The 72,089-nt window shown below is 39.5% G+C and overlaps 1 protein-coding gene, 1 long non-coding RNA gene and 1 pseudogene across 2 annotated transcripts; all 3 read left to right on the top strand.

Moving 5' to 3' along the window:
* Positions 1-17,249: 17,249 nt before the first annotated feature.
* On the top strand, positions 17,250-40,471 carry LOC115195903 (zinc finger CCCH domain-containing protein 15-like). The gene is made up of 10 exons (XM_029756246.1): positions 17,250-17,454; positions 18,100-18,195; positions 20,685-20,790; positions 26,976-27,128; positions 27,227-27,327; positions 28,919-29,101; positions 29,420-29,566; positions 29,686-29,790; positions 29,960-30,092; positions 40,209-40,471. Exons 1-10 carry the CDS (start codon positions 17,377-17,379, stop codon positions 40,379-40,381), a joined length of 1,275 nt encoding a protein of 424 aa, XP_029612106.1. The 5' UTR covers positions 17,250-17,376; the 3' UTR covers positions 40,382-40,471.
* A 16,727-nt stretch (positions 40,472-57,198) lies between these two features.
* Positions 57,199-59,084, top strand: LOC115195901 (homeobox even-skipped homolog protein 2-like; annotated as a pseudogene).
* A 6,021-nt stretch (positions 59,085-65,105) lies between these two features.
* On the top strand, positions 65,106-66,593 carry LOC115195900 (uncharacterized). Its single transcript, XR_003878773.1, has 2 exons — positions 65,106-66,069; positions 66,394-66,593. It is a non-coding gene; the product is annotated as an uncharacterized LOC115195900 (long non-coding RNA).
* The last annotated feature ends 5,496 nt before the right edge of the window (positions 66,594-72,089 follow it).

Raw genomic sequence — 72,089 nt, 5'->3', positions numbered from 1 at the left:
TGCTCTACTGCTGAATCAGGATGATAGGAACACTGTTGACACTTTTCAGCAAGTTGCAATCATGTAATACAGAAATAAACAGCTTTTCAAAAACATAGTCTGTCATGTTTGAGTCACTCTGTAAGTACCATTTTGCTGTACTGTTTAGACTCGATGAAAGAAACATTGACACATTTCAGCAACTTGCAATCATGAAATACAGAAATAAACCGTTTTTCACAAACAAGGTCTAAGTCATGTTTGATGCACTCTGTAAGTACCATTTTTGCTCTACTGCTGAATCAGGATGATAGGAACACTGTTGACACTTTTCAGCAAGTTGCAATCATGTAATACAGAAATAAACAGCTTTTCAAAAACATAGTCTGTCATGTTTGAGTCACTGTAAGTTCCATTTTGCTGTACTGTTTAGAATCGATGAAAGAAACATTGACACATTTCAGCAACTTTGCAATCATGAAATAAAGAAATAAACAGTTTTTCACAAACAAGGTCTAAGTCATGTTTGATGCACTCTGTAAGTATCATTTTTGCTGTACTGCTGAATCAGGATAATAGGAACACTGTTGACACTTTTCAGCAAGTTGCAATCATGTAATACAGAAATAAACAGCTTTTCAAAAACATAGTCTGTCAAGTTTGAGTCACTCTGTAAGTACCATTTTGCTGTACTGTTTAGACTCGATGAAAGAAACATTGTTGACACTTTTCTGCAACTTGCAATTATGAAATACAGAAATAAACCGTTTTTCACAAACAAGGTCTAAGTCATGTTTGATGCACTCTGTAAGTACCATTTTTGCTGTACTGCTGAATCAGGATGATAGGAACACTGTTGACACTTTTCAGCAAGTTGCAATCATGTAATACAGAAATAAACAGCTTTTCAAAAACATAGACTGTCATGTTTAATTCACTCTGTAAGTACCATTTTGCTGTACTGTTTAGACCCGATGAAAGAAACATTGACACATTTCAGCAACTTGCAATCATGAAATACAGAAATAAACCGTTTTTCACAAACAAGGTCTAAGTCATGTTTGACGCACTCTGTAAGTACTATTTTTGCTCTACTGCTGAATCAGGATGATAGGAACACTGTTGACACTTTTCAGCAAGTTGCAATCATGTAATACAGAAATAAACAGCTTTTCAAAAACATAGTCTGTCATGTTTGAGTCACTGTAAGTACCATTTTGCTGTACTGTTTAGACTCGATGAAAGAAACATTGTTGACACTTTTCTGCAACTTGCAATCATGAAATACAGAAATAAACAGTTTTTCACAAACAAGGTCTAAGTCATGTTTGATGCACTCTGTAAGTACCATTTTTGCTGTACTGCTGAATCAGGATGATAGGAACACTGTTGACACTTTTCAGCAAGTTGCAATCATGTAATACAGAAATAAACAGCTTTTCAAAAACATAGACTGTCATGTTTGAGTCACTCTGTAAGTACCATTTTGCTGTACTGTTTAGACCCGATGAAAGAAACATTGACACATTTCAGCAACTTTGCAATCATGAAATACAGAAATAAACAGTTTTTCACAAACAAGGTCTAAGTCATGTTTGATGCACTCTGTAAGTATCATTTTTGCTGTACTGCTGAATCAGGATGATAGGAACACTGTTGACACTTTTCAGCAAGTTGCAATCATGTAATACAGAAATAAACAGCTTTTCAAAAACATAGTCTGTCAAGTTTGAGTCACTCTGTAAGTACCATTTTGCTGTACTGTTTAGAACCGATGAAAGAAACATTGACACATTTCAGCAACTTGCAATCATGAAATACAGAAATAAACCGTTTTTCACAAACAAGGTCTAAATCATGTTTGAGCCACGTTGTTAGTACCATTTTGCTGTACTGCTGAATCAGGATGATAGGAACACTGTTGACACTTTTCAGCAAGTTGCAATCATGTAATACAGAAATAAACAGCTTTTCAAAAACAAAGTATGTCATGTTTGAGTCACTCTGTAAGTACCATTTTGCTGTACTGTTTAAACTCGATGAAAGAAACATTGTTGACACATTTCAGCAAATTGCAATCATGTAATACAGAAATAAACAGTTTTTCAAAAACAAGGTCTAAATCATGTTTGAGTCACTCTGTAAGTACCATTTTGCTGTACTGTTTAAACTCGATGAAAGAACCATTGTTGACACATTTCAGCAAATTGCAATCATGTAATACAGAAATAAACAGTTTTTCAAAACAAGGTCTAAATCATGTTTGAGTCACTCTGTTAGTACCATTTTGCTGTACTGCTGAATCAGGATGATAGGAACACTGTTGACACTTTTCAGCAAGTTGCAATCATGAAATACAGAAATAAACAGTTTTTCAAAACAAGGTCTAAATCATGTTTTGAGTCACTCTGTTAGTACCATTTGACTGTACTGCTTAATCAGGATGATAGGAACACTGTTGACACTTTTCAGCAAGTTGCAATAATGAAATACAGAAATAAACAGTTTTTCAAAAAACAAGGTCTAAATCATGTTTGATGCACTCTGTAAGTACCATTTTTGCTGTACTGCTTAATCAGGATGATAGGAACACTGTTGACACTTTTCAGCTAGTTGCAATCATGTGAATACAGAAATAAACAGTTTTTCACAAACAAGGTCTAAGTCATGTTTGAGTCACTATGTAAGTACCATTTTCCTGTAATGTTTAAACTCGATGAAAGAAACATTGTTGACACTTTTCAGCAAGTTGCAATCACGAAATACAGAAATAAACAGTATTTCACAAACAAGGTCTAAGTAATGTTTGATGCACTCTGTAAGTACCATTTTTGCTGTACTGCTGAATCAGGATGATAGGAACATTGTTGACACTTTTCAGCAAGTTGCAATCATGAAATACAGAAATAAACAGTATTTCACAAACAAGGTCTAAATCTTGTTTGATGCACTCTGTAAGTACCATTTTTGCTGTACTGCTTAATCAGGATGATAGGAACACTGTTGAAACTTTTCAGCAAGTTGCAATCATGTAATACAGAAATAAACAGTTTTTCAAAAACAAGGTCTAAGTCATGTTTGAGTCACTATGTAAGTACCATTTTCCTGTACTGTTTAAACTCGATGAAAGAAACATTGTTGACACTTTTCAGCAAGTTGCAATCACGAAATACAGAAATAAACAGTTTTTCACAAAAAAGGTCTAAGTCATGTTTGAGTCACTATGTAAGTACCATTTTCCTGTACTGTTTAAACTCGATGAAAGAAACATTGTTGACACTTTTCAGCAAGTTGCAATCACGAAATACAGAAATAAACAGTTTTTCACAAACAAGGTCTAAGTCATGTTTGATGCACTCTGTAAGTACCATTTTTGCTGAACTGCTGAATCAGGATGATAGGAACACTGTTGAAACTTTTCAGCAAGTTGCAATCATGTTATACAGAAATAAACAGTTTTTCAAAAACAAGGTCTAAATCATGTTTGAGTCTCTCTGTAAGTACCATTTTGCTGTACTGTTTAAACTCGATGAAAGAAACATTGTTGACACATTTCAGCAAGTTGCAATCATGAAATACAGAAATAAACAGTATTTCACAAACAAGGTCTAAGTCATGTTTGATGCACTCTGTAAGTACCATTTTTGCTGTACTGCTGAATCAGGATGATAGGAACATTGTTGACACTTTTCAGCAAGTTGCAATCATGAAATACAGAAATAAACAGTTTTTCAAAACAAGGTCTAAATCATGTTTGATGCACTCTTTAAGTACCATTTTGCTCTACTGCTTAACCTGTTTGGCCTAGGGGGTAGTATTGAGAATTTTGGAAAAAATATGTGCCCATTTTTAACTGCCTCCTACACCAACTCAGAAGCTAGAATATGCATATTATTGTTCAGGTTTGGATAGAAAACACTCTGAATTTTCTAAAACTGTTTGAATGGTGTATGTGAGTATAACAGAACTCCAATGGCAGGCAAAAACCTGACAAGGTTTCAAGCAGGAAGTACCCTGTCTGACAAGGAGTCGTGCGTCTTGCATCTGTTTATTGAAAAGTAAGGATCTTAGCTGTAACGTGACAATTCCCAGGGCTCCGATAGGCTCTCAGAACCCGGGAAATACCTGAAGGTTGACGAGGCAGCCTCAGGCTGAAACACATTATCGCCTTTGGTAAGTGGCGGCTCAGAGGACCTTTGAATGAGGCGCGTGCACGATTCGCTCCTGAGGAGAAATTTTTTTCGGCTGTTTAGGCTCAATGCATATTCCCGGTCGGAATATTATCACTTTTCTACGAGATAAATGGCATAAAAATTGGTTTTAAACAGCGGTTGACATGCTTCGAAGTACGGTAATGGAATATTTAGACATTTTTGTCACGCCAATGCGCCATGCTCGAGACCGTGATGTAGCATTCTGATAGTGTCTAGAACTCACGAACAAAACGTCGCTGTTTGGATATAACGATGGATTATTTGGGACCAAACCAACATTTGTTATTGAAGTAGAAGTCCTGGCAGTGTATTCTGACGAAGAACAAGCAAGGTAAGAACATTTTTCTTATAGGAAATGTGATTTTGGTGGAGGCTGACCTGGGTGGGTGTCTAAATAGCTAGCCCTGTGATGCCGGGCTATGTACTTAGATTATTGCAAAATGTGCTTCATCCGAAAAGCTATTTTAAAATCGGACATATCGAGTGCATAGAGGAGTAATGTATCTATAATTCTTAAAATAATTGTTATGCTTTTTGTGAACGCTTATCGTGAGTAATTTAGCAAACTGTTAGTAAATTCCCCGGAAGTTTGCGGGGGTTATGCTTTTTCTGAACGTCACATGCTAATGTAAAAAGCTGTTTTTTGATATAAATATGAACTTGATTGAACAGACATGCATGTATTGTATAACACAATGTCCTAGGTGTGTCATCTGATGAAGATCATAAAAGGTGAGTGCTGCATTTAGCTGTGGTTTGGGTTTATGTGACATGATATGCTAGCTTGAAAAATGGGTGTCTGATTATTTCTGGCTGGGCACTCTGCTGACATAATCTAATGTTTTGCTTTCGTTGTAAAGCCTTTTTGAAATCGGACAGTGTGGTTAGATTAACGAGATTCTTGTCTTTAAATAGCTGTAAAATAGTCATATGTTTGAGAAATTGAAGTAATAGTATTTCTAACGATTCAAAAATCGCGCCACTGGATATCCAGTGGCTGTTACGTAGGTGGGACGAGTTTGTCCCACATGCGCCAGAGAGGTTAATCAGGATGATAGGAACAGTGTTGACACTTTTCAGCAAGTTGCAATCATGTAATACAGAAATAAACAGTTTTTCAAAACAAGGTCTAAATCATGTTTTGAGTCACTCTGTAAGTACCATTTTGCTGTACTGTTTAAACTCGATGAAAGAAACATTGTTGACACATTTCAGCAAATTGCAATCATGTAATACAGAAATAAACAGTTTTTCAAAACAAGGTCTAAATCATGTTTGAGCCACTTTGTTAGTACCATTTTGCTGTACTGCTGAATCAGGATGATAGGCAACACTGTTGACACTTTTCAGCAAGTTGCAATCATGTAATACAGAAATAAACAGCTTTTCAAAAACAAAGTCTGTCATGTTTGAGTCACTCTGTAAGTACCATTTTGCTGTACTGTTTAAACTCGATGAAAGAAACATTGTTGACACATTTCAGCAAATTGCAATCATGTAATACAGAAATAAACAGTTTTTCAAAAACAAGGTCTAAATCATGTTTGAGTCACTCTGTAAGTACCATTTTGCTGTGCTGTTTAAACTCGATGAAAGAACCATTGTTGACACATTTCAGCAAATTGCAATCATGTAATACAGAAATAAACAGTTTTTCAAAACAAGGTCTAAATCATGTTTGAGTCACTCTGTAAGTACCATTTTGCTGTACTGCTGAATCAGGATGATAGGAACACTGTTGACACTTTTCAGCAAGTTGCAATCATGAAATACAGAAATAAACAGTTTTTCAAAACAAGGTCTAAATCATGTTTGAGTCACTCTGTTAGTACCATTTGACTGTACTGCTTAATCAGGATGATAGGAACACTGTTGACACTTTTCAGCAAGTTGCAATAATGAAATACAGAAATAAACAGTTTTTCAAAACAAGGTCTAAATCATGTTTGATGCACTCTGTAAGTACCATTTTTGCTGTACTGCTTAATCAGGATGATAGGAACACTGTTGACACTTTTCAGCTAGTTGCAATCATGTGAATACAGAAATAAACAGTTTTTCACAAACAAGGTCTAAGTCATGTTTGAGTCACTATGTAAGTACCATTTTCCTGTACTGTTTAAACTCGATGAAAGAAACATTGTTGACACTTTTCAGCAAGTTGCAATCATGAAATACAGAAATAAACAGTATTTCACAAACAAGGTCTAAGTCATGTTTGATGCACTCTGTGAGTACCATTTTTGCTGTACTGCTGAATCAGGATGATAGGAACATTGTTGACACTTTTCAGCAAGTTGCAATCATGAAATACAGAAATAAACAGTATTTCACAAACAAGGTCTAAATCTTGTTTGATGCACTCTGTAAGTACCATTTTTGCTGTACTGCTTAATCAGGATGATAGGAACACTGTTGAAACTTTTCAGCAAGTTGCAATCATGTAATACAGAAATAAACAGTTTTTCAAAAACAACGTCTAAGTCATGTTTGAGTCACTATGTAAGTACCATTTTCCTGTACTGTTTAAACTCGATGAAAGAAACATTGTTGACACTTTTCAGCAAGTTGCAATCACGAAATACAGAAATAAACAGTTTTTCACAAACAAGGTCTAAATCATGTTTGAGTCACTCTGTAAGTACCATTTTGCTGTCCTGTTTAAACTCGATGAAAGAAACATTGTTGACACATTTCAGCAAATTGCAATCATGTAATACAGAAATAAACAGTTTTTCAAAACAAGGTCTAAATCATGTTTGATGCACCCTGTAAGTACCATTTTTGCTGTACTGCTTAATCAGGATGATAGGAACACTGTTGACACTTTTCAGCAAGTTGCAATCATGAAATACAGAAATAAACAGCTTTTCACAAACAAGGTCTAAGTCATGTTTGATGCACTCTGTAAGTACCATTTTTGCTGTACTGCTGAATCAGGATGATAGGAACACTGTTGAAACTTTTCAGCAAGTTGCAATCATGTTATACAGAAATAAACAGTTTTTCAAAAACAAGGTCTAAATCATGTTTGAGTCTCTCTGTAAGTACCATTTTGCTGTACTGTTTAATCAGGATGAATGGAACACTGTTGACACTTTTCAGCACGTTGCAATCATGAAATACAGAAATAAACAGTTTTTCAAAACAAGGACTAAATAATGTTTGATGCACTCTGTAAGTACCATTTTTGCTGTACTGCTTAATCAGGATGATAGGAACACTGTTGACACTTTTCAGCAAGTTGCAATCATGAAATACAGAAATAAACCGTTTTTCAAAACAAGGTCTAAATCATGTTTTGAGTCACTCTGTAAGTACCATTTTGCTGTACTGTTTAGACTCGATGAAAGAAACATTGTTGACACTTTTCAGCAACTTGCAATCATGAAATACAGAAATTAAACAGTTTTTCAAAACAAGGTCTAAATCATGTTTGAGTACTCTGTTAGTACCATTTTGCTGTACTGCTGAATCAGGATGATAGGAACACTGTTGACACTTTTCAGCAAGTTGCAATCATGTAATACAGAAATAAACAGCTTTTCAAAAACAAAGTCTGTCATGTTTGAGTCACTCTGTAAGTACCATTTTGCTGTACTGTTTAAACTCGATGAAAGAAACATTGTTGACACATTTCAGCAAATTGCAATCATGTAATACAGAAATAAACAGTTTTTCAAAAACAAGGTCTAAATCATGTTTGAGTCACTCTGTAAGTAACCTTTTTGCTGTACTGTTTAAACTCGATGAAAGAAACATTGTTGACACATTTCAGCAAATTGCAATCATGTAATACAGAAATAAACAGTTTTTCAAAACAAGGTCTAAATCATGTTTGAGTCACTCTGTTAGTACCATTTTGCTGTACTGCTGAATCAGGATGATAGGAACACTGTTGACACTTTTCAGCAAGTTGCAATCATGTAATACAGAAATAAACAGATTTCAAAAACAAAGTCTGTCATGTTTGAGTCACTCTAAGTACCATTTTGCTGTACTGTTTAAACTCGATGAAAGAAACATTGTTGACACATTTCAGAAAATTGCAATCATGTAATACAGAAATAAACAGTTTTTCAAAAACAATGTCAAAATCATGTTTGAGTCACTCTGTAAGTACGATTTTGCTGTGCTGTTTAAACTCGATGAAAGAAACATTGTTGACACATTTCAGCAAATTGCAATCATGTAATACAGAAATAAACAGTTTTTCAAAACAAGGTCTAAATCATGTTTGAGTCACTCTGTTAGTACCATTTTGCTGTACTGCTGAATCAGGATGATAGGAACACTGTTGACACTTTTCAGCAAGTTGCAATCATGTAATACAGAAATAAACAGCTTTCAAAAACAAAGTCTGTCATGTTTGAGTCACTCTAAGTACCATTTTGCTGTACTGTTTAAACTCGATGAAAGAAACATTGTTGACACATTTCAGAAAATTGCAATCATGTAATACAGAAATAAACAGTTTTTCAAAAACAAGGTCAAAATCATGTTTGAGTCACTCTGTAAGTACCATTTTGCTGTGCTGTTTAAACTCGATGAAAGAAACATTGTTGACACATTTCAGCAAATTGCAATCATGTAATACAGAAATAAACAGTTTTTCAAAACAAGGTCTAAATCATGTTTGAGTCACTCTGTTAGTACCATTTTGCTGTACTGCTGAATCAGGATGATAGGAACAATGTTGACACTTTTCAGCAAGTTGCAATCATGAAATACAGAAATAAACAGTTTTTCAAAACAAGGTCTAAATCATGTTTGAGTCTCTCTGTAAGTACCATTTTTGCTGTACTGCTGAATCAGGATGATAGGAACATTGTTGACACTTTTCATCAAGTTGCAATCATGAAATACAGAAATAAACAGTATTTCACAAACAAGGTCTAAGTCATGTTTGATGCACTCTGTGAGTACCATTTTTGCTGTACTGCTGAATCAGGATGATAGGAACATTGTTGACACTTTTCAGCAAGTTGCAATCATGAAATACAGAAATAAACAGTATTTCACAAACAAGGTCTAAATCTTGTTTGATGCACTCTGTAAGTACCATTTTTGCTGTACTGCTTAATCAGGATGATAGGAACACTGTTGAAACTTTTCAGCAAGTTGCAATCATGTAATACAGAAATAAACAGTTTTTCAAAAACAACGTCTAAGTCATGTTTGAGTCACTATGTAAGTACCATTTTCCTGTACTGTTTAAACTCGATGAAAGAAACATTGTTGACACTTTTCAGCAAGTTGCAATCATGAAATACAGAAATAAACAGTTTTTCACAAACAAGGTCTAAATCATGTTTGAGTCACTCTGTAAGTACCATTTTGCTGTACTGTTTAAACTCGATGAAAGAAACATTGTTGACACTTTTCAGCAAGTTGCAATCATGAAATACAGAAATAAACAGTTTTTCAAAACAAGGTCTAAATCATGTTTGAGTCACTCTGTTAGTACCATTTTGCTGTACTGCTGAATCAGGATGATAGGAACACTGTTGACACTTTTCAGCAAGTTGCAATCATGTAATACAGAAATAAACAGCTTTCAAAAACAGTCTGTCATGTTTGAGTCACTCTAAGTACCATTTTGCTGTACTGTTTAAACTCGATGAAAGAAACATTGTTGACACATTTCAGAAAATTGCAATCATGTAATACAGAAATAAAGAGTTTTTCAAAACAAGGTCTAAATCATGTTTGAGTCACTCTGTTAGTACCATTTTGCTGTACTGCTGAATCAGGATGATAGGAACACTGTTGACACTTTTCAGCAAGTTGCAATCATGAAATACAGGAATAAACAGTTTTTCAAAACAAGGTCTAAATCATGTTTGAGTCTCTCTGTAAGTACCATTTTTGCTGTACTGCTGAATCAGGATGATAGGAACATTGTTGACACTTTTCAGCAAGTTGCAATCATGAAATACAGAAATAAACAGTATTTCACAAACAAGGTCTAAATCTTGTTTGATGCACTCTGTAAGTACCATTTTTGCTGTACTGCTTAATCAGGATGATAGGACCACTGTTGAAACTTTTCAGCAAGTTGCAATCATGTAATACAGAAAAAACAGTTTTTCAAAAACAAGGTCTAAGACATGTTTGAGTCACTATGTAAGTACCATTTTGCTGTACTGTTTAATCAGGATGAATGGTACACTGTTGACACTTCAGCACGTTGCAATCATGAAATACAGAAATAAAAAGTTTTTCAAAACAAGGTCTAAATCATGTTTGATGCACTCTGTAAGTACCATTTTTGCTGTACTGCTTAATCAGGATGATAGGAACACTGTTGAAACTTTTCAGCAAGTTGCAATTATGTAATACAGAAATAAACAGTTTTTCAAAACAAGGTCTAAATCATGTTTGAGTCACTCTGTAAAACCATTTTGCTGTACTGTTTAAACTCGATGAAAGAAACATTGTTGACACATTTCAGCAAATTGCAATCATGTAATACAGAAATAAACAGTTTTTCAAAACAAGGTCTAAATCATGTTTGAGTCACTCTGTTAGTACCATTTTTGCTGTACTGCTGAATCAGGATGATAGGAACACTGTTGACACTTTTCAGCAAGTTGCAATCATGTAATACAGAAATAAAGAGCTTTTCAAAAACAAAGTATGTCATGTTTGAGTCACTCTGTAAGTACCATTTTGCTGTACTGTTTAGACTCGATGAAAGAAAAATTGTTGACACATTTCAGCAAATTGCAATCATGTAATACAGAAATAAACAGTTTTTCAAAAACAAGGTTTAAATCATGTTTGAGTCACTCTGTAAGTACCATTTTGCTGTACTGTTTAAACTCGATGAAAGAAACATTGTTGACACATTTCAGCAAATTGCAATCATGTAATACAGAAATAAACAGCTTTTCAAAACAAGGTCTAAATCATGTTTGAGTCACTCTGTTAGTACCATTTTGCTGTACTGCTGAATCAGGATGATAGGAACACTGTTGACACTTTTCAGCAAGTTGCAATCATGTAATAAAGAAATAAACAGTTTTTCAAAAACAAGGTCTAAATCATGTTTGAGTCACTCTGTAAGTACCATTTTTGCTGTACTGTTTAGACTCGATGAAAGAAACATTGTTGACACATTTCAGCAAATTGCAATCATGTAATACAGAAATAAACAGTTTTTCAAAACAAGGTCTAAATCATGTTTGAGTCACTCTGTTAGTACCATTTTGCTGTACTGCTGAATCAGGATGATAGGAACACTGTTGACACTTTTCAGCAAGTTGCAATCATGTAATACAGAAATAAACAGTTTTTCAAAAACAAGGTCGAAATCATGTTTGAGTCACTCTGTAAGTACCATTTTGCTGTACTGTTTAAACTCGATGAAAGAAACATTGTTGACACATTTCAGCAAATTGCAATCATGTAATACAGAAATAAAGTTTTTCAAAACAAGGTCTAAATCATGTTTGAGTCACTCTGTTAGTACCATTTTGCTGTACTGCTGAATCAGGATGATAGGAACACTGTTGACACTTTTCAGCAAGTTGCAATCATGAAATACAGAAATAAACAGTTTTTCAAAACAAGTTCTAAATCATGCTTGAGTCACTCTGTTAGTACCATTTGACTGTACTGCTTAATCAGGATGATAGGAACACTGTTGACACTTTTCAGCAAGTTGCAATCATGTGAATACAGAAATAAACAGTTTTTCAAAAACAAGGACTAAGTCATGTTTGAGTCACTCTGTAAGTACCATTTTGCTGTACTGTTTAAACTCGATGAAAGAAACATTGTTGACACATTTCAGCAAATTGCAATCATGTAATACAGAAATAAACAGTTTTTCAAAACAAGGTCTAAATCATGTTTGATGCTCTCTGTAAGTACCATTTTGCTGTACTGCTGAATCAGGATGATAGGAACACTGTTGACACTTTTCAGCACGTTGCAATCATGAAATACAGAAATAAACAGTTTTTCAAAACAAGGTCTAAATCATGTTTGATGCTCTCTGTAAGTACCATTTTTGCTGTACTGCTGAATCAGGATGATAGGAACACTGTTGACACATTTCAGCAATTTGCAATCATGAAATAAAGAAATAAACAGTTTTTCAAAACAAGGTCTAAATCATGTTTGAGTCACTCTGTAAGTACCATTTTGCTGTACTGTTTAAACTCAATGAAAGAAACATTGTTGACACATTTCAGCAAGTTGCAATCATGGAATACAGAAATAAACCGTTTTTGAAAACAAGGTCTAAATCATGTTTGAGTCACTCTGTTAGTACCATTTTGCTGTACTGCTGAATCAGGATGATAGGAACACTGTTGACACTTTTCAGCAAGTTGCAATCATGAAATACAGAAATAAACCGTTTTTCAAAACAAGGTCTAAATCATGTTTGATGCACTCTGTAAGTACCATTTTTGCTGTACTGCTTAATCAGGATGATAGGAACACTGTTGACACTTTTCAGCAAGTTGCAATCATGTAATACAGAAATAAACAGTTTTTCAAAAACAAGGTCTAAGTCATGTTTGAGTCACTATGTAAGGATTTTACTCTACAGCAGTTTTTCTAACTGCATTACCACGTGTTTTTCAAACTTTCCCAAACTACTGCCGTTTTCACCACTTTCGCAACATATATTGTCTCTAGAGACGTTTAAACCAGGTTATGTCATCACATATGTGGGAGGTGGAGCAACATGGTTGGTTAAGGCATATTGAGCAGTGCTATAGGCTCTACAGTGAAATAAGTCATCAGTAACCAGGACAGTAATGGACAAGGCATATTGATATTAGGGAGAGGCATGCGTAGCCAAGTGATCGTATGGGACCAGTGAGTGGTTGGGCTGGCTGGGGACACGTTGATTCAGACAGTTAGCAGGCCGGGGATAGCAAGCTAGCAGTTAGCAGGCCGGGGCTAGCAAGCTAGCATAAGGGCTTTAGAGGGACGTCGCGATGGGGGAAAAGTCTGTTTTTGCCTCCTCGTGCGGTGACGTCGATAGACCAGTCGTGGAATTAGTAGGGTTCCAAGTGGCATAGGGGTCCAAGTCCAATTGGCAAAATGGGTATAGTGATCCAAGAAACTGGCCGGTGTATAAGCTAACAGTCCAATATGCTATAGATTGCTTGCAGGCCGCGGTTAGCAGAATGGGCCTTCAGGGGACGTCGTGTTGTACTAGTTGCATTGTGGAAACTGCCTTGAATACATGATTTTACGCCGTGTTCATTGAAAACTGTTTAAAAAGCCACATAGTGTCTCCTATTATCGATCATTTCTGTGTTCTACTAGTTGCATTGTGGAAACTGTCTGAAAACATGATTTTAGTCCGTGCTGAAATACAACTAAATTGTGTCAAGTTTCTCTTATCATCTCTCTCAAACATGATTTTAGTCTATGTTTATGGAAAACTGTATAAAAAGCCACAGTGTCTCCTATTACCCATCATTTCTTTGTTGTACTAGTTGCATTGTGGAAACTGCCAGAAAACATGATTTTAGTCCATGTTCATAGAAACCTGTTAAACTGTGTGTCCTGTGACTCCCATCATCACTCAGCGTGATGCACTGCCCTCGGAGTGGAGGAAAAATATAAAATTTCAGGTCTTGGCTTTCCCAGTGGCCTATGCAATTTAGCTATTTGAATACCCAGCACAGCGACTTACTCTCTGCTCCCTCCGTGAGCAGTTAATTGTCGCACTGAAAGTCAGGGCATGCTACTCCATCCCGGAACAGTGCAAAGTATATACATCTCCTGCAGCGTTGATAGTGCAACAAGTCCTCCATTTGCACTAAACCTATGTTAGCTTTTTTGCTTTTGCAAACACAAGAAAAACTTTACAAAGATCCAAAAACTCACTACATCTAGGGGTCCTTTGCTGTTGTTCTGGGATTGATTTGCACTTTTCGCACGAAAGTACATTCATCTCTTGGAGACAGAATGTGTCTCCTTCCTGAGTGGTATGACGGCTGCGTGGTCCCATGGTGTTTATACTTGCGTACTATTGTTTGTACAGATGAACGTGGTACCTTCAGGCGTTTGGAAATTGCTCCCAAGGATGAACCAGACTTGTGGAGGTCTACAATTGTGGTCTTGGCTGATTTCTTTTGATTTTCCCATGATGTCAAGCAAAGAGGCACTGAGTTTGAAGGTAGGCCTTGAAATACATCCACAGGTACACCTCCAATTGACTCAAATTATGTCAATTAGCCTATCAGAAGCTTCAAAAGCCATGACATGAATTCTGGAATTTTCCAAGCTTTTTAACCTGTTAGGGACAGACATTCCGCTAGCGTAACACCTCACCAATATCCAATGGTATAGAGTGGCGCGAATTACAAATACCTCAAAAATGCAAAAACTTCAATTTTTCAAACATATGACTATTTTACGCCATTTTAAAGACAAGACTCTCCTTTATCTAACCACATTGTCCGATTTCAAAAAGGCTTTACAACGAAAGCAAAACATTAGATTATGTCAGGAGAGTACCCAGACAGAAATAATCAGACACCCATTTTTCAAGCTAGCATATAATGTCACAAAAACCAAAACCACAGCTAAATGCAGCACTAACCTTTGATGATCTTCATCAGATGACACTCCTAGGACATTATGTTATACAATACATGCATGTTTTGTTCAATCAAGTTCATATTTATATCAAAAAACAGCTTTTTACATTAGCATGTTTTGTTCAGAACTAGCATACCCACCGAAAACTTCCGGTGAATTTACTAAATTACTCACGATAAACGTTGACAAAAAACATAACAATTATTTTAAGAATTATAGATACAGAACTCCTTTATGCAATCGCGGTGTCCGATTTTAAATTAGCTTTTCGGTGAAAGCACATTTTACAATATTCTGAGTAGATAGCCCGGCCATCATGGCTAGCTATTTTGACACCCAGCAAGTTTGGCACTCACCAAACTCAGATTTACTATAAGAAAAATGTGATTATCTTTGCTGTTCTTCGTCAGAATGCACTCCCAGGACTTCTACTTCAACACCCAATGTTGTTTTGGTTCCAAATAATCCATAGTTATATTCAAATACCTCCGTTTTGTTGTGCGTTCAAATCACTATCCGAAGGGTGACTCGCCGGCGCGTTTCGTGACAAAAAAATTCAAAATATTCCATTACCGTACTTCGAAGTATGTCAAACGCTGTTTAAAATCTATTTTTATGCGATTTTTCTCGTAAAATAGCGATAATATTCCAACCGGGAGACGTTGTATCCGTTCAAACACTGAAAGTAGAAAATGGAGTCGTCACATGCACGCGCGCACCTGTGCCATTGTTCTCAGAAGTACCACTCTCCAAAACCCCTTCTGTTTTTCGCCCAGAGACGAGAGTTATCATTCAACGTTCTGGCGCCTTCTGAGAGCCAATGAAAGCCTTAGAAAATGTCACGTTACAGCAGAGATCCTGTATTTTCGATAAAGATGCTACAGAAGGCCAAAAAATGGTCAGACAGGGTACTTCCTGTACAGAATCTTCTCAGGTTTTGGCCTGCCATTTGAGTTCTGTTATACTCACAGACACCATTCAAACAGTTTTAGAAACTTTAGGGTGTTTTCTATCCAAATCTACTAATTATATGCATATTCTAGTTTCTGGGCAGGAGTAATAACTAGATTAAATCGGGTACGTTTTTTATCCGGCCGTGAAAATACTGCCCCCTATCCATAACAAGTTAAGTGCTTTGCTCAAGGGCACATCAACAGATTTAAACTATTCAGGTCAGGGATTCAAACCAGCAACCTTTAGGTTACTGGCCCAACCTATTAATCGCTAGGCTTCCACCCAGCCCACACTGGTTAGTAGACTGGCTAGTAGACTGAGGTGTGTCAATGGATAAAATCAAATCAAATGTTATTTATCATATGCGCCGAATACAACAGGTGTAGAGCTAACTGTGAAATGCTTACTTACAAGCCATGCAAATTTAATGTTTTTTTCAAGGTGTGGAAAACGGTTTGTCAGGTCGCCTCCTGAGACGATTTGGACTTGTACTTGATTCGAGACTCGACCCATTCTACTTGGGACTCCACTTGAGACTTGGACCTTGTAACTTTAGACTGTAAAAAAGAATATTGAAGAATTGAGAAGTATGTTGGACAATTGAAAATAACATAAAATGTTACCGTATATTGTGCCACAGTATATCAAAAACATATCAATCCTACAGAGCTGACACTATCTAAATGATAAATGTACAAGTCTTGACTCCAAGATTCCGCAACAATGGTGATTGCAAAACATTTGAAGACTTTGTTGTAAATGGACATGGAGCTGTTGAAAGGCTACTGCTATGCTGCTACTAATGAGAATGATTATCTTGAAAAGACTACAATCGCCTTTAGTGAAGTTCAAGGATTCAATTTGTTGAGAATAAGTCAGAGAGGAAGTGGAGTGTCAGTTCAATGTTGTAATAAATGCATTAATTAAATGAGCCTGACTTTTCTGTTTCTTCATGATTATAGAATAACCTGCCAGTAGATGACAAAAGTATTGATTTTGGTGATTGCTAAACATAAACTGGCCAATAGATGGTGATATTATTGGTTTTCGTGAGGGTCCGCTTTTAGTAACAGGTCACTTTTAGTGACAGGCCAATGGCTCCCAGTCTCCAGCTGGATACTTGCCGTGTGCGTTCAAGTTCTAGTCGGAACTAGGAAAATCAGAAATGTCAGAATTGCTAACTGGTTGTGCTAACACGTGCCGCGGTCAACCAGTTAGCAAGTCGGACATGTCCAAGTTTCCTAGTTCCGACTAGAAAATGAACATATTTCCACAATTTATCTTCTTAAAATCTGATTTTAAAATGAACCCTAATCTTAACCACACTGCTAACATTGTGCCTAACCTTAAATGAAGATGAATTTCATGAATTTGTAGCCACGATTTTGTCTTTGTGGCTGTGGTACAGAGTGACAACCGCTGAGGGACGAGGACGTAAAACGATGGTCAATACTCTCCAGCACAGTAGGTGTCGGTAATGCACCATTAATGTTGGATGCCAACCGCCCCAAAAAAACACCTACGAAGGAAAAATGAACACGTACGTCATTCAGCGTCAACTTGGTAACAAGTTGTCACGGAGTGGCCTGTTAGTACTGCATGTAGCGGTGGCTATCGTAATATAATATTTCAAAATATAGTTACATCATTCACTATGCCTCCGAAGAAACCAGCTCAAGCTGCCGCGGGTAGTAAAAAAACGCAAGAAAAGAAGAAGGAAAAGATAATTGAGGTGAAATCCCTTTTGCGCACGATAGCCAAATTAAATGGGATAATGCTACGCTAGTTTGCAAGCTACAAAGGTACCGGTAGCTAGCTAAATTACAGTAACGTCCAAAGGTTATTTTGTGAAGCTAGCTAGTAAGTTAAACAGAACGTTAGATGCTAGCTAGTTAAACCACGGATTGTTAAAGGCAGAACACTTTCCAACCGTTATATTTGCTAGGTACCAAACTGACAAACGTTAGCGTTCTTATGCTAACCCCTTTTTAAGAACGTGGTAGCTACTGGTAGCTAACGTGTGCTTGCATGATATAGCTAGTTAGCTGCAGACGGTAGCTAGCAAAGGTTACACATTTATGTATTCGAATTAACGTTAGCTAGGTTGCTAGGTTGTGTGATCGTCTGTCCACGGCTTGAATGAACTGCTTAGTTAGTAGTTGTAACACAGATGGCTAGCTAGTTATCATATCTAATCTTTGTTGGTACAGTAAGTAAGTTAGCTAGTTAGTCACCCACTATAACTACTTAGATAGCTAGCGTCAGAAACCGTATTATTTTGTCGTTCAGAGGTTTCTTCTTGGTAGCCTGCCAACAAACGTTTAACGTTATGTCCTTATTAAATTGCTGATATTCCATTTGTTTATCTTTTATGTAGGACAAGACATTTGGGTTGAAGAACAAAAAGGGTGGAAAACAACAGAAATTTATCAAGAATGTCTCTCAGCAAGTAAAGCAAGTTCCTGGTAGTAAGGTAAGCTGGACCAGTCAGGCCTACAGTCTTGTTGTTTCTCAGTGAATGACCACTGGCTTGACTTGTAATTTCTACAGAGTTGTTTGCTATTAGAGCATCATCAATCTATAGCCATAAGAATCAGGCTTTTGTTCATGTCTTCTCTCTAGTCAGAATGTACCCCATTCATAGACATGAATTGCTTTAGCGCCTATTGACAATAGTATCATCTGACCGGGTGAGTTTTGTTAAGAGCCCTGACTCTTGCTGTTAACATTAACATGCATCGCTTGTTTTGGAAACATAAGGAACGTTTCTTCCATATCAGTAAAGAAAATTAAACTAAATGTTAAATATCTACACACTTTGTGGTTAGTGTTCCCACACGGCCATATTACAGCGCTTGTTTATGGAAGACCGGCTGCAGTCCAAATACTTAAAAGACACACAGTTGTCCACTTATACCTTATGCCCTGTCGCCATCTTGGAGGGCGGTCCAAATGATTAGCCAAGCAAGGGGAGTTTGCAACATAAGCCCCTCAGCCCTCGTTTTTAGTCGGCTTTGCGAGTGTATAATTATGTTCACTCCGGGGCCTGAAACTCCCCATTTTTCAATTCTCGAAGATTGTACACCCGCTAAGAAAAGTCAGCGAAAATGTAAAAACATCAATGGAGAAGACAACATACAAGTGTAAGTAAAAACGAATGCAAATAAGTTAGAAATTGTGCTACTAATGCACATGACGGCACAAACGCGTCTCGTAAATATGTTTTTGTTATCTTTTGGACATTTTAGAAATAAAACATTTTCCTTCAGATGTTCTAGCTAATGTTATTTAGCTAATTAATTTGCTAGCAAGCATACAGTAGGCGTATAATTATATATTTAATTTAAGTAGGCATGCACTCATAATTGACCGTAGGGTATATATAGCACCCATAAGCTACCTGCGGCTGAAAACACAATCATCACGGGATGAATGAGTGATGAATTTCTGGCCAAGCATGGTCCATTTTAAAATCATTCCTTCCTCCCTTGCCCTGCAAGTGTATACTCGTCAGACGTCATGATACCTCATCAGAAGTGTCCACTTAATTTGAGGGCTGAGGGGATAGGATGTGTCTTTTAAGTGTTTGGACCACAGCCACAGAAGCGCCCACCGGTGCAAATTAGCTATCTATCGTTGCTCCAAACACTTGTGTGTAAGCGTAACTCAGGAAGTGTAGTTTTGCCGGATGGAGCCACCCAAAGCTGTATGGATCTGTGCAACACTGTAAGTGTATATTTATTTGAATGATTCTTTCTCGCTAGATGTCAAAATGCCCCCAAGAGTTTTTGAGAGCTAGTCGGGAACAGTGTGCTATGCCAGAATGTGGACAGCTAAAGCAACCCGTTGCATTTCTTGGGATCCTGAGGTTGAAGAGGCACTGTTGCGCCGCCTTCACCACTTTGTCTGTTGGGTGGACCATTTCAGTGTTGTGTACGCCGAGGAGCTTGAAGCTTTCCACCTTCTCCACTGCAGTCCCATCGATGTGGATAGGGGCGTGCTCCCTCTGCTGTTTCCTGAAGTCCACGATCAGCTCCTTTGTTGTGTTGACGTTGAGTGAGCGGTTATTTTCCTGGCACCACACACCCAGGAAGTCCCCAGGACCCAGTTGCACAGGGTGGGGTTCAGACCCAGGGCCTTCAGCTTAATGATGAGCTTGGTGGGTACTATGGTGTTGAATGCTGAGTTATAGTCAATGAACAGCATTCTTACATAGGTATTCCTCTTATTCAGATGGGATAGGGCAGTGTGCAGTGCGACGGCGATTGCATTGTCTGGATCTATTGGGGCGGTAAGCAAATTGAAGTGGGTTTAGGCTGTAAGGTTGAGGTGATGTGGTCTTTGACAGGAGTGTGTGCTCCAGGAAAGCCAATGGGTGTGTAGGCTTTTATTCTAGTCCCCCTCTAACAAACATTTTAGAAATAAGCTGCTATGCTGGATCTTGATAAACTGGCTCTGTTTGAACAAAAGCCTGCACACAGAGTAGCTCTCCAGACTGAGGGTTGACCACATGTTTTATTCTGTTGCCTGAAAGCTATTCTACTTTGGGGGGGTGTTAAGTGCCTTGCTCAATGACAGAAGATGCTACATGGCGCCATTTTTTCATCCCCTGAAGCATGCACATAAGACATAAATACATGCACCCGATGCATGCGTACTGCCAGATAGGAATTTCAACAGCAGAACAAGCATTTTTAAAAGTCGGTTTGATAATACTTTCCTGTGGATATTTTGTGAAATTTCAAATGGCAAAGACCAACCAAGTGGACAATTGGCAGAGTAAGTCCAAATGACAGTTAATTCAACGTTCTTGCTACACAAGGCAAAACAAGGCACCTTCTGGAAAATGTAAATGGATATAAAGCCGACCTAAACTCAAGCTATAGCTTGCTAATAGGTCAGGAGGCCGACAAACCTGGTTCCTATTGTGGACTTGTGACTAACTAGATCCTGTTTTCCTAGGCTGCTGCTGAAGGGGACAAGAACAAAAAGGGTGACAAGAAGAAAGAGTTGGATGAGCTGAACGAGCTTTTCAAGCCAGTAGTGGCTGCTCAGAAAGTCGCTAAAGGTGAGGATGGAAATGTCTTCTATATTCAGCTACAAAGTTTCTTCTAGTACAGTTGAAGTCGGAAGTTTACATAATCTTAAATTGGAGTCATTAACTCGTTTTTCAACCACTCCTCAACTTTCTTATTAACAAATTAAAGTTTTGGCAAGTCGGTTAGGACATCTTCTTTGTGCATGACACAAGACATTTTTCCAACAATTGTTTACAGACCAGATAATTTCACTTATAATTCACTGTATCACAATTCCAGTGGGTCAGAAGTTTACATACGATAAGTTGACTGTGCCTTTAAACATTGGAAAATTCCAGAAAATTACGTCATGGCTTTAGAAGCTTCTGATAGGCTAATTGACATCATTTGAGTCAATTGGAGATGTACCTGTGGATGTATTTCAAGGCCTACCTTCAAACTCAGTGCCTCTTTGCTTGACATCATGGGAAAATCAAAAGAAATCAGCCAAGACCTCAAAAAAGAAATGTAGACCTCCAAGTTTGGTTCATCCTTGGGGGCAATTTCCAAATGCCTGAAGGTACCACATTCATCTGTACAAACAATAGTACGCAAGTATAAACACCATGGGACCACACAGCCGACATACCACTGAGGAAGGAGACGTGTTTTGTCTCCTAGAGATGTACATACTTTTGTGCGAAAAGTGCAAATCAATCCCAGAACAACAGCAAAGGACCTTGTGAAGATGCTGGAGGAAAGAGGTACCAAAGTATCTATATCCACAGTAAAACAAGTCCTATATCAAATGTATTTATAAAGCCCTTCTTACATCAGCTGATGCCACAAAGTGCTGTACAGAAACCCAGCCTAAAACCCCAAACAGCAAGCAATGCAGATGTAGAAGCACGGTGGCTAGGAAAAACTCCCTAGAAAGGCCAAAACCTAGAGAGGAACCAGGCTATGAGGGGTGGCCAGTCCTCTTCTGGCTGTGCCGGGTGGAGATTATAACAGAACATGGCCAAGATGTTCAAATGTTCATAAATGTCCAGCATGGTCAAATGATATTAATCACAGTAGTTGTCGAGGGTGCAACAGGTCAGCACCTCATGGAGCAGGAGTAAATGTCAGTCGGCTTTTAATAGCCGATCATTGAGAGTATCTCTACCGCTCCTGCTGTCTCTAGAGAGTTTAAAACAGCAGGTCTGGGACAGGTAGCACGCCCAGTGAACAGGTCAGGGTCCCATAGCTGCAGGCAGAACATTTGAAACTGGAACAGCAGCACTGCCAGGTACACTGGGGACAGCAAGGAGTCATCATGCCAGGTAGTCCTGAGGCATGGTCCTAGAGCTCAGGTCCTCCGAGAGAAAGAAAGAAAAAAAGAGAATTAGAGAGAGCATACTTAAATTCACACAGGACACCGGATAAGACAGGTGAAATACTCCAGATATAACAGACTGACCCTAGCCCCCCGACACAAACTACTGCAGCATAAATACTGGAGGCTGAGACAGGAGGGGTCAGGTGACACTGTGGCCCCATCCAATGATACCCCCGGACAGGGCCAAACAGGCATGATTTAACCCCACCCACTTTGCCAAAGCACGGTCCCCACACCACTAGAGGGATAACTTCAACCACCAACTTACCATCCTGAGACAAGGCTGAGTATAGCCCACAAAGATCTCCACCACGGCACAACCCAAGGGGGGGCGCCAACCCAGACAGGAAGACCACGTCAGTGACTCAACCCACTCAAGTGACGCACCCCTCCTAGGGACGGCATGGAAGAGCACCAGTAAGGCAGTGACTCAGCCCCTGCAATAGGGTTAGAGGCAGAGAATCCCAGTGGAGAGCGGGGAACCGGCCAGGCAGAGACACTCCTGGGCCAGACTACACTCAATCATAGGACCCACTGAAGAGATGAGTCTTCAGTAAAGACTTAAAGGTTGAGACCGAGTCTGCATCTCTCACATGGGTAGGCAGACCATTCCATAAAAATGGAGCTCTGTGGGAGAAAGCCCTGCCTCCAGGTGTTTGCTTAGAAATTCTAGGGACAATTAGGAGGCCTGCTTCTTGTGACCGTAGCGCTCGTGTAAGTATGTATGGCAGGACCAAATCTGAAAGATAGGTAGGAGCAAGCCCATGTAATGCTTTGTAGGTTAGCAGTAAAACCTTGAAATCAGCCCTTGCCTTAACAGGAAGCCACTGGAGTAATATATTTTTTGGGGGTTCTAGTCAGGATTCTAGCATATCGACATAACCTGAAAGGCCGCTCAGCAAGGATGAAGCCACTGCTCCAAAACCGCCATAAAAAAGCCAGACTACGGTTTGTAACTGCACATGGGGACAAAGATCGTACTTTTTGGAGAAATGTCCTCTGGTCTGATGAAACAAAAATGGAACTGTTTGGCCATAATGATCATTGTTATGTTTGGATGAAAAAGGGGGAGGCTTGCAAGCCGAAGAATACCATCCCAACCGTGAAGCACGGGGGTGGCAGCATCATGTTGTGGGGGTGCTTTGCTGCAGGAGGGACTGGTGCACTTCACAAAATAGATGGCATCATGAGGGAGGAAAATTAGACATCAGTCAAGAAGTTAAAGCTTGGTCGCAAATGGGTCTTGCAAATGGACAATGACCCCAAGCATACTTCTAAAGTTGTGGCAAAATGGCTTTAAAGACAACAAAGGCAAGGTATTGGAGTGGCCATCACAAAGCCCTGACTTCAATCCCATAGAAAATGTGTGAGCAAAACTGAAAAAGCGTGTGCGAGCAAGGAAGCCTACAAACCTGACTCCGTTACACCAGCTCAGTCAGGAACCCACTGGGATTGTGATGGAAGAAATAAAAGCTGAAATAAATCATTCTCTTAACTATTATTCTGACATTTCACATTCTTAAAATAAAGTGGTGATCCTAACTGACCTAAGACAGGGAATTTTTACTAGGATTACATTTCAGGAATTGTGAGTTTAAATGTATTTGGCTAAGGTGTATGTAAACTTCCAACTTCAACTGTACATCGATTCAGAAAAATGCCCTGTTTAATATAAAATGACGTTTTACGACCTTACCCTATTGAATGCTTAGCAAACTCATATTGTCAGGATTAATCACTGATTAGGCTTCTGCATACTACCCACTACTAGTGTTTGTCAAGAATTAGAACAGGGCAAAGGTGCAAAAAGGTATAATGATATAAACTGAGCATTTTCAGACTATCTTTGTGCACCAGGCAAACTACTGTGTTTATCCTCAGTCTAGAAAGCCAACGGGTGTGCATAGTTGCATCATTGCCGTCTTGTGTCGGAGATACTATAAGAGATGTTAAAATTCCAAATAAAAAAACTTGGAACATTATTCATTCCATTAGTGCATAGTTTTCTCTGGAGGGTTATATCAGGTTTCAATTAACCCAATTTGCAATGTTCGCTCTAAGTTGTCTCTGTATAGAAAAGTTTATTGCAATGCATGAGGGCTTTGTAAAAGACTGTCTCAAATTACAAGTTTAACACTAACATGTAAAAGCATTTGTAACAGCTTTAACCTCTCTAGGGCAGGTGGCACCAAATCGTCCCACCTACGTAACAGCCAGTTGAATCCTGTGGCGCAATTTTCAAATACCTTAGAAATGCTATTACTTCAATTTCTCAAACAGTTTCAGGCTTTTGCAGTGAACAGAGAGCGAACACGAAGGCCGGGAAGTTGGTGACTCAGAAAATGACATGAGTTTTGTGGCGCGCATTCACGTGATGAGGTAGCTGTGTTCCAAAACGTTTTTCAAGACATTGGAATCGTCCGGTTGGAATATTATTGAAGTTTTATGTTAAAAAGGCCCTAAAGATTGATTCTATACGACGTTTGACATGTTTCAACGAACGTAAATATAACTTCTTTTTTTAAACTTTTTGTCGTGAAATTTTGGGCGCGCTCCCTACATTTGGAGTAGCTTACTGAATGTGCAAACAACGAGGTATTTGGACATACATTATGGACTTTATCGAACAAAACAACATTTATTGTGGACCTGGGATTCCAGGAAGTGCCTTCTGATGAAGATCATCAAAGGTAAGTGAATATTTATAATGCTATTTATGATTTTAGATGACTCGAAAATGGCGGGTATCTGTATTGCCTGGTGTATGTTTCTGAGCACCGTACTCAGTTTATTACAAAGTGTGCTTTCCCCGTGAAGCTTTTTTGAAATCTGTCACAGCGGTTGCATAAAGGAGATGGTTATCTATAATTCTTTGAATAACAGTTTAATATTTTATCAACGTTTATGATGAGTATTTTTGTAAATTGTGGTGCTGATTCACCGGCAGTATTGGAGGCAAAATATTTTCTGAACATCACGCGCCAATGTTAAATGCTGTTTTTGGATATAAATATGAACTTTATCGAACAAAACATACATGTATTGTCTAACATTGAGTCCTAGGAGTGTCATCTGATGAAGATCATCAAAGGTTAGTGCTTAATTTTAGCTGAATTTCTGGTATTTGTGACCACTCTCCTGCTTGGAAAATGGCTGTGGTTTTTCTTGTTGTACCTGTCCTAACATAATCTAACTTTATGCTTTCGCCGTAAAGCCTTTTTGAAATCGGACAATGTGGTTACATTAAGGAGAAGTGTACCTTTTTAAAATGGTGTAAAATAGTCGTATGTTTGAGAACTTTGAATTATAACATTTTGTTGTTTTGAATTTGGCGCTCTGATTTTTCACTGGCTGTTGAATAGTGTGAACCGTGGGTGGGACGGTAGCGTCCCACCTGCCCAAGAGAGGTTAACAGGTGTCCCTTGTTAAATGTGAATTTGTGGAATTTCTTTTCTCCGTGATGCATTTGAGCCAATCCGTTGTTGTGACATGGTAGGGGTGGTATACAGAAGATAGCCCTATTTGGCAAAATACCAAGTCCATATTATGGCAAGAACAGCTCAAATAAGCAAAGAGAAACGACAGTCCATCTTTACTTTAAGACATGAAGGTCCGTCAATCGGGAAAATGTAAAGAACTGTGAAGGTTTCTTCAAGTGCAGTCAGGAAAAACCATCAAACACTACGATGAAACTGGCTCTGATGAGGATCGCCACAGGGAAGGAAGACCCAGAGTTACCTCTGCTGCAGAGGATAAGTTCATAAGAGTTACCAGCCTCTGAAATTGCAGCCCAAATAAATGCTTCACAGAGTTCAAGTAACACATATCTCAACATCATCTCAACATGTGTGAATCAGGCCTTCATGGTCGAATTGCTGCAAAGAAACCACTAAAGGACACCAATAAGAAGAAAGGACTTGCTTTGTCCAAGAAACACGAGCAATGGACATTAGACCAGTAGTAGTCTGTCCTTTGGTCTGCTGAGTCCAAATTTGCAATTTCTGGTTCCAACCGCTATGTCTTTGTGAGGCGCAGAGTAGGTGAACGGATGATCTCCGCATGTGTGGTTCCCACCATGAAGTGTGGGGGCGCTTTGCTGGTGACACTGATTTATTTAGAATTCAAGGCACACTTAACCAGCATGGCTACCGCAGCATTCTGCTGAGATACGCCATCCCATCTGGTTTGCGCTTAGTGGGACTATCATTTTGTTTTTCAACAGGACAATGACCCAACACATCTCCAGGTTTAAAGGCTATTTGACCAAGGAGAGTGATGTAGTGCTACATCAGATGACCTGGCAACCCACAATCACCTGACCTCAACCCAATTGAGATGGTTTGGGATGAGTTGTACCGCACAGTGAAGGAAAAGCAGCCTACAAGTGCTCAGCATGTGGGAACTCCTTCAAGACTGTTGGAAAAGCATTCCAGGTGAAGCTGATTAAGAGAATGCCAAGAGTGCAAAGCTGTCCAGGCAATGGGTGAATGCTTTGAAGAATCTAAAATGTATAAAATATATTTTAATTTAACACTTTTTGTTGTTGTTGTTGTTACTACATGATTCCATGTGTTCATAGTTTTGATGTCTTTTCTGTTCTTCAAAGTAGAAAATAGTAAAAATAAAGCAAAACCCTTGAATGAGTAGTTGTCCAAAGTTTTGACTGGTACTGTACATAATTTAAATCATTACCCAATATTGTTACCTTGTTTGGTTACAATAACAAAACAGAATAAGAAAAATGTAGTTTTTCTATTCAATCCACCCGTCTGGCAACAGTGGCAGGAAAGACCGAGGTAATGAGTGCGAGAAGAAACATTCAGTACTTATTACATTTTCCTCTTAATTCTGCAGGAGTGGACCCAAAGTCAGTTCTCTGTGCCTTCTTCAAGCAAGGCCAATGCACCAAAGGAGACAAGTGCAAGTTCTCCCACGATTTGACACTTGAGAGGAAGTGTGAAAAACGGAGCCTCTACGTTGACAAGAGAGATGACGAGCTTGAGAAAGGTTAGTGTCTTCTAATCATTAGTGTTGTCAGCAGTGAATAAACAGCTGATATCTCTGCTGGGTTTTGTAGAGCTGACTATTTATCCTGTTTTGTATAGACACCATGGATAATTGGGATGAGAAGAAGCTGGAGGAGGTTGTGAACCAGAAGCACGGAGAAGCTGAAAAGAAAAAAGCTCAAAGCTCAAAAACTCAAATTGTGTGTTTTGGCATATCCCACTAAGAGCTAAGATTCATCACTACTATACAGTGCATTCAGAAAATGTTCAGACCTCTTTCCTTTTTCCACATTTTATGTTACAGCCTTATTCTAAAATGGATTAAATAAATAAAAATCCTCCTCAATCTACACTCAATACCCCATAATAACAAAGCGAAAACAGTTTTTTAATTTTACATAGAGACTTGAAATTGAGCTTGGGTGCATCCAGTTTCCATTGATCATCCTTAACATGATTCTACAACTTGATTGGAGTCCACCTGTGGTAAATGTAATTGATTGGACATGATTTGGTAAGGCACACACCTGTCTAAGGTCCCACAGTTGACAGTGCATGTCAGAGCAAAAACCAAGCCATGAGGTTGAAGGAATTGTCCGTAGAGCTCCGAGACAGGATTATGTCGAGGCACAGATCTGGGGAAGGGTACCAAAAAATGTCTGCAGCATTGAAGGTCCCCAAGAACACAGTGGCCTCCATCATTCTTAAATGGAAGAAGTTTGGAACCATGACTCTTCCTAGAGCTGGCTGCCCGGCCAAACTAAGCAGTTGAGCGAGAAGAGCCTTGGTCAGGGTGACTAAGAACCCAATGGTCACTCTGACAGAGTTCCTATGTGGAGATGGGAGAAACTTCCAGAAGAACAACCATCTCTGCATCACTCCACCAATCAGGCCTTTATTGTAGAGTGGCCAGACGGAAGCCACTCCTCAGTCAAAGGCACATTACAGCCCGCTTGGAGTTTGCCAAAAGGTACTAAAGGAGTCTCAGAACATGAGAAACAAGATTCTCTGGTCAGATGAAACCAGATTGAACTCTTTGGCCTGAATGCCAAGCATAACATCTGGAGGAAACATGGCACCATCCCTACGGTGAAGCGTGGTGGTGGCAGCATCATGCTGTCAAGATGTTTTTCAGCGGCAGGGACTGGGAGACTAGTCAGGATCGAGGCAAAGATGAACGGAGCAAAGTACAGAGGTCCTTGATGAAAACCTGCTCCAGAGCGCTCAGGACCTCTGACTCTGCTGAAGGTTCACCGTCCAACAGGACACCGACCCTAAGCACACAGCCAAGACGAGTGGCCTCGGGACACGTCTCTGAATAACCTTGAGTGGCCCAGCCAGAGTCCGGATTTGAACCCGATCGAACATCTCTGGAGAAACCTGAAAATAGCTGTGCGGCAATGCTCCCCATCCAACCTGAGATGATGATCTGCAGAGAAGAATAGGACAAATTCCCCAAATACAGGCATGCAAAGCTTGTAGCATCATACCCAAGAAGACTAGAGGCTGTAATCGCTGCCGAGGGTGCTTCAACAAAGTACTGAGTAAAGGGTCTGAATACTTATGTAAATGTGATATTTCAGTTTATTTTCAATCAATTTGCAAAAATGTCTAAAAAACAGTTTTTGCTTTGCTATTGTGTATAGATTGAGGGGGGAAAAAACATTTTTCTTTTTTGAATAAGGCTGTAACGTAAAGTGGAAAAAGTCAAGGGGTCTGAATACTTTCTGAATGCACTGTATATTAAGATACATTGGCTATAGACTTACTTCTGCTTTTATTGTCTTGTAGGTTTGCAAGCATTTCCTTGATGCCATTGAAAACAACAAATATGGTTGGTTTTGGGTATGTCCTAGTGGAGCTGACACTTGTATGTACCGCCATGCATTGCCTGCTGGGTTTGTGCTCAAGAAAGACCAGAAGAAGGACGAAAAGGAAGATGAAATCTCAATGGAAGAGTTGATAGAGAATGAGGTAGATTTGACCTCTTTCACTAAAATTCATGTTCCTACTTGAGATTTGTCTTATTATTATTTAGCCCATATTACTCTTAAAGCCACAATGTTTGTTTCAGTCGGCAGCTCTGCTACTTTATCCACTCTGAAATGCATAAAGAGCTATGGATGCCAGGACTGTCTGTTAACTCTGTTAATGTTTGAGATCACTCGGTGACCAACATAAAAAAAAAGATCTAACTTGTGACTTATTCAACAACAGTGCTGAGATTCTGTGAAGTTTCCGTGGGCTGTTACTGTTTAAGAAATGTTACCAAAAAATTACTTTGTCTGTCAGCGATCTGCCCTAGGACCAAATGTCACCCGAATAACTCTGGAGACCTTCTTGGCCTGGAAAAAGAGGAAAAGGCAAGAGAAAGTGGCCAAGGCAGAGCAAGACATGGAGAAAAAGAAGGCTGATTTCAAAGCTGGCAGGTCCTTTGGGGTGAGCTTTGATTTTGTTTTCTACCAGAGGATGACACTAAAGCTCGAAATAATCATGTATTTTGCAGTATCACATCTTACAGATAAGTGGAAAACATTTTAACACGAGTTGTTGTGTAGGTTAGTGGCCGTCAAGTATTTGAGTTCTGTCCTGATCTGGCTGATGATGACGATGAGGAGGCTGATGACATAAAATATGTTGAGGACAGTGATGACGTTAATGAGGTAAGCCTGAAACACATTTTTCAATAGGTATGCATCTCTGGGGATACTCAGGAAATCTTTACTGAAGTACCTTAAGAAAGTGTGTTGGTGCTACACCAGATTTAATTATCATGAAGTGATACATATTTATGACATTGATACTGGTCATCCCCCCCCCACCCCCCCACAGGTTGAATATGTTCAGGAGTTCCAGGATGTTGATCTAGCCAGGTTTGTTCCAAAGGAAGTTGACAGCACTGGAATAACTGTTGCTGCAGTTGACAGATTCACAGCCAAATCAAAGCCAACAAAGGAAACGAATGGTGAGTGTTTTAAATTATTCTGCCAATAAAATTAATGGAAGCCACATTATCCTTGATCTCAATTTTTTTCAAAGCATTTATTTCTATCCCAATGTGTTTTCCATAACATGTCTGTCTTTAAACCTCTTTATATCACACAATTGGCCCTCAGCCTTTAAAGGGGCAATCCGAGATTCACTTGTTTCTGAAAACAGCTGGTAAACTCAAATTCGTAGACAGACCTAATGATACGACTGACCATCCTTTTGATCAAAATTATAGTTTTAAAGGGACAATCTGCAGTTGGTACATCCACTTTTGGATTTATAAATGAATGATATGTACCCATTGACTTCTGAAGAATAATACTTATAAATGCCTCATGAGCTTAGTTCAACTATCGTACCCCGTCAGAATCCAAAATATAAGCTTGTCTTACTCCAATGTTTGTAAACAAAGTAAAACATGGTTAAAACCAGGGTTTGGAACTGAAATTATTTTACAATCGTTTCATTCTGAACAGAAGCCCCAAAATAATTTTGTTCCACTCTTCCGACCAGCAAAAGAAAGTTTTGAATCGGTTCAAACCCCCAAAAAGTAACTGTTTTATAAAGTTTCTGTAACTATTTTAGCTGATTAAATTACTTCACCAATCAGTGCGGATTGAGCAGGCAAGCTAGTTAACATTTTTATTTTATTATTAGATTTTTTTTTTTCACCTTTATTTAGCCTACGTCCCACCTACGTAACAGCTACTGAAATTCCAGTGGCGCGATTTTTGAATCGTTAGAAATACTATTACTTCAATTTCTCAAACATATGACTATTTTACAGCTATTTAAAGACAAGAATCTCGTTAATCTAACCCCACTGTCCGATTTCAAAAAGGCTTTACAACGAAAGCAAAACATTAGATTATGTCAGCAGAGTGCCCAGCCAGAAAAAATCTGACAGCCATTTTTCAAGCTAGCATATTATGTCACATAAACCCAAACCACAGCTAAATGCAGCACTAACCTTTGATGATCTTCATCAGATGACACACCTAGGACATTGTGTTATACAATACATGCATGTCTGTTCAATCAAGTTCATATTTATATCAAAAAACAGCTTTTTGCATTAGCATGTGACGTTCAGAAAAAGCATAACCCCCGCAAACTTCCGGGGAATTTACTAACAGTTTGCTAAATTACTCACGATAAACGTTCACAAAAAGCATAACAATTATTTTAAGAATTATAGATACATTACTCCTCTATGCACTCGATATGTCCGATTTTAAAATAGCTTTTCGGATGAAGCACATTTTGCAATAATCTAAGTACATAGCCCGGCATTACAGGGCTAGCTATTTAGATACCCACCCAGGTCAGCCTCCACCAAAATCACATTTCCTATAAGAAAAATGTTCTTACCTTGCTTGTTCTTCATCAGAATACACTGTCAGGACTTCTACTTCAATAACAAATGTTGGTTTGGTCCCAAATAATCCGTCGTTATATCCAAACAGCGACGTTTTGTTCGTGAGTTCTAGACACTATCAGAATGCTTCTTCATGGTCCCGCGCATGGCGCATTGGCGTGTCAAAAATGTCTAAATATTCCATTACCGTACTTCGAAGCATGTCAACCGCTGTTTAAAACCAATTTTTATGCCATTCAACTCGTAGATAAGTGATAATATTCCGACCGGGAGTATGCATTGAGCCTAAACAGCCGAATAAAATTTCTCCTCCGAAGCGACTCATGCACGCGCCTCATTCAAAGGTCCTCGGAGCAGCCACTTACAAAAGGTGATAATGTGTTTCAGCCTGAGGCTCCCTCGTAAACCTTCAGTTATTTCCCGGGCTCTGAGAGCCTATCGGAGCCCTGGGAATTGTCACGTTACAGCTAAGATCCTTACTTTTCAATAAAAAGATGCAAGACGCACGACTCCTTGTCAGACAGGGTACTTCCTGCTTGAAACCTTGTCAGGTTTTTGCCTGCCATAGGAGTTCTGTTATACTCACAGACACCATTCAAACAGTTTTAGAAAATTCAGAGTGTTTTCTATCCAAACCTGAACAATAATATGCATATTCTAGCTTCTGAGTTGGTGTAGGAGGCAGTTAAAAATGGGAACATATTTTTTCCAAAATTCTCAATACTGCCCCCTAGCCCAGACAGGTTAACCAGGTAGGCCAGTTGAGAACAAGTTCTCATTTACAACTGTGACCTGGCCAAGATAGAGCAAGCAGTGTGACACAAACACAGTTACACATGGGATAAACAAACGTACAGTCAATAACACAATAGAAAATCTATGTACAGTGTGTGCAAATGTAGTAAGATTAGGGAGGTAAGGCAATAAATAGGCCATAGTGGCGAAATAATTACAATTTAGCAATTAAACACTGGAGTGATAGATGTGCAGAAGATGAATGTACAAGTAGAGATACTGGGGTGCAAAGGAGCAAAAAATTAAATAACATGGGGATGAGGTAGTTGGGTGGGCTATTTAGAGATGAGCTATGTACAGGTGCAATGATCGGTTAGCTTCTCTGACAGCTGATGCTTAAAGTTAGTGGGAGATATGTCTCCAGCTTCAGTGATTTTTGCAATTCGTTCAAGTCACTGGCAATAGAGAACTGGAATGAAAGGCGGCCAAACGAGGAATTGGCTTTGGGGGTGACCAGTGAAATATACCTGCTGGAGCGCGTGCTACGGGTGGGTGCTGCTATGGTGACCAGTGAGCTGATATAAGGCGGGGCTTTACCTTGCAAAGAGTTATAGATGACCTGGAGCCAGTGGGTTTGGCGACATATGACGCGAGGGCCTGCCAACGAGAGCATACAGGTCGCCAAAGTCAAGGAACGGTAGGATAGTCAGTTTTACGAGGTTATGTTTGGCAGCATGAGTGAAGGATGCTTTGTTGCGAAATAGGAAGCCGATTCTAGATTTAATTTAAGATTGGAGATGCTTAATGTGAGTCTAGAAGGAGAGTTTACAGTCTAACCAGACACCTAGGTATTTGTAGTTGTCCACATATTCTAAGTCAGAACCGTCCAGAGTAGTGATGCTAGACGGGTGGGCGGGTACGGGCAGCGATCGGTTGAAGAGCATGCATTTAGTTTTGCTTGCATTTAAGAGCAGTTGGAGGCCACGGAAGGAGTGTTGTATGGCATTGAAGCTCGTCTGAAGGTTTGTTAAGTGTCCAAAGAAGAGCCAGAAGTATACAGAATCGTGTCGTCTGTGTAGAGGTGGATTAGAGAGTCACCAGCAAGCAAGAGCAACATCATTGATGTATACAGCGAAAAGAGTCGGCCCAAGAATTGAACCCTGTGGCTATAAACTATAAACTATCAAAATAAAGAAAGTCGCGCACTCCATGTGTATTCTCCCAGCAATTTAATGGGTATTTACCAATGTTTCGGCATCACTGTGCCTTCTTTAGGGTAATGTCATGAATATTTGAACCAGGTTATGTAGAACCACAGTGCAATTAGTGTATCCAATGACAGTAGTGAGGGGTGTCATAATGATTAACTTACCATAATTTCTGGACTATTAAGCGCACCTGAATATAAGCCGCACCCACTGAATTATTTTTATTTTTTTATTTTCAACATAAATAAGTGCACGTCTATAAGCCGCAGGTGCCTACCGGTACATTGAAACAAATGAACTTTACACAGGCTTTAATGAACATGGCTTGTAACAAAAATAAATAGGCTTTAACGAAACACGGCTTGTAACAAAAATAAAAAATTTGCCGTAAGCTTTAGTTGTCTTTTTGCACAGAGTCAATTCCTCGCGCTGCTGTTTCCAACGTCTTATCATCGACTCATTAAGACCAAGCTCCCGTGCAGCAGCTCTATTTCCTTTTCCAACAGCCAGATCAATCGCCTTCAACTTGAAAGCTGCATCATATGCATTTCTCACAAAATGACTACCGTAATCAGAATGATGGGAAGTTTGAGAGCGCTCGATTTAATCTAAACAGTAAACAAAAAAGTTGTTTGACCTTAACCTGTCTGGGGTATGTGGGACGATTTCGTCCCACCTACGTAACAGCTACTGATATTCCAGTGGCGCGATTTTTGAATCGTTAGAAATACTATTACTTCAATTTCTCAAACATATGACTATTTTACAGCTATTTAAAGACAAGAATCTCGTTAATCTAACCCCACTGTCCGATTTCAAAAAGGCTTTACAACGAAAGCAAAACATTAGATTATGTCAGCAGAGTGCCCAGCCAGAAAAAATCAGACAGCCATTTTTCAAGCTAGCATATCATGTCACATAAACCCAAACCACAGCTAAATGCAGCACTAACCTTTGATGATCTTCATCAGATGACACACCTAGGACATTGTGTTATACAATACATGCATGTCTGTTCAATCAAGTTCATATTTATATCAAAAAACAGCTTTTTGCATTAGCATGTGACGTTCAGAAAACGCATAACCCCCGGCAAACTTCCGTTGAATTTACTAACAGTTTGCTAAATTACTCACGATAAACGTTCACAAAAAGCATAACAATTATTTTAAGAATTATAGATACATTACTCCTCTATGCACTCGATATGTCCGATTTTAAAATAGCTTTTCGGATGAAGCACATTTTGCAATAATCTAAGTACATAGCCCGGCATTACAGGGCTAGCTATTTAGATACCCACCCAGGTCAGCATCCACCAAAATCACATTTCCTATAAGAAAAATGTTCTTACCTTGCTTGTTCTTCATCAGAATACACTGCCAGGACTTCTACTTCAATAACAAATGTTGGTTTGGTCCCAAATAATCCATCGTTATATCCAAACAGCGACGTTTTGTTCGTGAGTTCTAGAATGCTTCTTCCCGGTTTCGCGCATGGCGCATTGGCGTGTCAAAAATGTCTAAATATTCCATTACCGTACTTCGAAGCATGTCAACCGCTGTTTAAAACCAATTTTTATGCCATTTATGTCGTAGAGAAGTGATAATATTCCGACCGGGAGTATGCATTGAGCCTAAACAGCCGAATAAAATTTCTCCTCAGAAGCGACTCATGCACGCGCATCATTCAAAGGTCCTCGGAGCATCCACTTACAAAAGGCGATAATATGTTTCAACCTGAGGCTCCCTCGTAAACCTTCAGTTATTTCGCGGGCTCTGAGAGCCTATTGGAGCCCTGGGAATTGTCACGTTACAGCTAAGATCCTTACTTTTCAATAAAAAGATGCAAGACGCACGACTCCTTGTCAGACAGGGTACTTCCTGCTTGAAACCTTGTCAGGTTTTTGCCTGCCATAGGAGTTCTGTTATACTCACAGACACCATTCAAACAGTTTTAGAAAATTCAGAGTGTTTTCTATCCAAACCTGAACAATAATATGCATATTCTAGCTTCTGAGTTGGTGTAGGAGGCAGTTAAAAATGGGAACATATTTTTCCAAAATTCTCAATACTGCCCCCTAGCCCAGACAGGTTAACCCGTTCGGCAATTTCATTGGTCTAATGAAAGCTTCATGCCGCCAAAAAACTGAGCACGTCACAGAATGTGATTTTTTTGGGGGGGGGGGGGGAATTGAAAGCGGGAAAAATCCATATATTAGCCACGTCATTGTTTAAGCCGCGAGGTTCAAAGCCTGGGAAAAAAGTTGCGGCTTATAGTCCGGAATTTACGGTAATTGAAATGAATTAATGAAACTGTTAAAGAAATATATATATGGCTTTGTTATCATATAGAAACATAATGGAATATTGTACATCATATTAGTATCCACATTATTGTTTTATTCAAATTTCACATTTCATTTTTGTTACATGCAGTCTTTTGGTTCAACCTTAATAAACATCATCAACAGGGGGAACATATTAGGTGTACGCTAATAAGCTGTAAAAATAATAACCCCCATAGAGACTGTCAGAGGTCCGGAAAACTGGCCCTCCGATTTGACACACTGAACTCTTATCTGAGAAGTAGTTGGTGAACTAGGCGAGACAGTCATTTGAGAAACCAAGGCTGTTGAGTCTGCCGATAAGAATGTGGTGATTGACAGAGTCGAAAGCCTTGGCCAGGTCGATGAATACGGCTGCACAGTAATGTCTCTTATCGATGGCGGTTTTGATATTGTTTAGGACCTTGAGTGTGGCTGAGGTGCACCCATGACCCGCTCGGAAGCCAGATTGCATTGCGGAGAAGGTACGGTGCGATTCGAAATGGTCAGTGATCTGTTTGTTAACTTGGCTTTCGAAGACTTTAGAAAGGCAGGGTAGGATGGATATAGGTCTGTAACAGTTTGGGTCTTAAGTGTCACCCCCTTTGAAGAGGGGGGTGACCGCGGCAGCTTTCCAATCTTTAGGGATCTAAGACGATACGAAAGGGGTTGAACAGGCTAGTAAAAGGAGTTGCAACAATTGCGGCGGATAATTTTAGAAAGAGAGGGTCCAGATTGTCTAGCCCAGCTGATTTTGCAGCTCTTTCAGAACATCGGCTATCTGGATTTGTGTGAAGGAGAAATGGGGGAGGCTTGGGCAAGTTGCTGTGGGGGGTGCAGAGCTGTTGACCGGGGTAGCCAGGTGGAAAGAATGGCCAGCCATAGAAAAAAATGCTTCTTGAAATTCTCGATTATCGTAGATTTATCGGTGGTGACAGTGTTTCCTAGCCTCAGTGCAGTGGGCAGCTGGGAGGAGGTGCTCTTATTCTCCATGGACTTTAGTGTTCCAAAACTTTTTGGAGTTTGTGCTACAGGATGCAAATTTCTGTTAGGAAAGCAAAGGCTAGCTTTTTCAAACTGCCTGTGTATATTGGTTCCTAACTTCCCTGAAAAGTTGCATATTGCGGGGGATATTTCATGCTAATGCAGTACGCCACAGGATGTTTTTGTGCTGGTCAAGGGCAGTCAGGTCTGGAGTGAACCAAGGGCTATATCTGTACCTGGTTTTACATTTTTGGAATGGGGCATGCTTATTTAAGATGGTGAGGAAAGCACTTTTAAAGAATAACCAGGCATCCTCTACTGACGGAATGAGGTCAATATACTTCCAGGATACCCGGGCCAGGTTGATTAGAAAGGCCTGCTCACTGAAGTGTTTTAGGGAGCGTTTGACAGTGATGAGGGGTGGTCGTTTGACCGCGGACCCATTACGGGCATCAATTAATTCACATATGGTGTCCAGGGCACAGTTTGGGGCTGAGGGGGGGTCTATAACAAGCGGCAACAGTGAGAGACTTATTTCTGGAAAGGTGGATTTTTAAAAGTAGAAGCTCAAACTGTTTGGGTACAGAGCTGGATAGCATGACAGACCTCTGCAGGCTGTCTCTGCAGTAGATTGCAACTCCACCCTTTATCTTGGTGGAAAATGTTGTAGTTGGGGATGGAAATTTCAGAATTTTTGGTTGCCTTCCTAAGCCAGGATTCAGACACGACTAGGACATCAGGTTTGGTGGAGTGTGCTAAAGCAGTGAATAAAACAAACTTAGGGAGGAGGCTTCTGATGTTTACATGCATGAAACCAAGGCTTTTGCTCTTACAGAAGTCAACAAATGATGGCGCCTGGGGAATAGGAGTGGAACTAGAGGCAACAGGGCCTGGGTTAACCTCTCTGGGGTATGTGGGACGTGACCGTCCCACCTGCGGGACACACTATTCAACAGCCAGTGAAATAGCAGGGCGCCAAATTCAAAACAACAAAAATCTCATAATTCAAATTTCTCAAACATACAACTATTATATCCCATTTTAAAGATACACTTCTCGTTAATCCAACCACATTGTCCGATTTCAAAAAGGCTTTATGGCGAAAGCATAGCATTAGATTATGTTAGGACATCACCTTGACAAGAAAAACCACACAGCCATTTTCCAAGCAAGGAGAGGCGTCACAAAAACCATAAATACAGCTAAAATGAATCACTAACCTTTTGATCATGGCACTCATAGGACTTCATGTTACACAATACATGTATGTTTTGCTCGATAAAGTTCATATTTATATCATTTTTTACATTGGCGTGTAATGTTCAGAAATGTTTTGCCTCCCAAAACTTACGGTGAATGAGCACATCAATTTACAGAAATACTCATTATAAACGTTGATAAAATATTAAACTGTAATTCAAAGAATTATAGATATACTTCTCCTTAAATGCAACCGCTGTGTCAAATTTCAAAAAAACTTTACAGCGAAAGCACACTGCAATAATCTGACTACAACAACCAAACCCGCCATTTTGTGGAGTCAATAAAACTCAGAAATAATATTATAAATATTCACTTACCTTTCATGATCTTCATCAGAATGCTATGGAATCCCAGATCCACAATAAATGTTTGTTTTGTTCGATAAAGTCCATTTATGTCCAAATACCTCCGTTTTGTTCGCGCATTCAGTCCACTACTCCAAATGCAGGAAGCGAGCGAAAATGTCACATCGAAAAGTCAAACAAAGTTCTATTTACGTTCGTAGAAATATGTCAAACGATGTATAGCATCAATCTTCAGGATGTTTTTAACAAATCTTCAGTAATATTCCAACCGGACAATTCCTATGTCTTCAGAAAAGAAAAGGAACACAGCTCACACTCACGTGAGTGCGCGCCTCTGAGCTCATGTCATTTTCTCACTCATCTGACTCCAGGCCCTCTTGTTCGCTCCATATTCACAGTAGAAGCATGAAACAACGTTCTAAAGACTGTTGACATCTAGTGGAAGCCTTAGGAAGTGCAAAATGAACCCTAAGTCACTGTGTACTGGATAGGGAATCACTTGAAAAACTACAAGCCTCAGATTTCCACACTTCCTGGTTGGATTTTTCTCAGGTTTTTGCCTGCCATATGAGTTGTGTTATACTCACAGACATCATTCAAACAGTTTTAGAAACTTCAGTGTTTTCTATCCAAATCTACTAATAAGATGCATATCCTACCTTCTGAGCCTGAGTAGCAGGCAGTTTAATTTGGGCAAGCCTTTCATCCGGATGTCAAAATACTGCCCCCTGCCCTAGAGAAGTTAACCTCTACATCACCAGAGGAACAGAGGAGGAGTAGAATAAGGGTAAGGCTATAAGAACCGGTCGTCTAGTGCATCACATGCGTGATGAACAGACAAGTGTAGCCTATGGCACAAGATGTGTGAAGAGAGGGTTGAAGAGCAGGCTTGAAGCACTAGGCATCTTATGACATGCATTATCTCAATTAGGCCCACAGAATTATACCTAGGAGCTTCTATGAAGGGACTTTGAATGTCCTTTTGAGCTAGCTAACAAGCTTGTGTGTGCAGAGCGGCACCAGAATTAAAAACACGTCTTACTTTTTTTTTTAAATGAATAAATCCAATGTGAAACGTGATAACTAGGCCTATAGTAATAGGAAAGTAGCATTCAAAAAGTTAATCCATTCTTTAGCTAATAAAAAACCTCTCCGATCTTATCACGGTTTTAACGTCAGTACAGTACCCTATACTTGGGAGGGGCAGGGAGCCTGCACGCTGCAAAATATTTTCAGCTTGTGGGACTAGAAATAAATGCTTGGAACACAAAATAATGTTAAAAGCATGGAAATAAGTTAAAATAACCGTTCTGTTCCTGGAACAGTATGGATCACTTTCGTTCCCGGTTCCATTTCTGTTCCTTGAAAATGGTTTTGGTTCTGTTCCCTGAACCGGTTCTAACCCCTAGTTAAAACTATAATTTTGATATCATGGATGGTCAGTCCTTGCATCCATGGCGCTGTATGAATTTGAGTGAATTCAATCCCATAGAACCCAATCCCATAGCTTTTTACCGAAATGGACTTTGTTTCAACTGAGGATTTCCCCTTTAAGCTATACAGTGTTTGTAAGCAATGTAATTGTAAACAATTGAGTAAAACAAGCTTATATTTTGGGTTCTGATGGGGTATGGCAGTTGAACTAACTGTCATACCCCATCATGAGGAATTTATAAGTTATATTCTTCAGAAATCAATAGCTATATTAAAAGTCCAAAAATATCAATTCTAATCCCAGATGCCCCTTGCACAAAGTTGAATGACTCCCTTGCCACGTCACCTACCATTGCAATTCCGTTCATGGGTCACAGCACAGATGCTGCGTATATATCTGATGCCTTTGACTGAGCAGATGTGATGTTCTGAACCTGTGCCTTGCGCCATCTCCCAGATGACCAGCTGAACGGTGCTTGCGGAGGTGTGGAGGAGAACGGGCACGACGGGGAAGACGAGACTCTCGACGACAAGGAAGCAGAGCCCGTGCCTGTGGACGAGAACCTTTTCACCGGCGAGGACCTGGACGAACTGGATGAGGAACTCAACACACTGGACCTGGATGACTGACAATGATGACTTCTAGTAGAACAGTGCCTCTAGGACTATGAATAAGAGATGTCTAAAACAGATTCACAATAAAACATCTTGATGCTCACATCTTGTTGCTGCTGCTGTTTCTTTTCCCCCTCAGTGGTCCTGATTGCGAAGAGAGTGAAAAGGATTTGAGAGGGGATACATCTTGAATCTGGTTCATGTGAAATTACCAGTTCTTTCTGGCTGTCCTGAATCCTGTATATTGATTTTGGGTTCTATCAAATAAACATCCTCCTGACTTGTATTATTAGACCATACCATGACAGATTGTGCAACTCCTTTCGAGCAGGTACAACGGGGACGTAGGGTTGTAGTGTAAAAAACCCTGATTGAATAGCAGATTAAAAGCAATTCCATATTCATGAAATTATTTTACACTTTTGGGATCTGCATATATTGAGTTTTACAGAATAAAGACCCATGATGTAGAGACCATGAGGAATACATCCTGGGCCGGGTTTCCTGACAGCGATGGAACTTCAGGCTTATGAGTGTTTTTAACGATGCGTCTTTCCTACAACGGCCGACAAAGTAACATGCGTTTCCCAAACACCACGCAAAGAGAATGTTCACTAAGTGTGTCGTTGAGGTGTGTCTATTGATAGGAGCGAAAGAAAGGCAGACATTGCTCTCGGGTCAGCTTTTTCCATTCATCTTACTTTAACATTAGAATTATTCCACAATACTAACAATTGATCAGCTATTAGAAAGATCTCACCAATGGCTGCAAATATTGAGGCAGCTTATTCTAATGCTTACCCTATAATGCACTAAATAAAGATTTGGCACTTTGCACACCATGAAATATTGAGGCAATTACAGACAGCCTACAATTAGCAAAATAGAACATGGTTGGATGAACATGACATTTATAAAGTATTCTGACCCCTTGACGTTTTCCACATTCTGTTACGTTACAGCCTTATTCTAAAATGGATTAAATTGTTTTTTCCCTCAATGACAAATCATAAACTGTTTATTTGTTTTATTTTAGCAAATGTATTTAACTTATGACATTTACATAAGTATTCTGGCCCTTTACTCACCACTTTGTTGAAGCACCTTTTGCAACGATACAGCGTCTAGTCTTCTTGAGTATGACGCGACAAGCTTGGCACACCTGTATTTGGGGAGTTTCTCCCATTCTCTGAAGATCCTCTCAAGCTGTGTCAGGTTGGATGGAGAGTGTCGCTGCAGAGCTATTTTCAGGTCTCCAGAAATGTTTGATCCGGTTCAAGTCCGGCCTCTGGCTGGGCCACTCAAGGACATTGAGACTTGTCCCGAAGCCACTCCTGCGTTGTCTTGGCTGTGAAGTTGAACCTTCACCCCAGTCTGAGGTCCTGGGTACTCTGGAGCAGATTTTCATCAAGGATCTCTGTACTTTGCTCTGTTCATCTTTAACCCATTCCTGACTAGTCTCCAAGGCCCTGCCACTGAAAAACATCCCCACGGTATGGTGCGACCACCACCATGCTTTATCTTAGGGATGGTGCCATGTTTCCTCCAGATGTGACTCTTGGCATTCAGGCCTAAGAGTTCAATCTTGGTTTCATCAGACTAGATGAATGGTCTGAGTGTCTACGTGCCTTTTGGCAAACTCCAAGTGGGCTTTCATGTGCCTTTTTACTGAGGAGTGGCTTGTGTCTGACCACTCTACCATAAAGGCCTGATTTGGTGGAGTGCTGCAGAGATGGTTGTCCTTCTGGAAGGTTCTACCATCTCAACAGAGGACCTCTGGAGCTCTGTCAGACTGACCATCGAGTTCTTGGTCACCCTGACCAAGGCCCTTCTCACCCAATTGCTTAGTTTGGCCTGGCGGCCAGCTCTAGGAACAGTCTTGGTCGTTCCAAACTTCTTCCATTTAAGAATGGAGGCCAATGTGTTTTTGGGGACCTTCCCCAGATCTGTGCCTTGACACAATCCTGTCTATGGACAATTCCTTCGACCTCATGGCTTGGAACAATGCTAGTGTAAGACAACCTCTCGTTGACCAACATATACATTAAAGCACCTTATCACATGGTTTGCGTACAAAAAAAACATAGTTGAAGTCGGAAGTTTACATACACTTAGGTTGGAGTCATTACGCACTAATAGTTATACTTGCTTGCATCAACCAATGGTTGCGTGCCACATCATCGGCTGACAAATTTCTATAACATATGTGGTTAGCTGATGCGTAAAATACCTAGATCTGTAAGATCTGGCAGGCGTCAGCAACGCCTGGGCAGAGGAATGCGCCCTTTATGTGTAGGCCTAATTTTCCAGCTGTATGCTACCTTTAGATCTAGATGACATCTAGATTAGACAAGCCACTATTATAATACCACTGTAGTCTTTTTTATTTTCATATCTGATATTGCAACTGAATTAGACTATTCTTCAAATTACAAAAAAGTTTGTAAACCACTCAGCAGCTCCATCCTCCACAGTCCTGTCCAGAATGAACGGTGGGCGGGTGGTGGGATGCTCACCCAATACCACGTCCACCGTCGAATAAAAGGGGCATTGAATTCTCCCGTTCCCACTCCTGTCGTTTTTAACTAGGCAAGTCAGTTAAGAACAAATTCTTATTTACAATGACGGCTTACACCGGCCAAACCCGGACAACGCTTGGCCAATTGTGCGCCGCCCTATGGGACTCCAAATCACGGCCTGTTGTGATACAGACTGGAATCGAACCAGGGTGTCTGTAGTTGTGCATCAAGCCCTGAGATGCAGTGCCTTAGATCGCTGCGCTACTCGGAAGCCCCAAATATCTCTTCTTAACCTGTTGAGGACAGATGTTCCGCCTGCGGAACCCCTAGCCAACAGCCAATGGCATCGCACGGCGCGAAATACAAAACCAACTAAAATACCACAATTCAATTTTCTCAAACAATCAACTATTTCACAAGATTTTAAAGATAAGACTCTCGTTAATCTAACCACATTGTCCGATTTCAAAAAGGCTTTACAGCGAAAGCAAAACATTAGATTATGTTAGGAGAGTACATAGACACAAATAATCACATAGCCATTTTCCAAGCAAGCATATATGTCACATAAACCCAAACCACAGCTAAATGCAGCAGCTAAATGCAGCACTAATCAGATGACACAATATACAATACATGCATGTTTTGTTCAATCAAGTTCATATTTATATCAAAAACCAGCTTTTTACATTAGCATGTGATGTTCAGAACTAGCATACCCACCGAAAACTTCCGGTGAATTTATTAAATTACTCATGATAAACGTTGACAAAATACATAACAATTATTTTAAGAATTATAGATACAGAACTCCTTTATGCAATCGCTATGTCCGATTTTAAAATAGCTTTTCGGCGAAAGCACATTTTGCAATATTCTGAGTACATAGCTCAGCCATCACAGGCTAGCTAATTTGACACCCACCAAGTTTGGGGCTCACTACACTCAGAATTACTATTAGAAAAATTGGATTACCTTTGCTGTTCTTCGTCAGAATGCACTCCCAGGATTTCTACTTCAACAACAAATGTTGTTTTGGTTCCAAATAATCCATAGTTATATCCAAATACCTCCGTTTTGTTCGTGCGTTCAAGACACTATCCGTAGCGAGCGCATTTCGTGACAAAAAAATTCAAAATATTCCATTACCATACTTAGAAGCATGTCAAACGCTGTTTAAAGTAAATTTTTATGCTATTTTTCTCATAAAATAGCGATAATATTCCAACCGGGCAATGTTGTATTCATTCAAAGGCTGAAAGAAAAAAATTTAGAATTCTCGTGACTGCGCATCTCCAGTCTCACTGTCCCCAGGCTGACCACTTACAAACTCTGCTGCTGTTCTTTGCCCAGAGACAGCAGACACCCCATTCCACTTTCTGGCGGCTTTAGAGAGCCAATGGAAGCCTTAGAAAGTGTCACGTTACAGCACAGATGCTGTAATGTCGATAGAGATGCAACAGAAGGACAACAAATTGTCAGACAGAGCACTTCCTGTATGGAATCTTCTCAGGTTTTGGCCTGACTTCTGTTATACTCACAGACACCATTCAAACAGTTTTAGAAACTTTAGAGTGTTTTCTATCCAAATCTACTAATTATATGCATATTCTAGTTTCTGGGCAGGAGTAGTAACCAGATTAAATCGGGTACGTTTTTTATCTGGCCGTGAAAATACTGCCCCCTATCCCAAAGAAGTTAAATATCTTTATTTATCTATTTATTATTTATCTAATTTAGATTGGACTGTGGCATCTGACAGCAGTGCCAGTAGGCACTTGGTTTCAAATGAAGACCATGATCTTAATTCTGGAGGAATAGAGCCCCACGGTGGAGCTGTTAAAATACCCATAAAACTTAGCGGTCAAAACATGGAAATGGTTCCAATTGTTTTTCCACCATTAATTTTCCCCATAGGGGATTTTAGAAACACTTAATAAGGAATGTGTTTAGTGTAGGCGTGCTAATTTGATAACCTCTCTTGGACAAGGTGATTTTGATCCATATATGCGGCTCTATTTACTCTCAGATTTGAAAATGCTAATTAGCATCAAATAAGTTATCATACAAAATTACAAATCACTGCAAGCTCCTGCACGTCATCTCGAGCTGACACCTTTGCTAACAGGTATTGTGTCAATTTAAAACTTGCACAAGACAGTTCACAGAATTGACCATTTAAATAAATGTTGCCAATTTATTCATTACTACATTTAATTAACATTAGATAGTTAATCCAGAGATTCTTACCTTTGCCTCAATTCATCAGTCTCGTCCACATCATGACATTTGTAGTTCTTAATGTTAGCAGCATTAGTAGCTAATTAGCATTTCCTTTTTGGGGTGGTCAATATAGGCGAATATATTGATAAGTCACCTTGTCCTAGAGCGGCTATTCCCTAACTGGGGTATGCGAACCCCCAGGGCTATGCGCAATCCCGTCTGGTGTATGCCAAAAACATGTGATTCACATTTTCAAACATTCCATTTAGATTTTCCAATGGGGCTATACATTTGTCTGTTTTTCTCGCCTGAATAGCTTCGTTTCACTGCCAAAAATAAAATTAAACCATCTAGTGTAGAGCGAAATAACAACACAATGTCTAATACAGGTAGCCTAGTCAAGTAATTAACATCCAACCGTTACTCTCTCGAGGGAATTACACTAATAGTCCGTATGTAGCCAAACGTAGCTGCTGCTTTTCCGTTTGCTCGAAAATTGATAAATCGTTTAAAAAAATGAGACACATACCAGCAGTACTGCACCGGTCGACGACACACGTTGTTCTGCTTCCATGAGTACGTCCAATGCTAGCATCAGTAATTCTACATTTGTTGCTAGCCCAGCAAGCAAGGACACTGACAGTTGTGAATCTGATGCAGCTGAAGAGCTACTGCCCCCTTACCCGGGAAAGCACCGAACAACAGACCTGGAAGTTGGACCATCGAAGAGATGCAAATATGATGAGAACTACATTGATTTGGGGTTCACTTATATTCCTCAGTCACAGTGTGTTATATGTGCAAAAGTACTATCTCACAACTCGATGAAACCTTCCCTCTTGTGCAGACATTTAGAAATGAAACAGGCCAATTTGAAAAATAAGCCACGGGAGTTTTTTGAGCGAGAATTAAGATGATTTTCGAGTAGTAAAACATGTATAAAAGCAATAGATACTATTAATAAGAAGAGGCTAGAAGCATCTTATATGGTGAGGTACCGAGTGGCTAGGACAGGCAAGCCCCATACTATTGTGGAGGACTTAATTCTTCCTGCTGCCGTGGATATGGCTGGAACAATGCTGGGGTGAAAAGGCCATCAAAACTATACAGACAATGCATTCATCAAACAACACTGTTTCACGACACATCAGTGACATGGCAGGAGATGTTTTGAAATAATTACTGCTTCGCAAAGAAGTCAGTGAATTCTATGCGTTACAGCTGGATGAGTCAACAGATGTGGCGGGCCTGGCACAGCTCCTGGTATATGTCCGTTACGTTTAATGGGGGGTAATTAAGGAAGAAATCCTCTTCTGCAAACCACTGGACAACAGGAGAGGATATTCTTAAAGTACTGGACAGCTTTGTGACATCAAATGGACTTTGGTGGTCAAGATGTTGGCATCTGTACTGATGGCGCAAAAGCCATGACAGGGAGATATAGTGGAGTGGTAGTTGCTCCCTACACCACTTGGGTACACTGCAACATCCACCGAGAGGCTCTTGCTGCCACTGGAATGCCTGACAGCTTGAAAGATGTTTTGGATACTACAGTGAAAATGGTTAACTTTGTTAAAGCAAGGCCCCTGAACTCTTGTGTATTTTCTGCATTATGCAATGATATGGGCAGCGACCATGTAACGCTTTCACAACATACAGAAGTGCGCTGGTTATTAAGGGGAAAAATATTGAGAGACAAGCTTAAAGTTTCTTTACTGACCATAATTTTCACTTGTCTGACCGCTTGAATGATGAGTTTCTCACACGACTGGCCTATCTGGGTGATGTTTTTTCTCGCATGAATGATCTGAATTAGGATTATGGGGACTCTCCGCAACTATCTTCAATGTGCGGGACAACATTGAGGCTATGATTAAGAAGTTGAAGCTCTTGTCTGTTAACTTTACGGGATCGGTCCCCCCCATGGGAGGGTTGAGCTAATGTGATTAGCATGACGTTTTAAGTAACAAGAACATTTCCCAGGACATAGACTTATCTGATATGGGCAGAAATCTTACATTTATGTTAATTTAACTACACTGTCCAATTTACAGTAGCTATTACAGTGAAAGAATACCATGCCATTGTTTGAGAGTGCACAGTTATGAACTTGAAAATGCATTAATAAACCAATTAGGCACATTTGAACAGTCTTGATACAACATTTTGAACAGAAATACAATGGTTCATTGGATCAGTCTAAAACCTTTCACATACACTGCTGCCATCTAGTGGCTAAAGTCTCAATTGCGCCTAGATTCCTAAACACCATTTTTTTCTTTGTATTATCTTTTACCAGATCTATTGTGTCATATTCTCCTACATTAATTTCATATTTCCACAAACTTCAAAGTGTTTAATTTCAAATGGTATCAAGAATATGCATATCCTTGCTTCAGGTCCTGAGCTACAGGCAGTTAGATTTGGGTATGTCATTTTAGGCGAAAATTGAAAAAAGGGTCCGATCCTTAAGAGGACAAAACACAGGTATTTCCATCATTGTAAGAATTTTTTTTGTGTGCAAATGAACTCAAGCTTACGGACAATGTCAAATGTGATTTAGCGAAGCACCTGAGTGAGCTGGGTGCGCAATTACGCAAGTACTTTCCCGAAATGGATGACACAAACAACTGGATTCGTTATCACTTTCATGCTCTGCCTCCAGTCCACTTACCGATATCTGAACAAGAGCCTCTTTGAAATTGCAAGAAGCGGTTCTGTGAAAATTGAATTTAATCAGAAGCCATTGCCAAATTTCTGGATAGGGCTGCGCTCAGAGTATCCTGCCTTGACAAATCGACACTGGTGCCCTTTGCAACCACGTACCTATGTGAGAGTGGGTTCTCGGCCCTCATTAGCATGAAAACTAAATACAGGCACAGACTGTGTGGAAAATGATTTAAGACAGACTCTCCAATACAACCCAACATTGCAGAGTTATGTGTAACCTTTCAAACACACTCTTCTCATTAACCTGTTATGGCTAGGGGGCAGTATTTTCACGGCCGGATAAAAAACGTACCCGATTTAATTTGATTATTACTCCTGCCCAGAAACTAGAATATGCATATAATTATTGGCTTTGGATAGAAAACACCCTAAAGTTTCTAAAACTGTTTGAATGGTGTCTGTGAGTATAACAGAACTCATATGGCAGGCAAAAACCTGAGAAGATTCCAAACAGGAAGTACCCTCTCTGACCATTCCTTGAGCTTCTTGGCTCTGTTTATTGAAAACTTAGGATCTTTGCTGTAACGTGACACTTCCTACGGCTCCCATAGGCTCTCAGAACCCGGGAAAAAGCTGAATGATGTAATTCCAGCCGCTGGCTGAAAAACATTAGCGCCTTTGGTAAGTGCTCTATCAGGGGACCATCAGACTGAGGCTCGTGCACGAGGGGATCCCATGTTTTTATTTTCTCTCTGAACGTTAACACGCTTTCCCGGTCGGAATATTATCGCTTTTTTACGAGAAAAATGGCATAAAAATTTATTTTAAACAGCGGTTGACATGCTTCGAAGTACGGTAATGGAATTTTTAGAAATGTTTTGTCACGTCGTAACCCTTCGTCACCCTTGGATAGTGTCTTGAACGCACAAACAAAACACCGCTATTTGGATATAACTATGGATTATTTTGAACCAAACCAACATTTGTTATTGAAGTAGAAGTCCTGGGAGTGCATTCTGACGAAGAACAGCAAAGGTAATAACATTTTTCTTATAGTAAATCTGACTTTGGTGAGGGCTAAACTTGGTGGGTGTCTAAATGGCTAGCCCTGTGATGCCGGGCTATCTACTTAGAATATTGCAAAATGTGCTTTCACCGAAAAGCTATTTTAAAATTGGACATAGCAAGTGCATAGAGGAGTTCTGTATCTATAATTCTTAAAATAATTGTTATGTTTTTTGTGAACGTTTATCGTGAGTAATTTAGTAAATTCACCGGAAGTGTTCGGTGGGAATGCTAGTTCTGAACGTCACATGCTAATGTAAAAAGCTGTTTTTTGATATAAATATGAACTTGATTGAACAAAACATGCATGTATTGTATAACATAATGTCCTAGGCGTGTCATCTGATGAAGATCATCAAAGGTTAGTGCTGCATTTAGCTGTGGTTTTGTTTTTTTGTGACATTATATGCTAGCTTGAAAAATGGGTGTCTGATTATTTCTGGCTGGGTACTCTGCTGACATAATCTAATGTTTTGCTTTCGCTGTAAAGCCTTTTTGAAATCGGACAGTGTGGTTAGATAAATGAGAGTCTTGTCTTTAAAATGGTGTAAAATAGTCATATGTTTGAAAAATAGAAGTTTTTGGATTTTTGAGGAGTTTGTAATTAGCGCCACGCCTATCATTGGATATTGGAGCAGGTGTTCCGCTAGCAGAACTCATATTCTAGTTTCTGGGCAGGAGTAATAACCAGATTAAATCGGGTACGTTTTTTTATCCGGCCGTGAAAATACTGCCCCCTATCCTAAACAGGTTAACCTCATCATGTGTCTGTTCGACGGTCGCTTCAACAGGTAAACCCTGTCAGAACCCGTAGCGTTCGGGTAGCCATCCAATGCGTCCTCTATGTCATCTAGGAACATCTCAGTGTCGCTTGGCTGACCTGGGACGGGGTCAAAGGTTGGTAAATTATTGACGAGTTTGTCAAGGCATTCCGTGCCAGAAGGGCGGAGAGGGTTGGCTTCATCCTGTGTGGAAATTGGGGCCGAAAGGCCAAGAGGAGAAGCCAAGCTTTGGCTTTGTTGGCGAAGAGGTGCCATATTACTCAATGCCGAATGGCCAAGAGGAGAAAACTGAGGGACACATGAGGGAGGCAAAGTCTGAAACCTTTATCGGACTCCGGTTGCTTGGTTGGGTAATCACGCTGTAGCGCATGACCGTTCTGGAATTCCACCAGATTACAAAGTCCACTTGAACACTTAGAGTACTGATTTTGGACACGTGAGTGTCGCACTTGCTCTTTTTGGTCTCATACTAATCTGTCATGGTTTGCAGATAGAGGTCTTGAGGACAGAGTGAGAGATTCAGTGATGAGATTTCCTCCGCTTGCTTAGAAATCAATATTTCGATCTTCATCACCTGAGTTCTCTCATCATTCATTAGGTCAGCGACTTCAATGAGTTCTGCCGATTTGTCATCCAACTTAGTCATTGTGTTCATTAACTGATCATCTTTGGTCTGCAGCATTTAGAATAGAACATTGTTACTTTGAGAAACGTTCAACAAAACATGCATTGTTATCAAATTGAGCGCTTCTGTTTGTAGATAACTCGTCACATTTATCTAGTTTGGCGTGGAAATCATATTTAGTTTTGGCTAAATCGAGTTGTTCCTGTACAATACGATTTTGTTTAAGAGTTTGTGGTCGTTCGTCGTCGTAAGTTTTTGCAATTACATTTAATTGTTCAGTTTTCAAAAGCAGTTCCATAGCTAGCAGTATTTTTCCCTTTTCCGCTTTTGTCATTAGTTTCCCGGTTCTCTGCACCTGTCCCTTTATGTCTACCATTTCCTGCTCGTGTTTCAGCTATGCACTGCGGTATTGGACCGATGCCAATCTCGGATAGCAAGACATCAGGGCTAAACTGGAGAGAACCTTTACAAGACCTGCGCCCGAAGGTTGATTTTGGAGAGCGTTTGTTGCGATTTCTACTGTTTTTCCGCTAATGGCATAGGTAGGGTTGGTATCGCTTCTGAGGTCAGAGATCAATCTTTTTATGGGTGAGGGTTCACTAATTAGCGGGGGAGCGGGTACGACCCAATCAAACCTGTATAGGCTATTTGGGAATTAAACTTGAATTAACCTAAAAGTGAAGCTGTATCAAGGTTAAATGTGGAAAAGTTTAAATTGTCTCATTTGTAGAAACCAATCAATTTAAAATGTCAATTTGAAAAAAGGTACATTTTGCAATTTTCCTTCTTAGTTAAATTGGCTGGATATCATAAGTAACCACTTGATATAAACATGATACACTTTGGGTGTCACATAAATAATTATTTATTAAAAGATTGCTGGCGTGTCGCAGCCGGCTACGACCGGGAGACCCATGGGGCGGCGCACAATTGGCCCAGCGTCGTCCGGTTAGGGGAGGGTTTGGCCGGCAGGGATGTCCTTGTCCCATCGCGCTCTAGCGACTCCTGTGGCGGGCCAGGAGCAGTGCATGTTGACATGGTCACCAGGTGCACTGTTTCCGCCGACGCATTGGTGTGGCTGGCTTCCGGGTTAAGCGGGCATTGTTTCAAGAAGCAGTGCGGCTTGGTTGGGTAGTGTTTCGGAGGACACATGGCTCTCGACCTTCGCCTCTCCCGAGTCCATATGGGAGTTGCAGCGATGAGACACGACTAACTACCTATTGGATACCACGAAATTGGTGAGAAAAAGGGGTAAAAAAATATATAAAATAAATCAAAATTACTGGTGATTCTTCAACCCCAGGGGTCACTGATCGCTGAAATCAAACGGAAGTACAGCGAGCAGGACTTCCTTCGCCCAAGACGGAGGAATTTCAATGTGACACAGGAAAAACAAAATGGCTGCTCTCCCTTTGTTAGCTCAGCATCTCGTGCAAGCTAATTCTACTTTGTACACTTTCAAGTATACCATAGGATCCCCTTAAACAAGGGAACGGTTTTACTAGTAATCGTCTTATATTCAAACCTTTTCGGCATTCTTCTTTGCTAGCACTAAATTACCGGAACTCGCTGTAATTTTAGAAAAAAAAGATACGCTGGTGGCCTACCCACGCTGTCTAAGCACGGTAGATGGATAGATAATACTCCGGCCTGGTCACTAATAGGTCTATCCTCCTAATGGATATGGACTAAAAACATGTATTTTTGCCCATCCTCCCGATTCAGAATATTTCAGTTTCATGGCACGCTTGTGTAAGAGCTGTTGCAAATTGAAATCCGAAATCTTTATATATATATATTTTAAAAAAGTACAACAAAAAAAGGTGTGGCTTGTTCACCATCGACCCAGATTCTGAAAATACCCTCTTCATAGTCATGGCAGCCTTGGTTGAATAGCTATTGACTAGAGAAAAATGAATATCCAGTATAAAACTATTTTTATCGTGGTCTTTGGATAAATGCCTCAGAGATGCACTTTGTAGCCTACTCTGTAACTCAACCAGTTTCTGTTTCTACTGTGTGCATTAAGTGTCATTTTTTTCATACTGTGCATTAATTGTACTTTGTACACACATCCCGATAGCTAATTTGTGTGAGGACTTTATTTTGGGATGGGAGAGATTCTCAGAATATTTATTTGTATTGCTGTGGGCAGGTCAAGGTTATCAGGACGGTACTACTCCCAGTCTTAAATTGTTGGATAACAAACATAGGCTGATTAGAACTATTGACTATAATAGTGTGCGGTTTTCTGTCGATTTACATAACTGGTGTCATAAGGCTAAGTCCAAGGCAGGTTGTTTGAATTTGCATAGTGGTAGGGACCAGGGAATCTTGTCACATCCACATGTTAATGCTAGGTGTAATCACGTCTTGAAAACTACACCATCATTAAATATTAGACAATTAATTTTGTTTGCTAGCCTGCCTTGAGGAATGAGCTAAACACCATGACCAATTCAAACATAATTAATGCACCTTTCCTCTTTCAGCCTTAAACAGTAATTTTGCATCCCATACCAACAGTTGAAGTCGGCAGTTTACATACACCTTAGCCAAATACATTTAAAATCAGTTTTTCACAATTCCCGACATTTAATCCTAGTAAAAATTACCTGTCTTAGGTCAGTTCGGATCACCACTTTCTTTTAATGTGAAATTTCTGAATAATAGTAGAGAGAATGATTTATTTCAGATTGTATTTCTTTCATCACATTCCCAGTGGGTCAGAAGTTTACATACACTCAATTAGTATTTGGAAGCATTGACTTTAAAATGTTTAACTTGGGTCAAACGGTTCGGGTAGTTCTATTTTTGTTTCATCAGACCAGCAGACATTTCTCCAAAAAGTAACCAATAACGATCTCTGTCCCTATGTGCAGTTGCAAACAGTAGTCTGGCTTTTTTCCGGAGGTTTTGGAGCAGTGGCTTCTTCCTTGCTGAGCAGCCTTTCAGGTTATGTTGATATAGGACTCGTTTTACTGTGGATATAGATACTTTTGTACCCCTTTCCTCCAGCATCTTCACAAGGTCTGCTGTTGTTTTGGGATTGATTTGCACTTTTCGCACCAAAGAATGTTCCTCTCTAGGAGACAGAACGCGTCTCCTTCCTGAGCGTTATGACGGCTGCGTGGTCCCATGGTGTTTATACTTGCGTACTATTGTTTGTACAGATGAACATGGTACCTTCAGGCGTTTGGAAATTGCTCCCAAGGATGAATCAGACTTGTGGAGGTCTACAACGTTTTTTCTGAGGCGTTGGCTGATTTCTTGATTTTCCCATGATGTCAAGCAAAGAGGCACTGAGTTCGAAGGTAGGCCTTGAAATACATCCACAGGTACACCTCCAATTGACTCAAATTATGTCAATTAGCCTATCAGAAGCTTTGAAAGCCATGACATCGTTTTCTGGAACTTTCCAAGCCGTTTAAAGGCACAGTCAACTTAGTGTATGTAAACTTCTGACCCACTGGAATTGTGATATAGTGAATTATAAGTGAAATAATCAGTCAGTAAAACAATTGTTGGAACAATTACTTGTGTAATGCACACAGTAGATGTCCTAACCGATTTGCCAACACTATAGTTTGTTAACAAGAAATTTGTGGAGTGGTTGAAAAACGAGTTTTAATGACTAGCATTGTTTTGAGGCGTACCTTTTAGGAGAAGTCTTCAATGATGAAGATTTTGGTTCCCTTCAGACACTATCCTGAAATCTCCTTGTCTTTGAACCTGAGATGTTTCACCACTATAGATCTGGACTGTCCATCTGGAAAGAAAGTGCCATTCCTATGCGCCCTCTCCATCTCGATGAGTTTAGGGTCCAGTTTGAGTTGATCTGCCAGTTGTTTCTTGGCCTTGACTTCGGTGTCATGCCATGTTTCCGTCTTTACGTCCTCAATTTCATCGATTTAAAATGTTATTGCGCCTTGATTGGTTCTTCGTGGTAGTCAAACCAACAACCCTCTGATTACTGGTTCTTTCTCATTCACCTCAAGGCTGCTGCTAGCATGGAGTCAGATATCTGCCAAAGGTTTGAAGGAATGTAAGGTTAATAAAAATGTTCAGGTGTAAGAGATGGATTGCAAACTTAAAACTAACATTGACAGCATAAGAATTGGATAAAAATTGTATACACATTCTGCAAATACTCTGATCAACTTTTCACATTCAAATTTAGATAAAAATCTTGTTTTGAAATTCTTATGTACAATGTTACAGTTATGGTGTTTTGGCAGTCTCATCTCAGTGTTGTAAAATAAATCTGAATTTAATGACTAGAACTTGCTTGCCTGCATAACGCTTTGATGCCTGGGAACTCGCTTTGATGTTGTGGGCGTGATGCATCGATAATGAAGGGGGGCTTTTACTGTTTGGTTCTCCTCTATCTCTCCCTCACTCAAACACACAGCCACAAACAAGCCCTGAATAATAACAAATCCAAACAGCGAGGGGTCTCAACGTTTAAGAGGAAAATAATGTATACAGGGTTTCCCAAACTCGGTCTTGTGGCACCCCCTAGGTGCACGTTTTGGTTTTTGCTTTAGCACTATACAGCTGATTCAAATAACCAACTCGTCATCAAGCTTTAATTATTTGAATCATCTGTGTATTGCTAGGGCAAATAACAAAACATGCTCTATGAGATGGCTTGAATATAGAATTACATCTAGCTGTTTCCCGGACCAGTGGGGCACAGCTCCTCTCTCTGTGCATGTGGTCTGCGTATCAGCCAGGGAAGGAACTTGCATCAAGCCAACAAAAAATTGGCGAGCATTAACAATAATGTGGATTGCAATTTTTGATTTCAAAATAAATCTCTTGATTTGTCATATCAAAATAAAAGTCCTCAGATTTGTAATGCCAAAATAATAGTCCCTCAACTTGTCAGGTCAAAATGTAAGTTGCACAAAAATATTGTTAAAAGGTCCATGTGAAGGCCCAGGTCCCCAGTACAGTCTGGAGTGCCAGAGTGTGAGTGACTGAGTCAGTGGCACTGTCCTTCAGAGGGGCAGAGTGTCAGCCTCTGTGGATGTTGCTGCTCTGTCTATACCCTTTTTGGGGGGCTAACTGGCTCTCTCTGATGCAGGGCTGACTGAGGGCCTTGGGGCCTAGAGCTGGTGCATGGGTCACTGTCCTTCAAGGGAAATTCCACCCTATTTCAAAAACAAAATCTCCAGCACTGCACCCCAACATCTGTGAAAATAGCAGGTTTCTATGTTTAGTAGTCAAAAGGACACTGATGAATCATCTGGTGTGTGTAATGTGATTTTAACCAACTATGAGCATGCAAAGGTTAGTAAATGTAAAAGTCTCCCAGTGTTTTAGTTGGTAAATAGTAAACTGTGTTTGAATAACCTTTGCCTGCTGATTGTTGGTTAAAATGTGGCGGTTGACAATCTCTTCCCCTTCCCCCCCAGTGTATGGAGGTGGGGCCCTCCATTTCAGATTACACTCGTGGGGGCGCCAAAGATTGTGCTTTATGTGCTCAGTCACATTCTATCTGGACCCCACATCTGGATAATTATTGCAGGACTGGGAGATCAGGCTATTTTCAATCTATAAACAATTTCAGAGGTATTAATATTGAGCATGCATTTGAGGCCAAAACCAAAAGCAATGGTGAAAACTTGATGTGTCTGATCTGCTCTAACCTGAGTCAGTCTTCACTGATCTTTCAGACTACATTTACATTTTACATTTACGTCATTTAGCAGACGCTCTTATCCAGAGCGACTTAAAAATCAGTGCATTCACCTTATGATATCCAGTGGAACAGCCACTTTACAATAGTACATCTATATCTACATCTAGGATTACTTAATCCTATCCCAGGTATTCCTTAAAGAGGTGGGGTTTCAGGTGTCTCCGGAAGGTGGTGATTGACTCCGCTGTCCTGGCGTCGTGAGGGAGCTTGTTCCACCATTGGGGTGCCAGAGCAGCGAACAGTTTTGACTGGGCTGAGCGGGCTGGAATAACTGGATGCTTTCCATGAAGCTCAACAAAGAACTGTTACATTTATTTATTGTTATTTAACCTTTATTTAAATAAATTCTTAATTGACATAAAACTATACCTGGGACATTTTGTCAGTCTTCAGATACAAAGTATACTATTTAAATTAGGCTACAATTGTATTCATCCATATTCGAATAGTCATATGATTATTGAATGCTGGTAAGTGACATACGGCCAGCCAGCAGTGGCTTTTGCTCTAAAACTTGGTGAAGATGAGAAAGGAGATCATACTAATGGAGTGAGGGCTTCACAGCTCCACCAGCGAGAAAAAGGCTCTCATGTCTCTCGGAGCCCATGGGAAATTTTGTTGGAGACCCTGGAAAATTCTCAGCGCAGAGGATTGATGTGCGGAATACGCCGACCAAAGGCAAGTTTGAGATCAAGTGTATATTCAGTCCACATCATCACAACGTTGATACGAACGCTCCCACAGAGATTTCCTATTTGAAAGACAGAGATGATGAGCATGTATTCGGAAGTTTCTCCGTATTCAGACAGTGATGTAGAGGTTGGATGTCCACTGCTTCACTCGCCTGACAGTCTTAGTGATACCCAACAAAAAGAAAATAGCATGAAAGTTAACTTTATGCAATTTATTCTAATATCAAAATCTGCTTGACAACTGTGAATGACCAGTCACTGCACAATTTGTCAAGCCTACAGTTTGTCAAGCCTACAGTAGTCCATGAAATGTCAGTCAAATAATTAAATAGTTGTAAGATAATACAACATATACTGAAAAGTACTGAGAAGTCAAGATGACATTTTAATGTAAAATGTATTACTTCTGATAAGCCTATGACAATTGATAATTGACCTACTCTGAATTAGCTAATGATTATTAAAACAAATTTCCAGCATATCCACAAGCTGATAATCAAGCACTTCTATAATTTTGCTTTAAGGGTTTTCAGACCACAACTCTCCAAACACTAGCTAATCTTACCTGTCGAGTTTGAGCATGAACGGTCATTCAATTGGAAGCTGCTCGAGCGCAGATCAAGTGAGAAGATGTCGGACTGCTTTCACGAGGGAACAGATAGGAATACTGGAAAAAGAGTTCTACACGGAAAATTATGTCTCAAGACCAAGGAGGTGTGAACTGGCCCCATCTCTGAATCTACCTGAAACAACAATTAAGGTTTGTTTGATGCATTACAAATGATCTATCTATCTAAATGATAAGCCTATTTGAAAACGAAATTATTATTATTATCACCTGAAGGCCTGTAGTCTACTGCAGGATGTTTTTACACAGCTGTTCACACCAACCATCTGAGAAAATCTAGACTCATCAACTCAACTGTATTTCATCTAAGATTTTCTCTGTTTTTAATTTTGAATCTTGGTCAGTCCAATTTTTTTCTGTGAACATGTTCCCTGTGTTCTAAATCTGAACACATAAATAACAAAATCTGAACCAGCAGTTGGGTCGATTTTCTCAGCTGGTCTGTGCGAACTGTAGCCTATACGGAGGATGGACCAAGTACAAACCACAACATGAATTTATTATTGAATGATGGCCATTCAAAATGTGGTGTTGTTTACTCGAAACATTAAACATACATTTGGTTTATAATTCAATTTATATTATTTTTGTTGAACAATATTTCAGAGTGGTTGATGTTCAATTCCCAACCCACATTTTTTTAAATGATGCGTGCTGATTGACATTTCATTTATTTGGTCTCAGGCCTAGACTATATATATTTTGAAAAGACAATTGAGGTATATAGCCTACAACTGGTATAATTTGGTATCATTTATTTTACAAATCATGTAGAAAAGTTTAAGGCCAAATATTCTATAAAACCGCGAGAGAAAAACAATATAGGCCTATCTTTGAAATTTTGGCTACACTTGATGAGTATTCATGGATATATATCTTGTTTTTAGGTTTGGTTCCAGAACAGACGGATGAAAGATAAACGACAGCGTCTAGCGATGTCTTGGCCTCGCGCGGCGGATCCTAGCTTTTACACCTACGTGACGCACGCAGCAACCACCTATCTTACCCCTTCCACTCTCACCTGCCCCTGCCATATTACCCACACATATGCATCACAGCAGCTGCAGTGGCTGCTACAGGTGCCTCGTCGTCACCTTTCCCAACATCAATACGTCCTCTTGACACTTTCCGTGCGCTCTCACGCCCGTACTCGCGACAGGAGCTTCTCTGTAACTTTCGGCACCCAGGTCTCTACCAGTCTCCAACCGGCCTCGCCAGTCCTGCGGCAGCAGCAACATCAGCATCAGTGGTCGCAGTAGTTAGTGCGCCATCGAGCCATGGACCGTGCTCGTGCCTCAGCTGCCACAATAAAACCAGGCTTCTGTTACTGGCACCGAGGTGCAAGAGCTCAGAGTTGACATGCTCACCAACCGGTCAAAGGTCAGAGAGTGTATTTTTGCCATACTCTGCCGCTGTGCTCAGTAAAATGGAGGGGGTGTCGCCGGATTAGCCGATCTGGTTTATTTGTCTCCATTGTTTATGTTTCTTCTACTCTAAATATTTAAATGTGTGTAATAATCTAATACCATTAAATTCATATATCATCAATTTAGACAGGTCAATGTCGCAATGCTCCAAAAGTATTGGGACAGTAACAAATGTTTTGTCCTGAATGAAAAGTGAATGATGAGTGAGAAAGCTACAGATGCACAAATATCATACCCCTAAGATATGCTAACCTCTCAACATTACAATAACAGGGGAGGTTATCATTTATTATATTTTTGCGTCTCTAACTATCTCACTCATCATTATTCAATATTCATTCAAGATTATCTGTAATCCTTATTTACAATAAATGTGACTCCAAAATGACACAATACATTATTTATCATTAATTTCCATTGGCACAAAATAATCTGAAACGCAACCAAAACAAACAGTAAATGCATCCAACAAATTTGTAGAGTCCCAAGCTAGATGTAGTCATTGCATGCTATGAATATGGGACCAAATGCTTACATTTTTACTACTTTAATACATATAAGTCAATTTGTCCCAATACGTTTGGTCCCCAAAAACGGTGGGACTATGTACAAAAAGTGCTGTAAATTCAAAACGGTTCACCCGATATGGTTAAACACACTCTCAAATGAAAGCTGACAGTCTGTACTGTAACCTCATTGTATCATTATCATGCTGGACTATAGATCCCAAACAACAAAACATGTGTCACTGCCCTAATACTTTTGGAGCTCACAGTATTAGCCTAGGGTTTTTCTTGGTATTCATTTGGTATACCAAATAGGCTAGCTATCCGGTGCATTAGGCTATAGACATTCAGATACCAGGTATTATAACACTAAACTTGTGGCTAATTTATTTATACAGGCTATATATTTTTTACATATATTTATTTATTTTGTACCCAATTATTTTGTTTATTTGGCCAGAGCCATATTTGGGTTGTAGGCTAATAACCATCGGCTATAGATTTTTTTTTTAAACAGTTAAATTGACGAATGATGTAATTTGACATTTATATTCTATAATGACTTATGGCAAACCATTTATTACAGTAGGCCTACAGTGCCCAGCATTTATGTGAAATTTGGAGCAGACAACTGAGCCACAAAAACAAAATCTCCTGTAGGCCCACTTGTTCAGACTAGGACTACATGCTTAGCCTAATTCGAATTTTTGCGCAAACCAACTAGCCTACATGATTTACGCTCAGCTTGGAGCTACGCACGTCCTATGAAGTTATGATTCAACCTAATTGAAGTATTTAAAAAAAATAACCACCAAATGTGCCACTTTCCGACATAAAAACGATAAAGGGCCCAACAGAAAACGAAATAAATATTCTGATCCCTGTATAATCTCTAAGAGAAATTATAAACATTTCTCACAGCAAGCTTTTACCCTTGACTTATAACACTCTGAGTTTTTATCCACTTGCTGCTTTCTGGACCCGGTTTTAGCCCTTGCTTTTTTCTCTTCTATTGTTACCTCTATGTCTGATAAACATGCCCCGCTTAAGAAACACAGAGTAAGAAACCGAACCAGTTCTTGGTTCTCTCCTGAATTGTCAGGTCTTTTCCTGCAAAAGAATCGGGCCTGGGCCTTGGCGAGGAAAACAGGTACTCCAGCTGATTGGCTGTTTTTTAGGCAATTGAGAAATAAATGTACTGCAGCTGTCAAAAAGGCAAAATCAAATTACTTCCTTAATGCTATGACAGATTCTGCAGGAGATCCTGCAAAATTCTGGAAAACCGTTAATTCACTGAAACGGGGGAATTCTGCTGTTTCTCTTCCTAAGCAAATTACCTCAGATTCCTGTATCCTAAGTGAAAAAAATGATATTTGTGATGCTTTTAATAAGCATTTCATCTCTGCTGGTTTTTTATTTGAAAGGAAAAGTGGCCATTGTGGCACGGGCCAGTTAGTTGATTTTTCGTCTCGCTTTTCAACCGTTACTCTGAAAAATGGTAACCCTGTTTTTAGTTTCCAGAAAATAACCGAAGCAGAGGTTCTAGCTGCCCTGTGTGCCATTGATACTAAGAAATCCTTAGGCGCTGACAATTTAGACCCGTTCTTACTTAAGTGTGCTGCACCTATCATTGCTGGTTCAGTGACACACATTTTTAATCTAACATTAAGCACAGGAATTATCCCTAAGGTTACAGTTACTTAAAGGGGTCCCTCAGGGTTCAATAATTGGCCCACTATTGTTCTCACTTTATATAAACAACATTGGTGATGATGTCAGATATTGTAAATTCCATTTATATGCAGATGACACAGTGATGTACTCTATTGCTCCAACAGCGGACCAAGCTTTAATGCAGTTGGAGTCTGATTTTAGGATACTACAGGGGTCTCTTTTACAGCTTAAACTTGTTTTAAACGCTAAGAAAACAAATGTCATGTTTTTTTCTAGGTCTAAACTCTCAGTTAGAAACACTTTTGTAATCACTAGCTTGGATGGCACTCAAATCAAACAGGTCTCTGCATATAAATATTTAGGGGTATGGTTAGATGATAGGCTTTCTTTTAAAAAACATGTTACTGAATTGGGAAAAAAGCTCAAATTCAAGATAGGGTTCCTTTCTAGAAACAGGGCTTGTCTGTCCTTTGTAAATAGAAAACAAATTGTGCAGGCTACTTTTATGTCCGTTTTAGATTATGGTGATATTATCTATATGCATGCATCGGCAAACACATTAAAACCACTGGATGCTATTTACCATTGTGTACACAGGTTTATCACGGGTGATAGTTACAAAACTCATCACTGTATCCTTTATCAACATGTGGGTTGGGCCTCTCTATCTGTGAGGCGAGAGCAACATGCTCTCTTGTTTATTTATAAAGCGCTTCTTTTAAAACTACCTCCATATATATCATCATTAATTTCCACTAGATATACAAATTTTAAAACCAGATCACAGATGTGGATTACATTAGAGACTCCTGCGGTCTCCACAGAGTTGGGTAGGACTGCCTTTAGTTCCTTTGCACCTTATTTATGGAACATACTGCAGATCCAACTTAAGTTAGACACTCTGGTGTCCCTTGCCCATTTTAAAAATGTTATGGAGGATCAATATGATGTTATCTGTGATTGTTTCTGTTGAATTGTGTCTTTGTTTTGTATGTTTGAAATGTTCTTGTCTGTATGCCTAAAACTGTATATGTCAACATGTTTACACAGGGCACAGCCGTAAAAGAGATCCAGGTCTCAGTCTGTTTTCCCTGTTAAAATAAAGATAAAAAATAAAAATAAAAAATTCTGATTTAAAAATAGCATGTGGTTTGGTAACATATTGACTTGAATATGAACCATGGGATCAAGCCAACCTAATGCATTTGTAAATCCGTTAAACTAAGCAAGAACGGTAGGCCTATATAAGTATGATGATAGTACCTACATTAATGTTTAGCAGACTATTCTGTTGCTATGGCCTATATATGATAATAGGTCATAACCCCCATGATATTTCACTTCATAGCCTGGTATCTCGATTTTAATTCACAAATGCAACCCCTATAATATTTTATATTCCATTCACCCCGATCCCACTCGTAATCAACCAAGTGAATAAAAAAGGCTAATATGTTATTATCATAAATATTGTACAATAGCACAATTAAGATTCCAAACAAACTGGCAAGCAAGAAACACCAAATGCCAAAGGAACCACAAACTTTTAAAAAGGAAATAATAAACTAACATATTCATCAATTGAACTGTTCAGTTTGACATGTATGTATTGCAAAATATGTATGTGCAATATTTTCTGTGTATTATGTGAAATATCAATGTAGGCCAATATTACACTTAACTTTGTTCATGTTTTAATAAATTGTTGCATAATGATTTGATCAATTTCAGTTCTTTACTACTGTTAGCCGTATGCAATCCATCGGGATTGAGCAACTCAAATTGGAAGTAGCCGTTGGAAGTATACTTTTTTTCTGCTTTCTGCAGATTGCAATGCATATATTGGCTGGACCAAGATGGACAGAAGCGGTCTGGTCAAAGATGGCTTTCGACTGTAAAATACATTTTTGCAAACTTTAATTAATTGTGGGAATAAACAAGAAGGAATGGAATGCATCCACAGTAGCCTAGCTAGAAATTTAAGATTTAATTGGCTATCGTATCAGGCTAATGGATACATTTTCTCAATCGAATACAGAATAACAGAAGAAAATAGGTTTGAAAATGATTGGGTTAGACAACACTACATAATGTAATAAAACAGACAGGGAGCAGGTCTCGAACCCTCGACCTTCTAGCCCGAAGTCCAGCGCGCTATCGACTGAGCCCCAAAAGCATGCTCCAGCGGCAGAGTCGATAACCGCGCTTATAAACCAAGGGTTGTTACAATAATATTGACTACCATATTTGATTAACTACCATATTAACCCGTGCTTCTGTCAGTGTGACCGATCTGATTCCGATGAATGTTTGACTTAGGAAATTACAAATCCTCATTAACAGTGAAGAGGGACCAAACAAGGAAACTTTGAAGATTAAAAACAATGCCCATCTCAGCTGAATTACATTTTGTGTGTACATGAGAGAGAGAAAACAAAGTACGTAAGATTTCTATTTTATGACAGTCTAATATCATACTCAAATTGTACTGTATTTCCAGCTCCAAAATGTTATATTTAAATAATCAATTTTCCTTCCAACAGAGGCTAAGTGGTGACCCGTTTTATTTGCTAAACAATTACACGATTTAAATTCCAATTACAAACATTAAAACAATGGCTGGAGTAAGTTTAGAAATTACAGTCATAGTGACTTATTGAACATTTAACACAAGGAAAATATAATCTTTTCATGGTACAAAAACGTGATCTCCGATTTGTAATAGCCAAATTAAAAAATGTAAACAAAATGATATAGGCTAGGCCTACAGTGCCTTTAGAAAGTATGCTATGTATCAATCACTGCAAAGATACAGGTGTCCTTCCTAACTCAGTTGCAGGAGAGGAAGGAAACTGCTCATGGATTTCATCATGAGGCCATTAGTGATTTTAAAACAGAGAGTTTAATGGCTGTGATAGGAGAGAATTGATGGGTCAACCACATTGTAGTTACTCCATACTAACCTAAATGAGTGAAAAGAAGGAAGCCTGTACAAAATAAAAATATTCCAAAACATGCATCCTGTTTGCAACAAGGTACTAAAGTAATGTGGCAAAGAAATTAACTTTTTATCCTATTATACAAAGTGTTATGTGTGGAGCAAATCCAACACAACACATACCTGAGTACCACTCTTTATATTTTCAAGCATTGTGGTGGCTGCTTCATGTTATGGGTATGCTTGTCATCGGCAAGGACTGGGGAGTTTTTCAGTATAAAAATTTAACAGAATGGAGCTAAACACAGGCAAAATCATGGTTCAGTCTGCTTTCCAACAGACACAGGGAGACTGATTCACCTATCAGCAGGACAATAACCTAAAACACAAAGCCAAATAGACACTGGAGTTACTCATGAAGACTACATTGAATGTCCCTGAGAGGCCTAGTTACAGTTTGGATTTAAATCTGCTTGAAGATCTATGGCAAGACTTGAAAATGTCTGTCTACCAATGATCAACAACCAACTTGACAGAGCTTGAAGTATTTTTTTAAAGAATAATGGGCAAATATTGCACAATTCAGGTGTGCAAAGCTCTTAGAGACATTAAAAAAAAAATTCACAGCTCTCATCCCTGCCAAAGGTGTTTTTTGTTGGATTTTTTTTATATTACAGAATATTTTGTGTAGATTGTTGACATAAAAATGGCAATTAAAACCATTTGAAACCCACTCTGTAACACAACAAAATGTGTAAAATGGGTGTGAATACTTTCTGAAGGCACTGTATGTTTTTCATATGGCACAACTTCGAGAAAATAGGGGCCTAACCTTAACATGAATTTAAAGATGAAAATGTAACAATTTACCAATGAACATGTTTAAGAGATCTAAACCTTATATCAACTAAATATCTTAAATGACTGCTCCCATTTAAATGCTACTTTATTATGTGACATGAATTCAACTTGTTAATTAAAAAGGAATGAAGTGGTCGTCATCTGTCCACTCCTAATGATGATGAACTATTTTATATTTTTAAAATGTAACCTTTATTTAACTAAGCAAATTCTTATTTTACAATGACGGCTTACCCCAGCCAGACCCTCCCCTAACCTGGACAACGCTGGGACAATTGTGCGCCGCCCTATGGGACTCCCAATCATGGCTGGTTGTGATACAGCCCAGGATCGAACCAGGGTCTGTAGTGACACCTCTAGCACTGAGATACGCACTGCTGCGCCACTCAGGAAGTATATAATTAGGTAGGAGGGTTTAGGCTTTTTGTGTTTATTTTCTTTTATACTGATTCAGACGGAGTATAGGAAACCGTCATTACCACACACTTCAGCACAGTAGGTGGCGGCATGCACCCTAAACGTTTGTTTGCGGAGCGCCATTATACCATAGAAGGAGAAGAACCCTACCCCCCGTATTTAAAAAAATATTTTTCTTGTATGACACGAACCTATCTAACGCTAGATAGCTAGCAAGCAAGCAACCGCAAGTAGCAGAGTTGGATGCATTTAAGTTAGGCCTAAGAATTAAACTGATTAGGCCTGTCTGTTTTTAACACACTAACGTTAGGTTATAAACTGGCTAGCTAGCTAGCATGTATCATTGACAGCTAGCGAACTATCACTAGCATCACTCTACAGTGTTACGTTAGTCTATACAATTATGTTGAGTGACTCAGGATTACAAAACCGTATCACAGTCGTATCCAACAATGAGCATTTTCCTGCAGGGGCTTCCATGGAACATGTCAGGGCTGTTAAGCGTGAGCTTTGTCTCAGAATGGGGCTTCCACTAGTTACCACAGCCACAAAGTCATAATTACGACTACAGTTTACCTTAACCACAACGCTGACCTTATGCCTAACCCTAACCATAAATGAAGACCAAAAAGCACATTTTTGTTTTCATAAATGTTTGTTATAGTCAGTAACACCGCTTCTTAGGTGTCAATTACACACCTAAGAAGCGTGCGGTGGATATACACCCGTATTGCATAACCTCTAGTCATGTGTCTTCTATATTGTTGTACATTAATATTAGTTTGACAATTAGGGGGTTCAGTCCAGTGTTGTGTTTACCCTTTTTTAAATATTTATCTATAATAATTGGTAGTTCTAAGTACTTCTTTTCCCTGTTTTTTATTTTCCACAGTATTTAACAGCGGTACACAATAGGAGAGAGACAGATAATGTCTCCTTTCATCATTAATATCAACCATAAAGGAAAAGGTAGGCTGCAGTGGGTTTGCTGGTCAATACATTTACTGAACATGTAACCACAGTAATGGTGGCCAGTAAATCAATGAATAAAAATGTTATATTGACAAATTAAACAGAAATTGTAGACCTTTAATCTTTTCCAACATGTCAACAGACACTTTACTTCAAATAAGTATGAAACATTTCAGTGTTAACTTTCTCTTTATACCTGGTTGATGTACATTTCAGAGCCTCTTAAGTGTGGATGGGGTATAGCATTCATTTTCAACAACAAAGACAGCACTTCCAGTTTGTGTCCTTTACTCTGTTGAACTCTTTTGTTTTCATTCCTAGGCACAGCACATGGAACCACCGTTGGCATGCAAAACATTCAGTCTTAAACAAAACAAAGCTTAATACGTTATAAATAATATAAAATATCAATGCAGTATCACAAATTAGCCAGCCATTGTGTTATATCATAAATTGTCTTACATGCCATCACTGTTGTCAAAAGATTCTAAACATGTTAAATAAAGTTACTAACCCAATCAGTCTTTGGGCCACATCCAGGTTCTTTATGAGTGGCACACATGAAGCAGTTGTTGGCTTTGTTGAACTCTGAAATCATAGGCATGAACTGAACCTATGGCTGTCCCACACAACTACATAAAAATAAATAATTTACATTTACTTTGAATTAAATGTCATTACATACCAGACATTTTTAGTATACCCTCAGCCATTTATTTTTGCAGTTGCTCCATGTGTTTTTGTGAAGGTTCTATATCAATTTGGGAGGGGATGTTGGGGAAGTTCTGTGCAACGTCCTTGACCGTCTACACCAAAACATAAAATAGGTTTTTTGACCTAATTGTCACATAACAGCTAACCATTCATTTTTAAATATATCTATCGAACCTGCATTACAAAGACCCCGTAGGTGAGGTGTTCTGCTGCATGGTGTGTGTGTTATTTCCCCTTCTTTCCACTTTATGTCCACCCAGTCGTCTTTTCCACGGCAGGATCTTCTCATTTTGAAATGTTCTCTTTTATGTAAACATAATGGAATTCTGATTAGTTATAGGCAAATGAATACACAGGCCAAAATTGTATGCTGTTTTCCTTATCACTATAATCTAGTAGAGGTAATTTCCTTTATGTCCCATTCTACACACAGCCTAAATTATAGGCACTGAACGATTTACAGGACAATAATAAAAGTAGCATATAGGATCCAACCCTATCACAGAGTGAATAAATGTAGAGCGTTTGTAGACTTTTAGAAAAAAATATTAAGTGACCGTTTCATCAGTACGTACTTAAAGAAAGTCGTATCACAAAGATCACAGATGACAGTGCCCATCAAGTCTATGACAATAGAGAATGAATTGTAAGTACCAAAGTGTGTTTGTCAAAATAATATCTGAAAATGTCAGTTGTTGAACATAATACCAACATGAAATGTAGGACGGACATAAGACATTCCCACATACAGTATACACATACATAGAGGCCTTTTTCAGCTATGATTTTACCACTCAGAATCCAGAATGGATATGACAATGTGGCCAGCACAGGACGTAATACACCCTTACAACAATCTACTTTTTGATCTTCTTGACTTCTTATCTGGTAAACTGCTACTGTGTGTCAAGAAAAGAGCCCCAATTAGGGGTTAGTGTATTCCAGTAAAAAAGGTCTGGTTTAGATGAAAAAGTATTGCCCTGTGTCCTTGTTCATAGGGGCATGAGAGACTAGTCAGTGGTAGAATTGAGTTGGCACTTTATTGGCCCACAGACCCACAAGGTTGAGGTTACTCATGGACAGTAATTAGTATATATATATTTTTGCATTGACGCATTGTGTCTTCTAACTGTCCAAGAATAGGGTCCAAAGTGTTAGGAAATATTTGTTCCCATAAATACAAAGGAGGATGTCCCTCATACCTCTGGCACTTTAGTCAGACTGCCAGACTGTGCACTACAAAGCCAATCAGGAGAGAATACATACAGGTTAAGGGTGCCAATTGAAAGTCAAGGGGTGTGTCTGTGCCTTTTGGATTACTCTCTCTTTACAGAGAACCCCTGTGGTTCAAGTCAAGAGCTACCCTTCCCCTTTCAGTCTGCTCTGCCATGTCTGAAAGTGACAGAGCCAGCAGCCAAGAGTTTTTCACAGTGTCATAAAAAATTATTACACTTATTAATGTATTGCTATTATGTATGAGATCCAGTACAAGGGAATAACTAAGACCTGAATTTGAATGCACAACCCTCATACCTCTTCACAAAAATGTACCTAAATCAATTTTGGAAAAATTATTTTACTTACAATGAACATCCAGTGTTTTAAAAAAAATGTATTTCCTTTATATTACTAGGCAAGTCAGTTAAGAACAAATTGTTATTTTCAATGGCAGTGGGTTAAGGGGCAGAACGACAGATTTTTACCTTGTCAGCTCAGGGATTCAATCTTGCAACCTTTCTGTTACGAGTCCAACACTCTAACCACTAGGCTACCGACCACTGGTTCACATTCAAGAAACTCATGACAGCATTGTAGTTACCAAAGTTCACCTGAAATAAATTATTTCACATACTTGCCACTAAGCCCCAAAAATGTATCAATAGTTAATCCTTTAAAATTCCACTAATAGATTGTATTAGTACCTTGGGCAAACTTTGCTTGCACGCTAAACTTCTTTCTCCATTTAGAATGACTTGGGCTGAGTAATGATTTAGGATGTAAATCTTTGTCCCGTGACCGCAGCTTTTTGTGGTTGCTTGAAAGTACTATTCGATTGTCTGTATAAGGAGAGAAAGTAAAACCACAAATGCTATTGAAAGTTTGAAAAATTCATGTAAAAACGTGTGAGATGAAAATGGACAAACTACAGGGTGTGCAATGTGTAGGCCCACTGAGTGGACATTCTGAACCTTGTTTGAAGTCAGTAGGTCACATGACCAAGGAGCTATTGAAATTTAAAATTTGTAAAAATTAATGTAAAAATGTGTGAGATGAAAATTGACAAACCAAAGGGTGTGCAATATAGAAGGGTGGTCAGTCAGTGGACATTCTGAACCTTGTTTGAAGTCAGTAGGTCATATGACCAATGAGCTATTGAAATTCAAAAATGTAAATAAATCATTTAAAATAGTGCGAGATGTAAATTGACAAAACAAAGTGTGTGCAATGTCTGATAGCTACAACCAGTTTTGAAAGTTTTAGGAGTAATGGTTAAAGAGCTATTGAAATTAGAAAAATCTGATTTGACGCTATGTTGACGGTCCCTAACTGCTGTTGGTGGATGTAAGGAAAACTACAGGCGAATATCCAACCTGAAACTGTCTTTACCTCTGTGAGTATTCTAGCGACCCAGGTATATAAGCGTGGATATCGACTCTGACACTTGAGCATGCTTTTTTTGGCCCAGTCGATGGCTCGCTGGGCTTCGGGACAGAAGGTTGGGGGTTATAGCCGCACTCCCTGCCTATTTCATTACATTGGTGTCAAAAGTGGGAACCCTTAACCTTCTGGCCCGAAGCCCAGCGGTCCATCGACTGTGCCACAAAAGCATGCTCAAGTGGCAGAGTCGATATCCGAGCTTATAAACCAGGGTTGCTACACAACTCCCTCCTTTGAAAGACTGTGTCCTTACGTTAGACCTCACAGGACGCCATCTCACAGGAACGTGCTCATCAGTCAAGTACACACACTGTCATGGACGCGAGGTCCGATCCCAGTTCTGACACCAATGTAATGAAACGGGCAGGAAGTGCATCTCGAACCCTCAACCTTCTTGCCAGAAGCCCAACACGCCATTGACTGTGTGACAAAAGCATGCTTAAGTGGTATCTGCACTTATTAGACAGGGTTGAATAAATCTGGAGAATCTGACTACTCCACTGTCTAACTAGCTAGCTACCAACCCAATGCTCCCTTAGCATTTCAAGGTTTCAGTTTAATGCAGTAAAGTAGCCTACATCACTGACTAGTCAACTGTACTGTCTGGCTAGTGTCAGAATGGAATTGAGCCAATGTTTTTCGCATTTGAGGGCATGCATGATGTGTTGAAGTTAGATATTTATAATATCTATTAAAGGGAGAGTTGTATTTTATACATATTAGCCTATTTACCTTTTATAACATTCAGAGAGAGAAAAAATATTGCATACACATATCTGGTCCTAGCCATTTGTTTTGAGTGATTCAGAAGTAAATTGTATCTAATCTTCAAACAGGCTAAACCAACGATGGTAGAACTTCTACAAGGCATTGTCAAGGTAAGTATTAGGTTAAATGTTGCTATAATCCCTACTTTTCAACACTATGTAGGCCACTAGTATTCCATAAAAGTCAATATCACAGCACCAAGCTTCTCCCGCAGTCATGTCCATCTTGTATCCTCCTGTAATTATCAGTCAGACAGTGATCTGTTTTGATCATTTAGTGACAGGAGCAGATGTCCACAACTCTGACTTTGGCCAGTACATTGGCCATCAGATATTAGAAAAAGTACTTTTTAGAGAAGAATTAAAAGAAACAAAGCTTAACATTTTACAAATACCTTTTAATATGTAGCATAAGGCTGGGTTAATAGATAATTCATATAATCCAACTATTACTCTATAGTGAGTGATTTATCTTTTTTTAAATACTTGTTATGGCATTTTGTTGTCTTTTCAGGATATTAAGGACCTAGAGGAATGTAGAGCGAAAAATCAGAGACTAGAGAAGTTGTGGGTGGGAAGGCTACTTCTATATTCATCTGTGCTCTATCTTATTACTTGCATAAGTGTTTACTTCTGGTATCTCCCCGAACAATGGACAGGACGCATCGTGATGACTTTGCCCTTATTTTTATTTCCTATATTGTAAGTATAGCCTACTCTGCCACACATAACCTTAAAGGGGCAATCTGGGATTGAAACAAGAATGAAGTGAATATTTAAAAATAAAAACAATTTTGTTTAACTGCTGAGGCATGAGACTGGAGGAATGTACCAACTCTCAAATTCATAGACGGCGCTGATTAAAATAATGTTATAGCTATACTGTGTTTGTTAACAAGCTTATATTTTGGTTTCTGATAAGAAAGTTGTATTCTTCAAGAATCAATGGCTATATATCCTTTATTTAAAAGTAAAATAATGTATGCACCAATCCCTGTTTGCCCCTTTGTCACGATTCCTACCGACGGTGGCGCCCCCTCCTGCTCGGGTGGCGCTCGGCGGTCGTCGTCACCGGCCTATTAGCTACCACCGATTCCCTTTTTGTTTTTCCCTTTTTTTATGTTTTCTCACCTGCCCTGAGTTAGTAAATTAAGAGGGCTATTTAGTTCAGCTGGCCCGCTCCCTATTGTGCGGGATTGTCCTTCTGTGTGTCGACTGCGTTTTGTTCGACTGTGCTTGTCAAGTGTATTTTCCCTGTTGTTGGGAGACCTTTTATTTTGTACATGTGGTTTTATTAAAATTACCACACAGTGTTTGCTGCTTCCTGCGCTTCTTTCCGCCACACCACAGACAAGCCGTTACAGAATCCCGCACCACAAAGAGCATGGAATCAGCGGGAGCAGCGGGCACTCCACTACCCTCGTTGGAGGAACGTGTCCTGCAGAATACATCGGTCCTGCATCGCATCGGATCCGCCATGGACCAGGTGATGGAGAGGATGGACCGATGGGAGAGGAGTGGTATCCTCTCTCCACCTACACCCCCCCCCCCGATACAACCATCTCCTTCTCCTACGACGTCTGGCTCTGGCGCGCTTCGCCTGGCACTCCCGAGGGAGTACGATGGGACGGCGGCTGGGTGCAAGGGGTTTCTTCTCCAGTTAGAGTTGTACCTGGCCACCGTCAGACCTGCTCCTACAGGAGAGGAGAGCGTGAGTGCTCTCGTTTCCTGCCTGACGGGCCGAGCTCTGGAGTGGGCTAATGCGGTCTGGAACGCTCCGGACTCGGCGAGGGACCACTACCCAGAGTTCACCCGCCGCTTTCGGGCTGTTTTCGACCACCCCCCCGAAGGTAGAGTGGCGGGTGAACGGCTGTTCCA

The sequence above is a fragment of the Salmo trutta genome, chromosome 6, assembly GCF_901001165.1.
Source record: "Salmo trutta chromosome 6, fSalTru1.1, whole genome shotgun sequence".
NCBI classification, from domain to species: Eukaryota; Metazoa; Chordata; class Actinopteri; order Salmoniformes; family Salmonidae; genus Salmo; species Salmo trutta.
The sequence above is the reverse complement of the archived record's forward strand: the minus strand, read 5'-3'. Positions and strand labels throughout refer to the sequence as shown.

Coding starts and splice junctions, on each gene's coding strand:
- LOC115195903 (XM_029756246.1), top strand. CDS start 17,377: ATGCCTCCGAAGAAACCAGCTCAAGCTGCCGCGGGTAGTAAAAAAACG. Junction 17,455..18,099: donor AGAAGGAAAAGATAATTGAG/GTGAAATCCCTT, acceptor TCTTTTATGTAG/GACAAGACATTTGGGTTGAA. Junction 20,791..26,975: donor TGCTCAGAAAGTCGCTAAAG/GTGAGGATGGAA, acceptor TTAATTCTGCAG/GAGTGGACCCAAAGTCAGTT.